This window comes from Salmo trutta, chromosome 5 (assembly GCF_901001165.1).
Source record: "Salmo trutta chromosome 5, fSalTru1.1, whole genome shotgun sequence".
NCBI lineage: Eukaryota > Metazoa > Chordata > Actinopteri > Salmoniformes > Salmonidae > Salmo > Salmo trutta.
In genome coordinates this window covers 27,776,788-27,835,122 of record NC_042961.1, presented here as the reverse complement: position 1 = coordinate 27,835,122, position 58,335 = coordinate 27,776,788, and the positions used below count along the sequence as shown (strand labels likewise).

General features: G+C 40.8%; 3 protein-coding genes across 8 annotated transcripts; 1 reads left to right on the top strand and 2 right to left on the bottom strand.

The window, feature by feature from the left end:
• Nucleotides 1-3,350: 3,350 nt before the first annotated feature.
• On the bottom strand, nucleotides 3,351-8,412 carry LOC115193994 (homeobox protein EMX2-like). The gene is made up of 3 exons (XM_029753202.1): nucleotides 7,589-8,412; nucleotides 6,025-6,209; nucleotides 3,351-4,591 (listed from the first exon to the last, which is right to left on the bottom strand). Exons 1-3 carry the CDS (start codon nucleotides 7,974-7,976, stop codon nucleotides 4,418-4,420), a joined length of 747 nt encoding a protein of 248 aa, XP_029609062.1. The 5' UTR covers nucleotides 7,977-8,412; the 3' UTR covers nucleotides 3,351-4,417.
• A 9,660-nt stretch (nucleotides 8,413-18,072) lies between these two features.
• Nucleotides 18,073-44,171, bottom strand: eif3s10 (eukaryotic translation initiation factor 3, subunit 10 (theta)). Of its 6 annotated transcripts, XM_029753200.1 has the most exons (24): nucleotides 44,001-44,171; nucleotides 40,692-40,882; nucleotides 38,888-39,024; nucleotides 38,007-38,170; nucleotides 31,905-32,104; nucleotides 30,863-31,071; nucleotides 30,535-30,706; nucleotides 30,150-30,254; nucleotides 29,845-29,943; nucleotides 29,153-29,269; nucleotides 28,584-28,769; nucleotides 27,907-28,254; nucleotides 25,556-25,660; nucleotides 25,300-25,413; nucleotides 22,409-22,531; nucleotides 22,000-22,153; nucleotides 20,966-21,165; nucleotides 20,369-20,457; nucleotides 20,251-20,268; nucleotides 19,912-20,110; nucleotides 19,689-19,881; nucleotides 19,286-19,469; nucleotides 18,925-19,112; nucleotides 18,073-18,629 (listed from the first exon to the last, which is right to left on the bottom strand). In XM_029753200.1, exons 1-24 carry the CDS (start codon nucleotides 44,047-44,049, stop codon nucleotides 18,418-18,420), a joined length of 3,756 nt encoding a protein of 1,251 aa, XP_029609060.1. In that variant the 5' UTR covers nucleotides 44,050-44,171; the 3' UTR covers nucleotides 18,073-18,417. The 6 variants fall into 6 exon arrangements, with proteins under 6 accessions (XP_029609060.1, XP_029609056.1, XP_029609057.1 ...); XM_029753196.1 differs by having other exon boundaries at nucleotides 19,689-20,110; XM_029753197.1 differs by having other exon boundaries at nucleotides 19,298-19,469; nucleotides 19,689-20,110.
• Nucleotides 44,172-50,795: 6,624 nt separating this feature from the next.
• LOC115193991 (protein FAM45A) lies at nucleotides 50,796-55,550 on the top strand. The gene is made up of 10 exons (XM_029753195.1): nucleotides 50,796-50,933; nucleotides 51,179-51,336; nucleotides 52,067-52,263; nucleotides 52,357-52,436; nucleotides 52,545-52,693; nucleotides 52,868-52,979; nucleotides 53,852-53,952; nucleotides 54,382-54,489; nucleotides 54,686-54,780; nucleotides 54,957-55,550. Exons 2-10 carry the CDS (start codon nucleotides 51,291-51,293, stop codon nucleotides 55,122-55,124), a joined length of 1,056 nt encoding a protein of 351 aa, XP_029609055.1. The 5' UTR covers nucleotides 50,796-50,933; nucleotides 51,179-51,290; the 3' UTR covers nucleotides 55,125-55,550.
• Nucleotides 55,551-58,335: the final 2,785 nt, after the last annotated feature.

Below are 58,335 nucleotides of genomic sequence, written 5' to 3'. Positions count from 1 at the left end.
GTTATTGGTGTGTAATGGTCGCCATCCAAATACCATTCACATTAGCAACATCAGCGGACATATTTAGACCTACTAATTGCAGATTAGGGGGTTTGGGTCACTGGGATCATTTGATAGGACGGTTCTTTAAATGGCGGATAATTATTTCACATCAGGTAAGTAGCCTAGAACTAGACCTTTGGCTTACAGATGGTGTCAGAATCCATATTCCTCGTCGAGTATTTAGCAGCCAGGAATGATCTGGCTATAGTAACTAAATAATAAACCCAAGCCATGGGGCTTTGATGATTGATCGTTTCCCAGTCCTTACTAAGGGCGGCCAAAAAAAACTTTAGCCTCTGTACGGCGGAGCAGCGCAAGGTTAAATAAGCGGGTCACAAGGTCCCCAGCACTCCCCATACACACAGCTGTATTGTTTGGGAAAGGAATCGATTGATACAGTATATTGGGTCTAGTATCTCATAACTTCATATTCACTGACCCAGAGCAAGTTTGAGTGGAGGAAACAGTAGGTCTACCGGAACCACTAAAGATGAACAATGACAAACAACGTTTTCACCTGCCTTGTTCAAGAAGACAGGTGCGCTTTCCTGCGCACATTGGTATTTTACCCCTTGCGTTGCTGCTTTACCTCAGTGAAAATGTTAAATTGTCAAAACCCAAGATATGTAAATCTTTGCAATTGTAGGCCTTGTAAAAATGAAAAGGTCGAGGCTTTACGCAGTCATAGGCCTATGCACAGACTTCTATGAAAAATATAGGCCTATCATAGCCTTTATCACAAAACCACCAAATAGTGTGCAGTGTTAATCCAATAGCCTATTTGACGAATATATCCACTATAAAATAAAATACATTTCAGCATGTGTCATAAAGGCCTGCAATGCAGGTTTGAATAGAAATGTCCTCCCCTAGCTCCAAATTAGCTCTGTGAATAGCCTGTATAGGCCTACTTGTGTAGAAGTGCTAATGTATAGGCTATTCATGGGAACCCGTACATTTGAACAGATCCGGTTCTTCATTATAACATTTATTTAATTTCGTTGTATACAATAATCTGCCTTTAAATTCAAAACACTGGACTTGTTTCAATCAAAAGAGTGCACAGTTAATAAAACGAGACCCAGTCAGAATGAGGGGGCTGTCCTGCTTATTGAGGCACCGCGGAGGGAGAAAGTGCGCCAAATTTGTTTGCAGCGGATCAAGGCTCACCGCCTTCACTGCACTTTCTTTATCTTAATTCCAACTTGAAAATATATAATTATCTAGTTTGAACAGGACTGCTATCAAATCCTTCTTTAGGCAGGGTAGGGAGAAGCTCGAGTGGATTGCGCGCTCTGAGCCGCTCGGTGTTGCCGGAGATAGGAGTAATGAAGTTGTGGAGTCCGGAGATACAAAGGGCATTAACCTCATTAGCATGAAACCTTTTCTTCTAACTATTGTGGGACCTTTTCAGCCCTCTAATCCCCCTATTTCAAAGCTGGGTTTGTAATAAAGCTTTTAGGGTTTTTTTCAAAGCTAATGGTATTCTCTGAAGATTCTTATTGCTGTTATAGTCCATGGGCCGATTAAAACTCCCCATCCATATATGGGGACCATAGTTTGTATGTAGGCCTATAGCCCACACCACCCCCTCCGAAAAGCTCCTTTTCAAGATGTAAAACAATTATAGAAACAGACACTACACCTCACATCATACAATGTGAATGGTGGGACTTCACATGTTTAGGAGATACATAGTGTAAATATAATACAGTTTAATGTTGCAACATTTAAAGCAATTGGATGTGGGTTTTTTCCATTTGCATTGGACTACACATTTATTAATTTAATGGCTCACCCATTGATCGGGCTCGCGCCTATAAATATCTGGGCATTTGGATTGGCAAGGGTAAAAAGAAACATACTGATGAGCTAGTTAAAACGCCTCTCTCTAAACAGCCGAAAGCATATTGTAGTCAACTTTCCTGCCAGTTCTTGACTATGGTGACACCAGTTACCAGAATGCAGCAGCCACTACTCTTAAACCTTTGGGGATGCTGTCTACCAAACCCCCTCCGATTTATCACAGGTTACGGTTTTAATACGCATCCTGTATTAAAAGGTTAGCTGGTCCTCATTAAAGTCCTGTAGGTCACTTCAATATTCCCTTTCTGTTTACAAAACTCTACTACACAAGCTTCCGACTTACCTAACTTCGTTGTTGAAGCATAGAAACATGAGATACCAAACCCTCTCACAGAGTTGGTTAACTCTTGAGGTTCCTCGGGTCTCCACCGAATTAGGTAAATCCTTTCTTACTTTTAATGCACCTCACTACTCAAACAATTCACAAAACTCATTACAATAGGATGTTCTGGTGTCGCTATGGCAATTTAAATTATTGACTGAGGACTTAGTAGCTGAGGAATAGAACATTTTGTAGCTGAGAAGTGTAACTGTTTTTCTTAAATTGTGTTGTGCTGTATTTTTTCTTTTATTTTACATTGTATTGATGGCTGTTTTGTTTCCATGTTGTATTTAATTGTGCTACTGTGACCAGGGCACCCTTGTGAATGAGACCTTGGTGTCAATGGGTTTTCCCTGAATAAATCAATAATAAAATGTTATGTTTGAGTCACTTATAAAGAAATACGTTGGTCTATTAAGCTCTTAGATGTAAAAACAAAAACAAAATATAGAGAATTTATTTTTGCCGTACAAGCGTAATAGGCTACACATAAAATGGGGAAAGAGTATACATGCGTTGATGCTGTTTTGTTTGTGATCAATTTGTGGGAAGAGCGCGTGTACGCATATCCTACTCGTGGCTGTCGGAGACAAGATTTTAAACAAAGATCTCATTTTGCTGCACATTGCAACCTTCCCTTATCACTTCGTGAGGGGTAGTCAGATTGTACTAAATTATGTCCAACCAAGCCCCCTTGGATCCACGGATTAAGAGATTAAAGTGGACCACTGGGCAATGCATCCCCTTTCCCCCTCATATTACTCGCATGATAATTGCCTAAACTGATTTGCACTTTCACAAAAGCTCGTAGGACTCTTTGTAGCCTGAACAGACCAGACGCTGCCCCTCTAAATAAAAACGGATTAATGCAGTCTATCAGACTGAGGAGCAAATGAACCACCGGAAAAACAACCATGCACTTGCCACAGAAAAATAATTTAGGATTTTCTAAGTTACTTTTAACAAGCCACATTGTCTGGATTCCTTCTAAAGTTAGTTATAGGCCTTTCTCAAATATAGGCTAATTGTGAGACTGGTTTGACCAAAATCAAGATATATGAAGCGGTGATTGGTGGCAGCCAATAGCCTATACAAAGTGTGAAATAATACACGCTTGAATTGGAGAGCGTAACAGGTCTCTTTATAAAATGTCAAGATATGAAAGTTGATCTTAAATCAAAACCCTACTTTTACTCCGCGCGCAACATATTGATAAAACTTTATTGACAAAATATTAACAATTACATACTTCTTGGAAGTATACTTTGTGTTAAAATTGTAGCAAACTTAACACAAACACAACATTATTTACATTCTGATAAAAGAGGGTTTAACAGAAACATTAACTTTTAGTATCTCTGTACATGGATACGCTCAGTGCTTGACGTTTTCTCGCCTCTACGGCAGTCAATTCTTGCATTAGTCCTTTGTGGCAACTCTCACGGGAGGGTCAAATCCTGACAATATGCTCGTGACAGAATAACGGAGACATGGTAAAGCTTTAGGTTTAAGGAATGTCCTGGATACTTTCCCTTTAAGTACTTTATCTGTGGTTTGATAAACTTCTATCAAGTTTTCGAAATACATTTTCTTTAAAAACACTATAACGCAGCACTGCTACTTCATACTGTTCTCACAATCACTTTAACACGATAATCATTAATTAAAAGACTGCACACTTTGTAAAAAGGAAGAAGCACAACATCTCTGAGATTGAAAATAGAGTTAAACAAAGTTGTTTTTGAGAAAATGATCAAATTAAAACAACTACCAGAAAGTCTACCATGCAATTTAAGTTTTACAAAAACAGTTGTGGATTTTGGTATCTTGAGTGGAAACGTTCATATTTAGAAACTTTCAGAAGTGCAAATGTCCAATGTGAATTGGAGATTAATTTTTGGGTGGTTCGTGGGAGGTTGAAGTGGTGGGTTGATGCGTGGATGGTGGTCAGGTAGGTGGACTGCGATACTGTCAATCACTTTTGCCTGGGAAATTTGATATGGTTTGACAGACCCATGGTAGTGACAGCAGTGCCACCAATCGGATCTCTCACCCTCAGCTGCCGATCTCCGAAGAATCGAAATGTGACATTGGCTTTACCCTCTCTCTGTCTCTCTGTACACAGCATCCTTAGCCATGTCATCCTTCACGCCACACGGCTGTCCCAGGTTCAAACAATTTCGTATTTTAATCGTCTGAAGTTACATCAATTTCCTCCGGGCTTCCCGATCCTTGTTTAGTTGCGAGTCTCCATCGGTTTATGTGATGGGTCCCCTTCTTCTTCTGTTGCGAATCTGAACCCTCCTCCTCCAACTTTTGCCGCTTGAACTTGGTTCTTCGGTTCTGAAACCACACTTTTACCTAAAGGAAATAAATAAAGGCTACAATAAATACCAAATTACTAAACAATAACTATCCATCTGCTTAAAGTGAGAATTCAAATAGCAGAATAGCAAAAGAGATACAAGCATAGACTATAAAAGGAGTGCAAAGGCCTTACATTTTTGCATACGGTCTCATAGATCGCCGTGTGAAAATTTGTCCAATGCTATAGGCCCTAAATGTCTTACAAGTTAGGCTAGAAGTACGGTTATTTTCAGATGGGATATTGCCTAGGTCAAAAATGGCATGTATTGCATGCTCTATTTTTTTATAGTACAAACATAAGCCAATTACCAGACATCGACGTCCCCTTGGTCGAAAATAAACGGGCGCAAACAGGCCCACGAATATGCAATGCATAACAAATAAGTTTAATTTAATTTCGAATAATTTCCCCAAAAATGTAAAAGCATTCTTTTGTAAATGCATATCAATAGGCTAGTGGGCAATATTAATATATACAAGCCATCCGTCTGACAGCTTGGCAAGTGAGGTGCATTTAATGTGCTTTCAGTCAGCTAATTGAAGTGGGTGATGGTTAATTTCTCCCTCATTCCCCTCTGAAAGCCTCCGTTTAGAGAAGAGCCGGTGGCGACACTGGGACAAAAGACACCGACCGTTCCACAAGCTGATAGGCACAAATACGATCTTAAATATGGCCAGGGAAATTCATTGAGTCCGTCTCATTCTTTTTTTTTATCGTGCCATAGATCCTTTAAAATGTTTAACTGGTTAATTGCCCTCCATTTTGAATGGAAACCTTTTTTTCCCCAAAACAAAGTAATTCAACCCAACGAGGTTGTACAATGATCATGGATTTCATCCAACTAAAAGCCTCAAGGCCGATGGTGGTGTATACATGTATTTTTGTATCTCTGAAACTGTGAGTTCACAGGTCAATCCAATAGTAGGCCTAATTTTGAAAAATGAATAAACGTCTGTTTTCATTTATATCATTTCCCCCCCTTCATTTCAATTTTTAAATAAAATAGCATTTAGGCCTATGTGAAATTCATAAATTTGACTTGGTATACGGATTAACCATAGCATGTGTGCAGTTTCCCCCAACAGACAACACATTGTCGTGTTTTCAAGAAATGAATAAAGAATTCCCGTAATGTCACTTATAGGCAGGCATATGAATTCCCAATAAATAATTAGCCTATTCAGATAAATTTAGCATATTCACAGATTCCGTAGCCAACACCAAAACAACTTATTATTGTCCAATAGCCTAATGTAGGTAGGCATACGGGCTATAAAACACCCCTTGAAAAACACCCCACAAACCTGTGCGTCATGTCAGGTCTGATGCAACTTAACACAATCGTCTTTTAAATCCATTCCCTATTCAAAGTAGGCCTAATGCGGATTTAACGATACACTTGTGAATATTCAATTCATTTTCTTACCTGAGTTTCTGTGAGGCTAAGGGTGTGCGCAAGCTGTTTTCGTTCGGCACCTACGACGTAATGGTTTTTTTCAAATGCGTGCTCAAGCCGCAGAAGTTGGGAAGGGGAAAAAGCTGTCCGAATTCTTTTGGGCTTTCTGGCCAGTGCATTGTGCAAAAGGAAGCTCTCCGGGCTTGTTTCGTTACCTGAAAACGACAATGGGAGGGATATTAATTATGACCACTCTTATGTTGCAAACTGAGGCTAAAGAGATGATGATGCTATGCTCATAATTTGGCTATACCGCAGACTTGGGCCTTCTAACTTTTAACTAAAGTCTACGGCAACACTCAATTGAACATTGAAACCAATTTAGTCACACAACACCTTGACAATTTTTTTGCAATAATTATAACAATAGCAAATTGATACAGTATATATTATTCAAATGGAAACAATAGTGCTATGGAGTGGCTAAATTAAGCGCCGTTTCGATACAGTCTTTGGTTATCCTAAAAACACTAGGCCTACACATAAGAAAATAGCAACACAATGGTCTACAATCACAAAGGGGCCTAGAAGCTTCTATAGCCTAACCCTTTTCGATCTTTTATTTTTAACATTAGCCTACAGTCACTGATATACTGTAAGTATATGGTGGAGAATAAAATAGACTACATTAGCCTACATTTTTTGTCAGAATTACTATCAAGACCCTTATTAATATAACCATTATGAAAACAGATCGTTCACTTATTATACAATTTGCATGTCACTGTTTTCAGAAAAAGATCAATATCATCCACCGGCAAAAATATATATAATTTTCTAAAATGACAGTCCAATTTGGGGGACGTTAAATGAATAGTGCAATTTTAAAAAGTGCATTGTGTACAATTTCTTAAACAGCAGTTTGGGCAATAAAAACACAGCCCACAAATACGACCCAATGCCTATTCCAAGGCACGGATGATTACAAAAAAAATACACAGGCATCTATCAATGTAGTTAAGTTGATTTGCACTCAGTTTAAACACGAAGTAAATACCTAGGCCAAATTAAATCATTATTTAATTTTCAACAATCATTTTTTTTCTTCAAAATAACAAGTCAATGAATTATATAGGCCTACACTTTACAGTTGTAAGGTTTTATGCTTATTTTTGTTTCAATGAAATGTTTTAGATGCTAAAGGACCTTTTAAAAGTCCACTCTTTGCAATTCCTTTTTTAAACAAAATGTAAAATGATAGGCTATAGACTACCAGCAAAATAAATGTGAACCCGTGTCCCCACATAGAGAAATACTATGCCCTACATTAGGCTACTAAAAGGACTCTAGCCTATTTCAGTTGAACAGTGTTCTAATTATAACAGACAAAAACACTTTGTAAAACTGTTCGAGACAAGGCGATAGCGCATATATTTCCAAAATTCGATAGCTCACTGATATTTATCATTCGTTTCTTTATTCTCATAATTACATGTTATATTGGCCGACATAAATGCGATGGAACATCCAAAATGGCTTAACAGCATAAATACGTAATAAATGCGTTAAAAAGACAAATGTAACTTCAACCTACCTTGGAATCTGTGACCCAAGTACCTATATCTATGTATTAGCCATGGGTAAAAAGTTGAGGGGTCCCTTTGCTGGCTGGCAAAAAGATGGTGCGGACTATGTGAGGATGAAAGTGGGTGAGCCAAAGCGTGTGGAGGTGGTACCGAATGAACTGGGACACCGGAGTTGTTCTGATGTGAGACCGCCTCAGCGAACACCAAGTCCGGATTAGAGTAGACGCCCCTGCCGCTGGAATGAAACCCGTTCAGAAATGGATTCATCTGGCTGGAGTTTGCATAGCTCAGAGCTGCTGGTCGTATGGGCTCCTCAGACCTCGACACTGGTAGAGGATTATCCTTCGCTACCAACGATTCTATAGTAAAACACCTCTTCGGTGTAGGTTGAAACATGGTTTGATAGTCAAGATTCCCCAGCTTAGAGTTTAAGAGGTGCAGGCGTTCTTCGTAAAAATAGGTTACTACTCCACACCGAGAAAGTTTGTCAGCATAAATAACTTTGGAACGAAGAGTGCAGCAAGAATAGAAGCCAAAGTAACAACAAATCAACAAATAGCCATAAAGGTGGTCAACTGCGCCAGACAATCCATGGATGTGATCGGTTCCTCACCAGTTGTGCAAGCGATTTGTTAGTTCATGAGCCTAATTAGCGCTGGAGTCACATAAACAGCTTCCTCTGAAGCCTGTAATGGCATGGTGATTGGTCGCTGCTACTCGCCTTAAGGTTGAGGGAAGAGTCTTTAAGTGCGTCAATAGGAACAGGCACGGAGAGGCGGACTCGAGCAAAACGGAACGGATTCGTTCAGAACCAGATCTTCAGAACATTTTTACATAGGCTACTCAGCTGAACCAGTAGAAAAGCTCAAGGTACTTACGTTTGCATTTTTGTCTACCGATAAGGCCTGAGGACAGTTGGTCTTAAAGGGGCCTTTATGTTTATCAGTGTTGAGTTTTATGTTGAAGTATGGGGCTAAGAGTCGGTTTAACATTCTTTGACATAAGTGTGATACGTTGTTAGTATAAAATGTAGCCTACACCATTGACCTGGGTGTGTTTACCAATAGCCAACAACATAGTTATGTTAAAATTGGGTTTTACCGATTTTACATTTTAGGGGTACCTTTTATATTTAATTTATATTTTCCATTATTATGGTAATTACAGCATACCCAACTACATACCCTGGCCTCGTCTCTCCGTGTTTTCATTTTCTCCTATCAGTTTGTGATTAGTTAGGGGTTGAAGACTCCCCAATTTCTATTGGCCGGAAGATTGGGACGATGGATATTGGATCCACACTATGTTCAGTGCAGTTGGTTTGTTGTATTGACATATAAACGGCCCATTCATTTAGGCCTACGTAAATTACCCTACACACAACTTTTTGCGTAGGCTAATTTCTGCTCAATGCAAGTCAAGCATTCACTGACGAAAGGTTTATCATTTGTAATTTATTTGAGGTTTACAAAGTGCATAGGAAGCTATAGGCCTATACACACGCACGAGTTAAGAAATGTATTTGGTATGCCTTTCATTTTATCATTCATTTAGCGGAAATGTCTGTACCATAATGATAAAACCACCTGTAACATATAGCCTATTATATGCCGCAATAGGCCTACATGTCTTAGTGATATCTTCATTATTTTGCCATTGCTGAATTCCATGAAAATGCGCATGATGGTTTTCTTAATCCAATAAAGGACCTCTGTTGGAATAAGATAACTATGTTTTTCTTCCATTTAACTGTAGGTTTGTAGTCATTGTCATTATTATAATGCTCATCTTCGGGGACATATGATTCCACCCACAAGTAGGCTATAAGAAAATGCTATGGGGTGTGAGTCCAAATCTGCCCGGGCTTTGAGTCTCTCTAGTTTAACTTTGTTTGCGATGTTCTGCTTATTAGATCTACGCGGCCAATCCGTCCTGCATTACTACAAGCCCATTACATTGATGGTCAAATTATTATGAATAACAACAAATCCATAAAAAAATGAATGATTATGATGATTAATTAGGCCTATTCATATTATGCCAAGGTTACACTTTTGCTAATTAAATCTAAGGTTTACTTAAAAATATATAAGAAAGATATCGAAGGATGACTTCAGTTGAACACATTTATTACGTCTGGACAGCTCATGTAGGCTATAGTGCCAAGTCGGTCTAACGATAACATGGTAGCAAGGCATGGCTTGTACCTGAAAACTGGGATGATGAAAACTTAACTGAAGTCAGCACGCATTGTGTTATTTTAAGATATTATAACCCCAATAAGCATTTGTGTTGCACATCGATATTGCAACATTGCACCATTGTAGGCCGTTGTCTCCTTGCGTAGTAATATGCACTATTTCCCTCTATGTGCAGTGTCTTTGAAAACGTCCTGTGCGTATGATTTACATTTGACCTGCTGTAGGCCTGATTTTTATTTGATTTATTTTATTCACGCTCGCAGTCCACAATACTGAATTTTGCAGAATGCACAGTTACAATTAGACAATTCTTAAAAAACACAAGATATTGCATTCAATTGAGAAGGTCCCATATGTCTTTCGAAAAGTCCTGTGCATATGATTTACATTTTATCTGCTGTAGGCCTGTATTGATTTATTTAATTCTTGCTCGCAGTCCACAAGACTACATTTTGCAGAATGCACAGTGTCATTTAGACAATATTAAAAAAAACACAAGATATTACATTAAATTAAAAAGGTCCCATATCTTAGAAAAAAATACAGTTAAAAAAAATCTCAAAATCAAAGTCTGATGGCTGTGGCTGTGGTAGAATTGACCAGCCTTTTTGTCCTTGCGTTGATTTTGGACAGTCGTTTCTGGTTTCAGAAGACTCTGCCAATACTGTCTCCCTTTCTCTGTGGTAGGAGATCATGTGGAGGGTGGTCAGGTTGGTGCATGGCAGTGACCAATCTTACTGCTGCTTGCTCTCTCCGTGACTGTAGTGGTGGAAGGGTCAGTGGGATGTCTCTGTTTTTTGTTATTATCTTGCTTGTCCTTTTCTGTACACGGTGCAGCTTGCTGCTTCTTTGTGTAGCCCAACAGCAACACACTGTCTGGCATACTCCATGCATCCGATGGCCTATATATCACAACGGCCTGCATTAGTCAATGAGGAAACGGACATTTTGCAGTTACAGACTGATAAACAGTAGGCTAATGCATCTACTTCAGCACTAAGGCAGAATATTAGTGATAATAAAATAATAACAAAAAATAGAACGATTATTATTATTATTATTATTATCAGTTCATCAGTATTATTGTTCCAGAAATTCTGATATTAATAGCATAATAATAACAATAGGCCACATGCCCTAATATATGTAGTAACGAATAAATGTAGGTCTACTCAGTTAGACCTACTTTAGTGAATTGTTGCTAAGACTTAAATGAATAAAAACATTGTTAACAATATAGCTAGCAAGATTACCTTATATTACACTGGTCTCATTCTTTGGATTGTTTATTATTGGAATCCATTCAATGAACCAGGGATGAAGGAGGGTTTCTCAAGGGTGTAGGTTTAGTAGGCTAGCTGTTCAAAACTGCGTCACCTACTGGTAGCCTTGTCAATGCAAATGTGTACCTACGCGGATAATCGTTTGTTTATCATAGATTGTTTAGTCGATTTTTTTTTAGTTGAGGTTTTTATTTCCGTTGCATATCTGTTTGTATAGTCCTAGATTATTTTGGAAAAACTCAACGTTTTTTTTACAGCATCCATGACGGATGGTTCTTAACCATCATGGTTCGTGCGACTTCTTGGTTTTGACCATAGAGATAGATAGAGGACTCTAGTACCCAAAAGCCTATTTTGTAGCATGAGCAGCGCCCATTGACTACTTTCACCATTTTTAAGTAGTCAAGTGGGTGGGACTTCCTAAGGGTTTAAGGAAGGATCACATAATTCCATCCGGGTTATCAGGGGGATCATCCAATGATTTATACTTGTGTGCAAACATTCCATAACGTCAAGTGGCATTAAATCAAATCACATTTTATTCATCACATGCTTCATGAACAACAGGTGTAGACTAACAGTGAAATGCTTACTTGCGGCCCTTCCCAACAATGCAGAGAGAAAGAAAATAGAGATATCATAGAAAAGTAAAACACGTTATAATAAAAGTAATAATAAATACAAAATGAGCAACGATAACTTGGCTATATACACAGGTACCAGTACCGAGTCGATGTTCATGGGTACGAGGTAATTGAGGTAGATATGTACATATAACTAGGAATAAAATGACCTATAATAAACAGTAGCAGCAGCGTATGTGATGAGTAAATAAAAGTTAGTGCAAAAAGGGTCAATGCAGATTGCCCGGGTAGCTATTTGGTTCACTATTTAACTAACTATGTACAGTCTTATGGCTGGGGGGTAGAATCTGTTCAGGGATCTGTTGGTTCCAGACTTGGTGCATCGGTACTGCTTGGTATGCAGTAGCAGACAGAACAGTCTATGACTTGGGTGGCTGGAGTCTTAGACAATTTCCTGGATGGCAGGGAGCTCGGCCCCGGTGATGTACTGGACTGTACGCACTACCCTATATAGAGCCTCATGGCTGGTTGCCAAGCAGTTGCCATACCAAGCGGTGATGCAGCCAGTCAAGATGCTCTCAATTTACATTTACATTACATTTAAGTCATTTAGCAGACGCTCTTATCCAGAGCGACTTACAAATTGGTGCATTCACCTATAATATCCAGTAGAACAACCACTTTACAATAGTGCATCTAAATCTTTTAAGGGGGGGGGGGGGGGGGGGGGGGGGGGGTGTTAGAAGGTGCAATGGTGCATGGTGTTGAACTTTTTCAGGATCTGAGGGCACATGCCAAATATTTTCAGCCTCCTGAGGGGGAGAAGACATTGTTGCACACTCTTTACAATTGTGTTGGTGTGTGTGGACCATGATAGATCCTTAGTGATGTGGACATCGAGGAACTTGAAGTTCTCAACCAGCTCAACTACAGCCCTGTTGATGTGAAATCGCCAACCTTGGCTTTATACCTGTTCAAACAACACACTGCAGGTGTATGAACCCTTTCAGTTTGTTTACCAACTCAGAGAAGTAGTAGAAGAAGAAATTCACTTCTTCAAAATCGAGATGGCCTCAAATGCGCTGCAGGTACTCTCACAGACGCCATAATTGGACAGACACAAACAACAGTCCTCTATCATTCTCTATGGTTTTGACCAACATTCAGCGATGGTGCGCTGCCGGCCTCCGGTGGACATCTTGTGAAGGTGCGGTAGAATTATTAGTATGCTTTTACACCCGTTATTAAAAAGTTGCAGCCTAACTATTCTTTACTAACACTCTAAATGTGTTAATTTCAGTTACAGGAAACAACAAGAATGTGAGAAAAATGGCTGAACTATGTCTTCGAAATTGTACTCATCGAGAAACATGTTCTGTCATCGCTTTGTATAGTGCTTTCAGAAAGTATTCACACCCTTTGACTTTTTCCTCATTTTGTTGTGTTACGAAGTGAGATTCAAATTGATTTAATTGTATTTGTTTTGTCAACTTTCTACACAAAATACTCTGTAATGTCAAAGTGGAAGAAAACTTCTAACATTTGTATAACAACAAAAATGAAGAAAAATAAAACACGAATATATCTTGATTAGATAAGTATTCAAACCCCTGAAACAATACATGTTAACATCACATTTGGCAGCAATTACAGCTGTGAGTCTTTCTGGGTAATTCTCTAAGAGCTTTCCACATCTGGATTGTGCAATATTTGCCCATTATTATTTTCAAAGTTCTTCAAGCTCTGTCAAATTGGTTTTTGGTCATTGCTAGACAACCATTTTCAGGTCTTGCCATAGATTTTTAAGCAGATTTAAGTCAAAATTGGAACTCGGCCACTCAGAAACATTCACTGTAGATTTGGCCTTATGTTTATGATTATTGTCCTGCTGAAAGGTGAATTAATATTTCAGTGTCTGGTGGAAAGCAGACTGAACCAGGTTTCCTCTAGGATTTTGCCTGCGCTTGGCTCCATTCCATAATTTTTTTTATCTGGAAAAACTCCCCAGTCCTTACCGATTACAAGTATACCCATAACATGATGCATCCACCACTATGCTTGAAACTATGGAGAGTGGTACTCACTAATGTATTGGATTGGATTTACCCCAAACGTAACACTTTGTATTCAGGACAAAAAGTTAATTGATTTGACACATTTTTTGCAGCATTACTTATGTGCCTTGTTGCAAACAAGATGCATGTTTTGGAATATTCTGTACAGGATTCCTTCTCTGTCAGTTAGGTTAGTATTGTGGAGTAACGACAATGTTGTTGATCCATCTTCAGTTTTCTCCTATCACAGCCATTAAACTCTGTAACTGTTGTAAAGTCACCATTGGTGAAATCCCTGAGCTGTTTAGTTCCTCTCCGGCAACTGCATCTTTGTAGTGACTGGGTGTATTGATATGCCAGCCAAAGTCTAATTAATAACTTCACCATGCTCAAAGGGATAACATTCAACGTTTTCTTTTAGCTTTTTACCCATCTACCAATTGGTGCCCTTCTTTGCTGTGAAGCATTGGAAAACCTCCCTTGTTTGGTTGAATCGTTGTTTGAAATCCACTGCTTGGCTGAGGGATCTTACAGATTATTGTATGTGTGGAGTACAGAGATGAAATAGTCATAAAAAAAAATCATGTTCAAAATGTCAATTTAATCCATTTTAAATGCTGGCTGTAACACAGAGAAATGTGGAAAAGGTTAAGGGGTGTGAATACTTTCTGAAGGCACTGATATAGGCCTAGCCTATTTAATTATCAAAATGATGTGTAAAGATGAAGCATTTCACATAGTAGACCTAGGCTAGCCCTCAAACTATTTCCCCCAAAATAATAAAGTCATCGATTATTAAGTCACAACATAGGCTACGATGCATTGACATATCTAATATTGTAAGCTAGTAAGCTAATATAATAATGTAATATTCCATGTTCAAATTGAAACGGATGAAAATAGCTGTCGAGGCAGAATAATTCCTACAAACTATTCTAGAGCCAACATTTTTGCATAATGACTATTGAAAAAAATACACGTGTAAAATATTGCTGAATGTTAAGCTTTCTAAAGTAGGACTAGTTGGCCTATAGCTTATGAATGATCACATTTTCTACAGCCTACACGTAAAACCAATATGCGTTATCATAACATTTGCACTCTGCTACACTTTTGCTAACTAATTCTGTCGAGAAAAAAAATAAGCAAACACGTTGGCCAACGCAACTTCCCCTATCTTCATAATCATAGCCCTAATATTGCACATTTTAATCGGCCGTGATTTACGAAACTAAAGGTGTGCGTGTTTGTGTGACTGTGAGTGCGTGTCGCACCTGATCTTTCAGACTACGGTGTCAGCCGACTCCTTTTCAATTGACATGAAAAACAGTTTACCCCAGTTCCCTATAAAGGTAACTTTTTTTTTTGACAGCCCTTTTAATGCTGCGGTATATATCAAACAATCTTGAAAACTACATTAGCCCTATATTTTATTAATTTTCTTTGTAGCTTTTTTTTTCGTTTTGTATTTATACGTCACCTATGCCTTTCAGATATAGGCTATGTAGCTACTTTACATGGCTTTGCTTCAAATACAACTGCATTTCAATACCTCAAGAGGAAATAGTTTTAGCGCATTCCTTTCAGAGATCACTGCAAATACCCTCCTTCCATGGTGGCAAAATAATATAACATATTTTGGTTGCCCTTTGGAGCATAATCTACACGCATTTCAGACACATCACAGTTGGCCCACCAATAATATATCAAATAGGCCTAAGATCCAAAAATCACACAAATATTTGCAATGTCTATCGAACTAATGAGGGTGATTGTTGTGGTTTTGGTAGTTAATAGGACGCGTAAAGAAGGGACACAGACTGGTTGCATGAAAATGTAAGATTCGAAATGAAACCAACCGTAGCTTCTTTACACATTCTTATGGATAGAATCCAAAGGTCAAACGAGTAGGCCTACACTCAATGGGGATGGGACTGGGAGATGATTGAACCGTTTGTTACATACCCTATGCCTACATAATTGTATAGCCAGTCTAGGTTACATAAACCCACAAAGAGCTTTGTTACTTATTTTTACATTCTCAAGTAGGAACTTGTCTTTTAAAACTAACAGGGAACAACTTTTCTCAAATGAACTAACCTCTGGATTTAAGATTTTCAGCCATTTCAACTGAGATATAAGATTAAATGCGATTCTCTAGCTTTCACTCCCCTTTATGGATGTAAAAGGAATGGACTGCTGTAAGAAATATGGTGGAAACTCCCTCCAGCCATGCTCACTCGATTCCAAGGGTCCCTATCAATCCCGAGATTCTAGCAAAAATCGTCTTTTCATTTATCTGACTTTCATTAATCCAGCCCTTATATTTTGCCTCACTGTGAATTGTTTTACCATTTTATTTTCAGGACAACCAGGGCTACAAGCAGAACACAAAACAATTTCATAGTTGCATTCATGTCGTTTTTTTTTAAAAAGGACCAAGTGTAAGAAAAACTCTACTGAGTACAAGCTATGCTCTAACCAACCCTCCAGCCCTTGAGCCTTAGCGCAAAGTACTTTACTAATAAAGGCTTTATCTATAAACATGCAATATGGTTGAATGATTTAAAATAGAACCAGACACTAGATATTGAGTGAGACCAATTAAACTGAACAAAAATATAAAAGCAACATCAACAATTTCAAAGATTTTACTGAGTTACAGTTCATATAAGGAAATCAGTCAATTGAAATAAATTCATTAGGTCCTAATCTATGAATTTCACATGCCTGGGCATGAATTGCCTCACAATGAATTGTTTTATCATTTTATTTTCAGGACAAACAGGGCTACAAGTAGAACACAAAACAATTTGATAGTTCCATTCATGACTTTTATTGACAAATGTCAATAAAAAAATTAAGGTCTGCCAAAGCATAAGCCTGATAAACATGAAGTCATATGAATGCTGTTAAGTACGGAAATGATTTGCTCACTGGGAAATTCATATCCAACTAGTCAGTGACAACTATGTGGAGTTTGTGACAGCAACTTAACTGGACAGTTTTATCTCCATCTCTTCATGCAAAGACTCAATCATGGACACACTTACTGACAGTTGTGGCTGCTTCGTGTGATGTATTGTTGTCTACCTTCTTGCCCTCTTGTGCTGTTGTTTGTGCCCAATAATGTTTGTACCATGTTTTGGGCTGCTACCATGTTGTGCTGCTGCCATGTTGTGTTTCTACCATGTTGTTGTCATGTTGTGTTGCTACCATGCTGTGTTGTCATAGGTCTCTCTTTATGTAGTGTTGTGGTGTCTCTCTTGTCATGATGTGTTTTGTCCTATATTTTTATTTTTAATCCCAGCCCCCATCCCCATGAGGCCTTTTGGTAGGCCATCATTGTAAATCATTTGTTCTTAACTGACTTGCCTAGTTAAATAAAGGTTCAAAAAAACAAACAAAAAAAATAACTGTGAGCTTATTACAGTATTATAGACACTATGTCATGGGATTTCCTATGATCTATGTAGAAGAACCTTACCTTCTAATGACTCTTGTGTAGCTTGTGAGCATCATAGATCAAAACATGTCACGTGCAAGTTTGTGGAGGTCTCAGCTTTTCATAGCTTTTAACAGTTTGTAGCTTGAACCATTCTGACTCTACAGAGGTTTTTGTATAAAAGACCCGGCCCCGGCCTCACAAACAACACTCTAGTTCAGCCCCCATTAATCACAGACAAATGGTTTATCTACGGATGCAGAATAGACAAACAAAAACCGAACACAAATATAAACGCAACATCAACAATTTCAAAGATTTTAACTGAGTTACAGTTCATATAAGGAAATCAGTCAATTGAAATAAATTCATTAGGCCCTAATCTATGGATTTCACATGCATGGGCAGGGGAGCAGCCATGGGTGGGCCTGGGAAGGCATAGGCCCACCCACTGGGGAGCCAGGCCCAGCCGATCAGAATGAGTTCCTCCTCCTCAGACGATCCCACAGGTGAAGAAGCCGGATGTGGAGGTCCTAGGCTGGCGTGGTTGCACGTGGTCTGTGGTTGTGAGGCCGGTTGGACATACTGCAAAATTCTCTAAAACGACGTTGGAGGCAGTTTATGGTACAGAAATTAATATTAAATTATCTGGCAACAGCTCTGGTGGACATTCCTGCAGTCAGCACGCCAATTGAACGCTCCTTCAAAACTTGAGATATCTGTGGCATTGTGTTGTGTGCACCTTTTAAAAGTGGCCCTTTGTCCGAAGGACAAGGTGCACCTATGTAATGATCATCCTGTTTAATCAGCTTCTTGATATGCTACACCCGTCAGGTGGATAGATTATCTTTGCAAAGGATAAATGCTCACTAAGATGGATGTTAACACATTTGTACCCAAAAAATAGAGCGAAATAAGCTTTTTGTGCATATGTAAAATGTCTGGGATTTTTTATTTCAGGTCATGAAACATGGGACCAACACTTTACATGTTGCGTTTATATTCTCGCACAGTGTAGATACTCTTAAGAATGCACATCAAAATGGGAATCAACTACTTTTTAGGTTAAGAAGCAACTTTAACAAAATTCATTGGCAATAGAGATAGTTGTTGATGAGATGACACAATTGATTTAACAATTAAACAGCTTTGCTATGCCAGTTTTCATCAGCTTATGCCAAGGTTAAACCACTAGGAGGCTGGCGGCAATAAGGGGTACATTAGCCATTGCGGGGCCATTTTGAAGCAGATGCTTAGAGAGAGGGTGGACTCAGCGGCGGGCCACAGTGGTCCAGCCGTCATCGTCGGTCTCGTCGGTGGTCTTCTTAGAGCGACCAGCGTTCTCTTTGTCTTTCTCGGAGCGCCAGGAGCTCTTCTCACCGTCCTCTTCACGCTCACCCTCTCTGGGTCTGGGAGGAGTCGGACGTTCCTCTTTACGCTCCTCCCGCTTGTCATCACCTGCACGGCGCCAGGAGCCGCCTCCTGTGTGCACAGAACGCCGTCTCGTTAGGGGATGGCATCTTAACTCTAAGTGTTGTTTAAAAATACCTCCTCCGGATTGGAAATACCACCACAGGTCAGGAGTTACAGTAGTCTTGATTTTCATGGTATAAGCAATGAATGATAGTATTGCTGCAGTAACAGGTTGATGCTTGATCCTGGTTGACGCTTGCAATAAATAGAGAGAAAGTGGGGACACCTGCTGGCTAAATGGTTTAAAATTAAAGCTTTATAGCAAAACTTTAAATGTGTCTGCAGAGGACTGAGCTCGTCTTACCTTCTTCAGGCTCTCTGCTGGGTGGGGGGCGTTCACGGTCATCCCTGCGATCAGGTCGCTCTCGACGGATAGGAGGGCGGTCCTCACGGGCAGGCTCTTCCTGACGAACAGAGTCTCTCCAGCTTTTCTTGGGCGCCTCATCAGCACCTGGCCTTCTCCAGGCACCACCACCTCCACCACCCTCCTCCCTGAAAACAAAGGTCCCCCATTACTCCACAAAAAAACCAACACCTTGCCATAACACACGTATGCTACTTTATTTTCACAATATCAGTGAAACCATCCACCCGTTTAGGGCCACTCCTGATCATATGGCATATGAGCCTCCATATCACAGTAGTGCCGTTTGTAGTCCACATACTGTGTGTCTGACCTGGGTGGGCGGCGCTCTGGGAAGCGTTCGCTCTCCTGTTTATCCTCTCTCTCCTCCCTCTCGCCCTCTTCGTCCTCCTTGCGGCCGCCACTTTCGCGGGGTGGACCCCAGCTCTCCTCGCGGGCCTTTTCCCTCTCACGCCAGCCACCACCTGAAGCAGACACCAGAGCAACTGCCCATGATCCAGCACAACGTGTGAAAAGAACTGGCAACAGTTGCCACTACACACACATTTACTATTGGAAGTTCAATAAATAATTAACAGAATTACAGGAGAACAAGTACAAGGGCGCTTTCAACAACAACACACTTACTACACAAGACAAACATGCAACCACATCAATTCAATGATCCATATTTGGAACAGGTTAAATGAAAAACGCATCCATACCGGGCCGGACAGCGGGCTTCCATGGCTTGTCGTCACGGGGCCCTCCCCTCTCGTCATCTCCCCCTCTCCTGGGGCCCCAGGTGTCATCATCAGCCCCGCGCCTGGGGCCCCTGGACTCATCCATGCCTCTGCGGGGGCCGTCATCAAAACCACGCCTGGGGCCATCATCGAAGCCTCTGCGGGGACCGCGGTCCTCGTCCCCTCCCCTTCTGGGACCGCGGTCATCATCCCCAAAGGTTCTCCTTGGTGGACGGTCTTCATCCATGCCTCTGCGCAGGGGGCGGTCGTCATCCCCGAAGCCCCTGCGCGGGGGTCCACGGTCATCGTCTCCGCCACGGCGAGGGCCGTCTCCTCCTCTCCTGAAGGGTGGCTCTCGGTCTCTGTCCTCGCCGACATCCTCGCGGCCCTCGGCTCTCCAGTCCCTAGGGAGACAGAGCGAACGCACAGCACAGTTATAAGACAGATAGGGACATGCCACTTTAAACAGTGAACACAAACATACAAAGTACTTTAAACCAGATAAAATACTTAACATTTGCAAACTGAATGAAATCCCACTCACTTAGCCTGTACGGTGACACTATAGAGAATAATAAACCAGTTTTTGATCAGTGAACACAAAATTATTTTTAACCAGATGAAGAGCTTCAGAAATACATTCTGAATGAAATCACACTCACTTATCAGGCACGGGGCGACGCCTCTCTGATTCAACCTCGGTACGCCTCCTCCATCCTCCTCCTCCCTCCTCCTTCTCAGCGCCCCAGTCCTGGAGAGGAAAAGAGTGTTCAACACTGAGTGGCGGGTTTCATTACCTTTACAACATAATTATGATCATTTTATCCTACTCAATATACCTTTATCTATGCTCATTTTTAAGTTAACAGGGTACTAAGTCGACAGGGCGAAGGACTACATTCATTTCGCATTCTACACCCAAAGTGTCAAGACACTTCATACTGTGAAGGGAAAAAATAGCTGTATTTTACTTTCAGACGGGTGCCTGTGCTCGTTGCTCTCAGTTCGCCGGTGAAATAGAAGTGCATTTAATTTCATGTCGCTCTTTGAGCGATCAATGGAGGAGAATCATCACTGAGCAAACAAAACTTTTAAGTGACTTTGGGTCCATTAGAAGCGCTACATAAAACCCATTTATTAATATTAGATATTGATCTTAACACCCCTTTAAAGTGAGTCATCTTTGACTCAACAGGCAAAGTGAGGCTGTGTGAAAGTGCTCTGGGAGGAGATGTTGGCGGGGATGTGTAGTAGGCTACCTTGGTTTCTCCTCTGGGTTTCTCCTCGGATCTAGCAGGGGTCTTCATCTCCTCCTCCCTGCGGCGCTCGCGCTCCTCGATCTCCTGCTGCCGGGCGCGCTGCTTCCTCTCCTGCTCCTCCAGTTTGGCAAGGCGCTCCTGGTACACCGCCTCCTCTGCCTCGCGCGCCTCCTGCTCGATGCGCTCGCGCTCCTCGCGCTCTGCAACAACACATGGATAATACGTAGAACACAGAACCACTGAAGACTATGGGGCAAGCGTCACATTGGACACCCAGATGAACAAACTCCAACCAAAAACCACATTGGACCCAAAATGTTTCATAGCTGGAAAATGAATCGCACAAAGTCAAAGAACTACAAATCCTATACAGCCTATTCCACCTCGTGATGCAACACCGCCAAGCTAAGGGCTGTGTGCACGTGAAGAGCTGAGGGAAAGATTCATTTTTAGAAGCGTTGCACACAGGCATAAATGTGGGTCTAATTTACTTGAATCGAAAGTCTACTGAAGTTAGATATTGTCCTTGTGTTTCTTGGTTATTTACATTGTTTTGTTCACAAGCGAGGTTGTTTTTCTATATTTTAGTTTAAACTGCTAGGGAAACGATAATGCTTCTACTAGTCAGACTCAATCTCACAGGCAAACATGACGAGTCATGTTACCACGGTAACCTCCCGTCCTTAAAGTGGCTGGTAAACATTTTTTGCCTCATCTGTGATATTTTGGTTAAAAGACAGGTCCCATTTAATTTTTTAAAAACAATATACCACATTACTTCTTACTAGTAATACATTTATTGTGTTAGAAACATTACAAAACATTCTCATCTGTTTATTTTGTGTTTCGTTGGTGTGATTTTAGCAAATAAAATTATATTTGGGCCGGTAAAGAAATCGGACTTGTTGTTAGATTTTTAAATGCCCTGTAATGCCCACCCTTTAAGAGAAACTCAGAGGACTAGATCTACGTTAATTTGACAGTCATTCTATAGATCAAGTCATCTCTGGACCTGAGAGGTAACTCTGAGGTACCTTTCTTGAGCTGCTCCTCGTGGATGCGCTGGGCCTCCTCCTCCTTATTGCGGTAGAAGGTGTTGCGACGGTCCTCCTTGCGGTGGATCTTCCTCTCCTCTCGACGCTTCGTCCTCTCCTCCACCAGGCGCTCCTGGAACTGTTTCAGTTTTTCCTTGGAAGGTAAGAAGAACAAAGACATTTTAGGCCAACGCTTTCAACTCATAACATTCTTACTGAGGTGTGTTCTTAATATGATGAAAAAGAACACCAGCAAAATAACTTATGGTGGAACACCATTGACACTGATATTACTTTTGTTTGGTTATTCCTGCTTTCTTAGTAGCAATTGATAATAGCTCTTTAATGTCATTGCTAATGAATGGGCTTATAGAATCTGTGGTTTCATGCATGTTCAAATGGTGTTTACCTCGTAGATGAAGCTGCGGGCGTCGGTTATTTTGCCCACAAAGTTCTCCTTGTCCTGCATCATTCTGGACATCCTCTGTTTGTGCTCCAAGGCCTTCTCACGATCCACCTTCATGTTGCTGATCTACAACACATGGACCATAACCATTGACCATTGCGTAACCACATTCTTTTTTTTTTATTAGACAATAAACATGGACCAATCAGCCTGACATCACTAGAGTGCTCAGTTCATGCATCCTATCTATGACGGCTTTCGGGCTGACACCATTTAGTCAACTGGTCGATTTGGTTGATAGTCTGTTGGTCGACCGAGATTTCTTTAGTCGAGCAGTTGCTAAAATAAAAATATCATGGTGTACAAGACATGTCTGATTCGCACCTGTCTGAGATGACTGATCCATTGTGGAGGCCATGGGGGTGGCACAGTCCATCAGTCTAAGACATGTGATACTGAAATTGTATATGGTTATATTACATAAGAACAATGGTGCCACACTAATAAAAATATGATTATTTTATAACAAAATGCGCTCTCCCACGTTGGATAGTGGTCACTGTCCGCGGATCAGAAACACATCAGTGCGCTGTTGAATTGAGGCCCTTTTCCTAGACCATGTTGCTATGTGCATAATATCAAAGTTAACCAGCATATCGGTGATTAGAACAATGCAGCGGCGGCAGCAGCAGAATGAGGAGATGAGAAAACATCCCTTGCCTTATTGTCTACGAAAACCCCCAACTTAATTAGGTCTATAATCAATAGCCTAACTGTTAAAGGTGCCTGGCTTTATGAATCATCAATATATCTACAGAAATGAGACAGATCCTGCTTCCGTTGCCTGTTTGTTTGTTTAATAGCCTACTGATTCCGTAAGCCAAAAACCTCACGCAACGGCATTTCAAGTAAACAATTTCACCATTAAAAAAAAAAAATCTTTAAAAAAAAATGTACACTTTTTTTCCTTAGTCTCTCTGGTATTATTTATAAATTGTGGTTTACACTGCTCCAAATTGTCAGAAATATTATATTTATAATAATAACGCTCCTTTTTCTTTATCTACTTTTTATTGTTATTACTATTATGATCATAAGTAATGTCATTATCATCAGTAGGCTTAGTACAGCAGCCTTGTGTAACCACCATTGAGCTGCAGGCCTAAGAATGTATCCAGTTTAGTCTTAATACCGTAACTTACTAAAGCCTATAATTCAATACTTATATAGGCTACTGCATCAATCAATAAGTCATAAATCATTTATGTCATCACAAAGCATAGGAGTCATTCATGATTTGAAATGCAATCCAGCATTTACATTTTTACTTTAAAACTAAGTGAGCCTTGAATAATTAGCTTAAACAATAAATAAATAGTTACATTTCGGAAATTGCATTCATGAATGAATTTGACTATGATACGCTATAGGTCAGGCCCTATTGTGCCCTATTTGGATGGGATTATTTTTACTGGGGGAGGTTGGGTAATGTAATTATGTGCACAAGCACAAAACATCACATCTGTAATTTTTGTCCCGTCCAAATCTGCCATGTCAGTAATTTTTACATGGCAGGAAAGTAACAATTCCAGGCAGAATAGCCTCTGATAATACTAGTCCAGTGCTAATCGACATCCTTCTGTTTAGAGAGAAATGCCTGAGTTTGACAGATGTTGCTCGCTGTTTAAACAAGGAAACAATAACTGATTCGATAAATGTGCATAAGCTATATATTAATGGTCTACATGTAGCCCATCAACTTTCACAGTGAATGCTCTTGTTTATATGTTTTGTGCGTATGAATTGAAAATTGCCAAATGCATCAGTAAAACATTTTGAGGCTATTTAATGCAACCCTTTCTGTTAATAGATCAAAAAGCAGCAGCATACAACGGACCTAAACGCTTGGAAATGCTAAGTTAAGTTTCTCATCCGTAGCCTTAAAACACATCTCAAGTGTAATTGCACTGTTTAGCTCACACCTGAAGGCTGGGGGGCATTTAGGACATACTGCGGATCGCTAAAATATCCTAATGATTATGATCACACTCCCTCAATTGAAATGTTATGGCGACACTATACCAAAGACAGTTTGATGTGGTTTAGAAACTTCGGAAGCAAGCTCGAGTTATCAGTGTGGCCCTATCTTCACGCCTAGACTAAAAACCTCCAAGCTTTAGTCATAATTGTCGATGTACATAACAAATAATCAGAATTACAGGGGGCAGTTTGGAAAAAAACTAATCCCGACCGAATCATCCTCCGGAATAGCGGGCATTCTAGAGTAATAATTACATAACCAACATTCTCTAGTAATACTAGTCCCATGTGAATAAGTATTTGGTCACATGCGTGTGATTCATACATGTGTCACGTAAAGACAGCAAGGGTTGAGGGAATAGGGAATGTTTTTCCTACATTTCGATAACTTCTGTCAGAAATAGCTGTAATTATGTTGCAGCTTCAGCAACACGGAGAGCGCGATAAACACTTTGATGTTCTGTGGCGGTCGCTGCAGCAGGGAGGAGAGAGAGAGAGACAACGGGTGCTAGTCACACAGTCATTCGCTGTCTTTTTTTTTTTTAAACACAGCGCAGCAAGTCCGAGTCCGGCCAAGCACAATCAAATCAATTGCTGGTCGGACTCCCTCTAGTCATTTGTGTGTCTTAATTATTTAACTAAAAAGAGTGTGATTAAAGCATCAGACAAGCTCAGTGAATATAGTCGATTTGATTAAAACACATAGGATGTGTCAGTATATGGAAAAATACACGTTTTAAGAACAGACAACTCAAGTTCGACCAATATTTTTTTGGGGGGTTGGGGACAGCCCTAGATGGGTTTGTGTTTAGGATTTACAAAGGCACAGACACTGAAGAAATATATCGCCATACCCTCTCCTCCTCTTGGAGCTCCCATAACTCCATGTCTTTGACACGCTGCTCCTCGTAGGCCTTCTTGATCAAGGGGATCTCCTCCAGACGTTTGGCACGCTCAAAGTAGTCAATCTGCAAGGACCAGTCCACACATGAAACAATGTTGAGTGAGTCATTTTCCCCCCTAGTAGAGGTCTTTATGTATCACGTGTTTGTGTAACAGGCAAGACAGAAAACATGGAATCGCCTAATTTGCTGAAAATTCTGTCTTCACCTTTTTCTCCTGGTTCTTCAGGCGGTCCTGAAGTTCTCGCTTCTCCTTCTCCAGCTGCTCCACCTGCTTGGACATGATGAAGTCAGGGTCCAGGTCCTCAAGGTTCTGTGCAGAGGGTGGTTAAGAGTTAATTTCATCATTGTACATCCACACTTCTTTTCCAAAGCCCGTTCTAGATTGTATCTACATTCCAGGTTTACACTTATGGTACTGATACAGGTATGACCCATTGGGAAAACACTTGTCTTAACATCATTGACATAGAATTAGAATACTAGAATAAACAGTAACCTTCTTATGATGGTATAAAGGTCAGCCATTTTGGTCACGGAGTTGGGCAACGATGGTTTTCCAGATGTGTTTATATTGTGTAAAATAATTAATTCTAAGAATTTACCTGCACTGTATGTTTGTTAGATAGCAAGCCAGCTTGAGAGGACTGATTCCATTCATTTGTCAAATTAACTGCCAATAAGCCAACATTCCATTCAAACAATGATGTCAACACTCAGCCATAATGGCTGAAATTAGTCAGTTGATGATAGGATGTAGGCTAGTTGTAAATGCAACTAGTACTGATATGGTATCATATCCACTGAGCAAAAATATAAATGCAACATGTAAAGTGTTGGTCCCATGTTTCATGAGCTGAAATAAAAAATTCCAGAAATGTTCCATATGCACAACAAGCTTATTTCGCTCAAATATTGCACACAAATTTGTTTACACCTGTGTTAGTGAGCATTTTGGGATGCTCTGGATCAACGTGTTCCAGTTCCTGCCAATATCCTGCAACTACAGCCATTGAAGATGAGTGGGACAACATTCCACAGGCCACAATCAACAGCCTCATCAACTCTATGCGAAGGAGATGTGTCGCACTGCATGAGGCAAATGGTGGTCACGCAAGATACTGACTGGTTGTCTGATCAACACTTTTTTTATTTTAAAGGTATCTGTGACCAACATATGCATATGTGTCTTCCCAGTCATGGGGGGCTGTGCTCACCAGCATGGATGCAGATTTGGGCCTAAGGAATTTATTTCAATTCAATTGATTTCCTTATATGAACTGTAGAATCTTTCAAATTGTTGCATGCTGCATTTATATTTTTGTTCAGTATAATAGCACTCACAGCTTTCCAAGACATTTATGATCTGTTACATATAGAGGCTATTTAAACAGAAAATCGGTATAAAACCAGTATTGTACCTTCCTAATATTGAGTTGCACACCCTCTTTTTTGCCCTCAGAACAGCCTCAATTCATCAGTGCATGGACTCTACAAGGTGTCGAAAGCGTTCCACAGGACTCCATGGCTTCCCACAGCTGTGTCAAGTTGGCTGGATGTCCTTTGGGTGGTGGACCATTCTCGATACACACGGGAAACTGCGGAGGGTTAAAAACCCAGCAGCATTGCAGTTCATGACACAAACCAGTGCGCCTGGCACCTACTACCGTACCCCGTTCAAAGGCACTTCAATCTTTTCTCTTGCCCATTCATCCTCTGAATGGCACACATACACAATCCATGTCAACTGTCTCAAGGCTTCAAAATCCTTCTTTAACCTGTCTACTCCCCTTCATCTACACTGACTGAAGTGGATTTAACAAAGTGACATCAATAAGGGATCATAGCTTTCACCTGGATTCACCTGGTCAGTCTGTGTCAAGGAAAGAACAGTTGTCCTTAATGTCATGTACACTCAGGGTATTTATAATTATATGACAATATTTTAGGTTGACTCTAACTCTATTACATAACATGCCTTACTTTTATTTTCCTGCATAAGTAAAATCTGGATTATGCCTCTACTGCCCTTCATTCCAATTAGACTGGTTTGGATTCCTCCCTGACCAAAATGGCTGCCATTGTCACCCCATTCAGGAACTTTGAGGGTTAATGACATAGCCCCCTCTAGTAATCTAAAGATGCACTATGCAGAAATCGCTCCTCCATTTCCTAGTTGCTAAAATTCTAATAGTTTGCCTAATTTCTGTTTATATGACAAAACAAGCAAGTAGTGTCGAGAATCATTGTACTATCTAAACCGCTGTGAAATATATTTTCCATAACCCAAAATATTGTGTTTTCAGCTGATGTACAAAACCGAAAGTAAAAGACGCAAAAACGAAACAATGGAAGCAGAGAAATAGCACACATAACATAGATCTACCGATTCTTAGACTTGCTTTCAATGAAAATGACAGATCTATAACACACATTTCTATGTGAATTTGGTCCAGTCAATCAAAAAGTTACATATTGCAGCTTTAATAGGATCTCTAAGGTTAATATGTTTGATGAGTGGCATAATGTACAGCTTATTTGAGCTTATGTGTAGTTTACCTCTATATCGAAGTATTTGAACGCCTTGGCTCCCAGCTCTGTCTTCTTGATCTGCTCCAGCCGCTCGCGCACCGTCTTCTTCTTGATCTGCTCGTGCTCCTGCATGATGCGCTCCTTCTCGCGCTCCTTGGCCTCCTGGCGCAGGCGCTCCTCTTCCGCTTTGCGCACCTTCTGCAGCTCCGCCTCGCGTTGTTCCAGCTCCTCCTTCTCCCGCTGGATGTTGAGGTTCTCTAGGCGCTCCTTGCGCTCCTCGATGGTCTGCCGGCGGGCCAGGATGCGCTGGTGCTCCTTGCGGCCATTCTTCAGGTAGGCAGTGATGGCCAGATGGCTTTGCTCCTCACGCTCTTGCTGGAAATGGTAGACAAGAGGGTAAAAGAGTGAGAGACAGGGACAGGTTTGTTTGAGCGAGAATGAAATGGAGCAATAGAGATTGTGCATGAATGGGGGTTTCATGCGGTATCATTGTGAATTGGTGCTGTGTTTGTATGTATATGCATGGAACAATACATACAGTATTGGCCCTGAATACCATAGAATCATTTATGGAATGTGCATCGGGGATGATAGAAAAGCAAGTCTTGATATTTGATCAGGGAGGACAGCGACATTGTCGACTTGACGTTTTTAGGGCTAGCAGCCCATATCCAAATGCTATCCCGACAGGGGGCTGTGCTCACCAGCATAGATGCAGGCTTTATGACCTGGATCGCTTTGGCCAAGGATGACGACATGGCTGTCAGCTGGTTCCTGATCTGCGCAGAGGGCATGTTCTGCAGGAACGGCCCCACAGGAGAGTCCTCTTTGGTTGAGTAGTTCAGGTCTGAACCAAAGCTCAGGTTTCGAGTGGTGTGGTCAATTCGAACCTAGAACAGACATTTCCAAAATGTTTTTCACGTGTACCATTCTCACTGGAGGCTGCTGAGGGGAGAACGGCTCACAATAATGGCCGGAAGGGAGCAAATGGAATGGCAAACACCTGGAAACCATGTTTTTTATGTATTTGATACAATTCCGCGGCAGTCATTAACACAAGCCCGCTCTCCCCAACTAAGGGGCCACCAACCTCCTGTGACCATTCTGTGTAATATAAACAGAAGTGTTCATCTTTTAGTTGTGGAAATACTGACTGAATTCAAAGTGTATCGGTATGAAAACACAAACATGGATTAAGTTGAAAAGTCCACTTTGTATGACTTTTCACAGAGAATCTCATCGTTTCAGGCAAAATCCATGTCCAGTACTCTACCTGCAGATCGCAGTGTCGGGCAGCATCCACAATGGAGCGCTCCAACTGGAAGGCATCCACAAATGGAACTAGGGAGGCCAGACGGCTGAACTCAATGCTCTGATAGATTTGCGCCACCTAATATCCCAATAGAATAAACAGTGTTCAGTGATTAGCTCATAGGACCACAACATACATACAATACATGACATGTGTTACAAAGCATTTTGTTACAGTGACAACATGCATTACACACTATAGCAGGGATGGGCAACGTCTTGAGGCTCGAGGGCTATATTAGGATTGCGTTTTTTTTGTTGCTGACCATTTTGTTAGTCAAAACCAATTTGTGGGCTGGAAAAAGGGCAGTTATTTTAAAATACATAGAAAGTATGAAGAAGTTTTAATGTACCTATCAGGTTTTAGACGTTCAAATGTAGCCTCAAATTGTTTTTAATCCCAATCCCCCCCGTTCCCTTTTTTATTTATTAACTAAATCTATTGTGGGCGGCATTTAATCGTCTCGCGGGCCTCCTGGTGCCCATCCCTGCACTATAGAGTTATAACAAGGACAACAGACATGGTTAATAACAAAGTTAAATTACATTTTATTTGATTAGTTATTGTTTGACAAATATTTGTGATGTGTAACTATGAGTGAGATTAACAGACCATCAAGTATAAGGGCCTAAGAAAAATGAGCAATAAGTCACCTGCTGCAGCAGCCTGAGGATGGTGTTACTCTGCAGGTGGGGAACATACTGCTGGAGGTCCGCCTCTTTCTCCGACTGGTCTCTCACCCAGTTCAACACCTAACAGGAAGAGGGGTGGGGCCGGTCAATACCACAGATGAAAAAAACAAAATGGTAAATGAATCAGCCGTGTAACAAATAGCTGTCGTTTTTAGAGGAATTGTGTGTATGCATTGTACACTGTGTATTGTTTTTTGTACAGTTGCAAGTCAAATTGCCCAATGTCGCGACACTATAGCTTTTCTGAATCTGAATTCAAATGTTACCTTTGCTACTCTTCCGCTCAGCTTCAGTGGGTGGAAGTCCATCTCCAGCCAATTGTACAGCTCCTTCACTTCAGGTACAATGTACTGCAGCAAATTGAACCTCACCTGAAGGTAAACATAACACACACATAGCACTCAGTGAACAACCCCCAACAAAAGCAACAGCAGTTGGTTACCGCGTTTGTTTCCATTTTCAATTATGTAGTAAACAAACGTATCTGTACGTGTTGTTCACAAGACTAAAACAAGTCGCGCACTAAAATACAAACTCCTAGCGTTGTCTGACATATCGGACATTCTGTCACCTGCCTCTTATACCCAGCCTGCTCACAAACAGAAATCCCTATGGTTATTTCTATACTGTTCCATGCATGCGTGTATATACCATGTCATTGATGAGGCTCTGGCGGGTCGGTGGGGACTGCAGGCCCAGTAGTGTGGCCAGCCTGCGGTGTTTCTCCACGATGATGCCGTCCATGTCCAACAGGCGGGCGATGTCCGTGCGCTCCGGGGTGATGGGAATGGACAGGGTGGCCAGGAGGACCCTTGTGGACATCCTGAGGAAGCGAGAGAAAAGAGAGCCGTAAGCACCTGCCTGACCTGCAACCTCGGATCTACCTATCAAACGTTGACTTGCGGATGACCGTTCTAGTAATTATATTTCTACGTGCCACATATTCCAGCAGAGACTGGTAAGGACTGGGCTAGCATACCTCTGCATCTCCTCCTGGGTGAGGTTCTTGCGCATCTCCCTGGAGAGGTGGTAAAGGCGGTGGAGGGTGCAAGCGTGGAACAGGGCGTTCCCAGACTTCCAAAACACAGTGGACACCTTGTTGTAGTAGTTGGCCATAAGTTGAGGCTTGGGAGGCTTCTTGGAAAGGGCAAAGAGACCATGGATGTCTTCCACAGCCTTGAAAGCTTCCTGTAAAAATCAAAAATCTAATTTCACCATTCATAACACATAAAATCAATGTTCATAATAAAATGTAGATAAAAAAGGGCTTATTGAAAAAAGAAAATGGACGATGAAGTATTCTTCTCCCAGATGCAACAGTTACAATACTGCAAGCTAATTATATATGCAGTGATGGAACTCAAGGCTTTTGGGCACTGGCCAGCCGGGCTAGTAGACTGGCTAAGATGGTACTAGCCCAGTTTATATAGTCGCATATGCGAGGTAAGCGCCCAGCAGATATAGACCTATGTATTTGCTTTGAAATTGGAAAACAGATCAAGTCAGAGTTAGGCATGAAAACCTCTTGTTCCTGGAACATTTCACAATGTTTAAATTAGGTTGTAACAACTATTTGTTTGTGTCAGTTTTAGTTCTTTTTGGAGGTGGGGGTGTTACTTTTGCAAAAAAATATATATCTATTTTCTTTGTTGCTAGCTACCGACGACAACTATTCACACACAGCTGTCAAACGCAACAATGTTCCCTTGGCAACCAAACTAAGCTTGTGTGTGTATCTGTTTACCCGCTGCCGCGAAGGCAGAGGATCGAGGCTAATGGTCTACTCGCATGTCAATCAACTACACTGTAGCTAGCTACGTCAACATGAACATTCGCCAGACGCCAGCTGAGTAGAATTCGACTTTTAAGGTGGAGTTGTTGTTGTAGAGCATTTTAATACATGTGCAAATCACAGCGGTTTATAAAACACCTTACAATGAGTTTCCCTCGCTCTCTGAAAAACACTTGCCTCAGGCGAGCAGGCGAGCTTCATTTCCATCCCTGCATATATGACATCATACCTGCCAGAGCTCCATGGCGATGGCACTGTCCAGCTGCACCAGGCGTGTCTCCAGGTGCATAGACTGGCTCTCAGGGTTGTTCAGGTTGATGGCCGTACTCTGGTTGTGGTGGCGCTGGATCTGACCCAGATGCATGCGTAGATTGTCGCACAGCTTCCGGAACTCTGCCTTACGGATGTACTGAAGGCAGAACTTGAAAGCTGTGGAGCACATCAGGATATGGTTAGGATGCAGAGCAATATATATATTTTTTAATTTACATCAACGTTTAGAACACTGACAGATGTTGACTTTAGCTTGAATTATGAACCATAATAACTAGTGATGCACATTTTTGGCCGATACCGATATCCAATATTTTCTTTGCCCCAAAAAAACGATACAGATAACCGATATTTAAACATTTTGCAGCCTTTTAAGCATTCTAGTACAGTTATATAGTTAACACACACACAGACACACACAGACACACACAGACACACACAGACACACCGGTCTAAGGCACTGCATCTCAGTGCAAGAGGCATCACTACAGTCCCTGGTTCGAATCCAGGCTGTATCACATCCGACTGTGATTGGGAGTCCCATACGGCGACGCACAATTGGCCCAGCGTCACCTGGGCCATCATTGAAAATAAGAATTTGCTCTTAACTGACTTGCCTAGTTAAATAAAGGACACACACACACACACACGCAGCAGTCTAAGGCACTGCATCTCAGTGCAAGAGGCATCCCTACAGTCCCTGGTTCGAATCCAGGCTGTATCACATCCGACTGTGATTGGTAGTCCCATAAGGCGACGCACAATTGGCCCAGCGTCACCCGGGCCGTCATTGAAAATAAGAATTTGCTCTTAACCTGTTAGGGTATAGGGGGCAGTATTGAGAATTTTTTGAAAAAATATGTGCCCATTTTTAACTGCCTATTACACCAACTCAGAAGCTAGAATATGCATATTATTGTTCAGGTTTGGATAGAAAACACCCTGAAGTTTCTAAAACTGTTTGAATGGTGTCTGTGAGTATAACAGAACTCATTTGGCAGGCAAAACCCTGAGACAGATTCTGACAGGAAGTGGATACCTGATGTGTTGAATTGACTTTAAGCCTATACCATTGAAAAACAAAGGGAAGGAGGAATATTTTGGCACTTCCTATTGCTTCCACAAGATGTCCCCAGCCTTTACAAAGTGTTTTGAGTCTTCTACAGTGAGATCTGACTGAAGAAGAGCTTTGGAACGGCGATGGCCCATTAGACACCTGGCGCGCGAGTTGATGGTGGGTACTCTCATTCCGAAACGTTTTAAAAGAGAACCCAATGGTCCGCCTTGAATTTTATTCATGTTCTGGTTAAAAAAGGCCCGAATGATTTATGCGATACAACGTTTGACATGTTTGAACGAACGTAAATATATTTTTTCCGTTCGGGAAGTGAAGTGAAGTCCGGCTGGCTTAGATCATGTGCTACAACACGGAGGTTTTTGGACATAAATGATGAGCTTTTTTGAACAAAACTACATTCGTTATGGACCTGGGATTCTTTGGAAGTGACATCTGATGAAGAGAATCAAAGGTAATGGATTATTTACATAGTATTTTCGATTTTAGATCTCTCCAACATGGCGGTTAGTCTGTATCGCAATGCGTATTTTTCTGGCGCAGTGCTCAGATTATTGCAAAGTGTGATTTCCCAGTAAGGTTAATTTTAAATCTGGCAAGTCCATTGCGTTCAAGAGATGTAAATCTATAATTCTTTGAATGACAATATAATATTTTACCAATGTTTTCTAATATTAATTAATTATTTTGTTGTCATGACTTGACTGCCGGTATTGGAGGGAAACGATTTCCTGAACATCAACGCCATAGTAAAACGCTGTTTTTAGATATAAATATGAACTTGATAGAACTAAAAATGCATGCATTGTCTAACATAATGTCCTAGGAGTGTCATCTGATGGAGATTGTAAAAGGTTAGTGCATAATTTTAGCTGATTTTATGGTTTTGGTGACGCCTGTCTTTGAATCGACAATACACTACACACAGCTATTGTCAATGTACTCTCCTAACATAATCTAACTTTATGCTTTCCCCGTAAAACATTTTTGAAATCGGTAAACGTGGTTAGATTAAGAAGATGTTTATCTTTCAAAGGCTGTAAGTTAGTTGTATGTTTGAGAAATTTGAATTTGGACATTTATTTGGTTTCAAATTTGCCGCTCTTGAAATGCACCTGCTGTTGATAGGGTGCGCCACGGGGGCACGCTAACGTCCCACATAGCCCCAAGAAGTTAACTGACTTGCCTAGTTAAATAAAGGACACACACACACACACACACACACACACACACACACACACACACACACACACACACACACACACACCAAAAAGTAATTTTGTTGGCTTTTATGTATGTCCCCATTACCAGCAAAACAAAACATAATGAAATCCTATTTCCTTCACTTACTCGCTGTGCTGTTTCGTTGTTCATTTGTTCAGTCGTTTCATTCTAAACCAGGATTTCTATTGAACACCGTTTGGGTCTTTGCGTGTCAAAAAAGATACATGTCAAATAACACTATTTGACGTGTCAAATAACACGACATAATCTGTTTCAGTAGCTATAGTTAGCTAACTATATAGCTAGGTGTCATCATCTAAAATAACCCTAATTTATAAGACACTTCTTATTCAATTAACCTGTTGGGGATAGGGGGCAGTATTTGCACGGCCGGATAAAAAACGTACCCGATTTAATCTGGTTACTACTCCTGCCCAGTAACTAGACTAAGCACATAATTGTTTGATTTGGATATAAAACACCCTAAAGTTTCTAAAACTGTTTGAATGGTGTCTGAGTATAACAGAACTCATTTGGCAGGCCAAAACCTGAGAAGATTCCAAACAGGAAGCGCTCTCTCTGACTATTTCTTGGCCTTCTTGATCATCTCTAACCAAAACAGGGGATCTCTGGCATAACGTGACATTTTCTAACGCTCCCATAGGCTCTCAGAAGGCGCCAGAACGTTGAATGGTGACTTTGCAGGCCATGGCTGAAAAACAGTAGCGCATTTGGATAGTGGTCGATCTGAGAACAATGAGACTGGGGCGCGTGCACGAGCCGACACCATGTTTTTATTTTTTCGTCTTTGAACGAAAACAGGGTTTCCCGGTCGGAATATTATCGCTTTTTTACGAGAAAAATCGCATAAAAATTGATTTTAAACAGCGTTTGACATGCTTCGAAGTACGGTAATGGAATATTTTGATTTTTTTTGTCACGAAACGCGCCGGGCGCATCACACTTCTTTACCCTTCGGATAGTGTCTTGAACACACGAACAAAACGCCGCTATTTGGATATAACTATGGATTATTTGGAACCAAACCAACATTTGTTATTGAAGTAGAAGTCCTGGGAGTGCATTCTGACGAAGAACAGCAAAGGTAATCAAATTTTTCTAATAGTAAATCTGAGTTTGGTGAGTACCACACTTGGTGGGTGTCAAAATAGCTAGCCCGTGATGGCCGGGCTATCTACTCAGAATATTGCAAAATGTGCTTTCACCGAAAAGCTATTTTAAAATCGGACACCGCAATTGCATAAAGGAGTTCTGTATCTATAATTCTTTAAATAATTTTTTGTGAAGGTTTATCGTGAGTAATTTAGTAAATTCACCGGAAGTGTTCGGTGGGAATGCTAGTCACATGCTAGTCACATGCTAATGTAAAAAGCTGGTTTTTGATATAAATATGAACTTGATTGAACAAAACATGCATGTATTGTATAACATAATGTCCTAGGAGTGTCATCTGATGAAGATCATCAAAGGTTAGTGCTGCATTTAGCTGTGGTTTGGGTTTATGTGACATTATATGCTAGCTTGAAAAATGGGTGTCTGATTATTTCTGGCTGGGTACTCCGCTGACATAATCTAATGTTTTGCTTTCGTTGTAAAGCCTTTTTGAAATCGGACAGTGTGGTTAGATTAATGGTGGTTGGACCCATCTATGTAAAGCTAGCCACAATAAGGATTAGCCACAATAGTGGACTTTGCGGTTAGCCTTCAAAATAAAAGTATGGCATAATTCTACTCTGTATTCATTTGCATCACTGTCAATTAAATACTTTTATTTTGAAGGCAAACCGCAAATTCCACTATTGTGCCTAATCCTTATCGTGGCTAGCTTCACAATACATAATCCGGTCCGGTCGAGCGTCACTAGCCCAATGAAGCTAGCTGGCTGCTTTTAACGTTAGCTTTGGGCAACAGGGTTAAGTAGCTGGCTAGCTATTTATTTTCATGAACTGAAGTTCAATTTCAATAGGCGAATAACAAGTGGCAACATAACTAATACTTACTCACAAGGATTCCTAAATCATTGCTAAGAATAATGAAAATGACTGCAGTTTCTACTGGTCATTGTTTTTAGGCTGGTTGTATTGGTGCTAGCTAGGTACCAAGCTAAAGCTAGCAAACCCAGAAGTTGCGGTCGAACAAATGATGCTTTATTACCAACGCGGTATTGTAAACACATAGTTCGTTGCCGGTGTTTGCTTATTTGCAGACTTTTTTGTCCAGTTTTGACAGTGCTACTGTATCGTTTTTAACACGCAAAGACCCAAACGGCGTTCCATAGTATGTATGTCGTGAAGCTAATAGCAGTGACGCTACTACTTTGTAACTTCGGTAGGGCAACATCTGAAAAATAGCGCACTTGGTAGTGTGTACCGGTGCTCCCAGTCGGCGAAAACCAACATCGCCCACGACAGAGAACGGTTGATTGTCAAGGGCAATGAATTCCATTATCTTGGCATTAATGGATTTCTCCTTTGAGTTGTCTCGCTGAAATTGTATTTCTCTTTCAAATGACTGCTCGACTTGTTGACTGCTCGATCCACACAGCAGACATTGTGTGGGCTAGGTTAGGAATGCTGTGTGGCACGTGTAGCGCAACATTTTACGTGGCGTTATTACGTCATGTACCTACGTTACATAGGTATGCACGGTAGCTTTGACATCGGTTTTTAACACGGTGTTAAACTAGACATCGGGCAGATACCAATGTTGGCATTTTTAGCTGATATCGTCCGATTCCGATATGTTCACCGATATATCGTGCATCCTTAATAATAACACTTCATACTGTGATATGGTGACAGAGTGTGAGTAAACCTAACTTTAGGAAAAAAACTAAGTCACAGCATACTACACTTACGCATCTCAGACTAATATATATTTCTAATAACAAGATTGTTAGATAATATCAAACCTACACTCAGACCAGGCACGGGTATGAAATGATTATGTTATTTTCAAATCCAATCTTTTTGGGCTTACTAATATTTTCCGGCCTCCCCCCCAACGTCCTCTCTGACAAAAATCTGCAGCGGCTGAATCTAGTTACCAAGCCCTCATGTACATCATCCGTGTGGGAAATGAACACCCGCCACATGTGGGTAGATTTTGGCATTGACGGAGGAGAATGACTATTTCACCAGCCACGTTGGCAGGTGGTCGCACAGCATTTTGGGGGAAAATAAATAAATCCAAAGCCCAAATGTAGAAGTTTAAAGGAGCAGCTGAACATTTCTGTCTCCACCTACATTACTCAAATATTTGGGTACGTTGTGCTTGATTGAACATGGAACACTCCAGAAACTTTTATTCATGAACTTTTAGTCATTCCTTATCATTAAAACACTCAAATAATTGCATTGTGCTCCTAAATAGGCATATGTACTCATTGTAAAAAAATGTCAGCGTTCGAGCCCTGAAGTAATAATAATAAATAAGACTCATCACTTGATTTGTGATGTTCAGTTGTAGAAACTGTGTCTGTTTTACTATTGTATCTAAATGATTGGTTAAAAGACTCCGGTCACAAAAATTCAACTGAGCAATAATACCACATTACTTCTTACTAGTAATACATTTCTTGTTTTAGAAACATTACAAAAGCATGTTAATCCGTTATTTGTTATTTTTGGTGTAATTAGTTGGGATTTCTTTTCTCCAGCTATCTGCCACAGTGACTGTTGGACCAAAAAGTTCATTTCCCACCCTGGACATCATGTTTAATATTCAGATTGTGCTCACCTTGTTGGGCAATGTCATGGTATAGGCGCTCCACCTTGGAGTTGTTACGCAGCAGGTCCAGGCATTGGCGGTAGGATTCCCACAGAAATTTCACCCAAGGAGTGAGCAGCAGACGGTCTGTACGATCCTGGGTGTCTTCACCACTCACAGCACTCAGAAGTACACTAGGATCACAAAGGAAGTTATGCATCAATACTTGAGCTCACAGAACTGCACCGTCAACATTGTGGGGTGGCAGGTAGCCTGGCGGGTAGCTGCTTTGGGCCAGTAACCGAAAGGTTGCTGGATCGAATCCCCGAGCTGACAAGGTACAAAATCTGTCGTTCTGAGCAAGGCAGTTAACCCACTGTTCCCCGGGCGCTGAACCAGAATATCATTTACAAAAAGTTGATATCTAGCTAAAATCACAAACACTGCCATTTGGAGAACATGGATAGCTAGCGGACTAGGTATAGGTACAGTTTGTGTGGTTGAAAAATACACAGAAAGCTGTGACAGACCCCACTGGCTATTTTGGTGCTGAAGTTACATTAAGGGTTACCCCAAAAAAGGAAGCTATGTCAGCAATCCTCAGTCATACGGCCCTCTACACCCCTGAGCAAGGCAGTTAACCCACTGTTCCTCGGGCGCTGAAGACGTGGGTGTCGATTAAGACAGCCCTCCTCACCTCTCTGATTCAGAGGGGTTGGGTTAAATGCGGAAGACACATTTCAGTGTGTCCACCACTTGAACGGTTTACAGCCTGTTAGCATGGTTACCACCATTAAAAGGTAGTAACAAAAAGTGTGCAGACAGTCCAATATATCTGAATTATAGTATCAGCCAATCACAAAGTTTTAATAGCCCCATACCTCAAAGCTAATTCCTGGTTAAATAAATACCTCTCAGGAGTCTGGATGTTGTCAAGGTCCTCAATGTCCAGGACCATCTGCTGCGACTCCCCCTTGGCGGTCTCTGTCTTCTCCTCGGCCAACTTCAGGTAGGCTCGAACCACATCCTCGAGGGATTTGATGTTCACCTACATCACGAAATAGAGGCTCATGCTTAAAGGCCTAGTGTAGTCAAAAACTAGATTTTCCTGTTTTTAATATATATATACACAGTACCAGTCAAAGGTTTGGACACACCTACCGTAATTTCCGGACTATTAAGCGCACCTGAATATAAGCCGCACCCACTGAATTTAAAAAAAAGTATTATTTTGAACATAAATAAGCCGCATATGTCTATAAGACGCAGGTGCCTACCGGTACATTGAAACAAATTAACTTTACACAGGCTTTAACGAAACATGGCTTGCAACAAAAAATAAAAAATTTGCAGTAAGCTTTAGTTGTCTTTTTGCACTGAGTCAATTCCTCACGCTGCTGTTTCCAACGTCTTATCATCGACTCATTAAGACCAAGCTCCCGTGCAGCAGCTCTATTTCCTTTTCCAACAGCCAGATCAATCGCCTTCAACTTGAAAGCTGCATCATATGCATTTCTCCGTGTCTTTGCCATGATGAGGGTGACAAAATGACTACCGTAATCAGAATGATGGGAAGTTTGAGAGCGCTTGATTTAATCTAAACAGTAAACAAAAAAGTTGTTTGACCTTAACCCGTTCGGCAATTTCATTGGTCTAATGAAAGCTTCATGCCGCCAAAAAACTGAGCACGTCACAGAATGTGTTTTTTGGGGGGAAAAAAAATGAAAGCGGGAAAAATCCATATATTAGCCGCGTCATTGTTTAAGCCGCGATGTTCAAAGCGTGGGAAAAAGGTTGCGGCTTATAGTCCAGAATTTACGGTACTCATTCCAGGGTTTTTCTTTATTTGACCTGGCCTCCACAATCACCTGACCTCAAACCAATTGAGATGGTTTGGGATGAGTTGGACCGCAGAGTGAAGGAAAAGAGGCCAACAAGTGCTCAGCATATGTGGGAACTCCTTCAAGACTGTTGGAAAAGCATTCCTCATGAAGCTGGTTGAGAGAATGCCACGAATGTGCAAAGCTGTCATCAAGGCAAAGGGTGGCTACTTTGATGAATCTCAAATATAAAATATATTTTGTAAAATACTTTTTTGGTTACTACATGATTCCATATGTGTTATTTCATAGTTTTGATGTCTCACTATTATTCTACAATGTATAAAATAGTAAAAATAAAGGAAAACCCTTGAATGAGTAGATGTGCCCAAACTTTTGACTGGTACTGTATAAAATGAGGTTGTAATAATACTGTGAAAATTATGATAGTTGTCTTTTAGTGTAAGAGCTGATTGAAAAGACCGCTTGACATTTCTGCCTGTTTTGGTGGGGTGGAGTTTTGGCCTGGCTGGAGGCATCACCAGGCAGTAAATTAGTTAATAGACCAATATAGACCAATAAGAAAGAGTTCCAAACCTTTCTGCCAATAACAGGTAGTTTTCAGTTTTCCAATCCCCACTCAGACCACTCCCTGACAGTCCAATCAAAAGTATTGCTTGAGAAATTTCTCTAGCTAAGAATCTGTTTCTTTTTGACCATTTTAATTGAAAACAATAACAGTAAGATATTTAATTGTTACCCAGAAATGATTTGATATTGAGATAAAAATGGCTGCATTGGAACGTTTAACTCCGGCAGGTGAGTGACTAAGTAGGATCAATAGTATCCAACATTTAGGGTTATCAAAGAGAGGGCTGGGTGTGCTTCCACTGACCTGCTGGCAGATGTTCTTGTACTGGTAGAGACCCTCCTTTGCCAGGTGGCTCTTGCGCAGGTCAACACAGAGCTCCAGGTACTTGACCATGATGGGCTCGTGGATCTTCTGCCATGTTCGATGCTTTTTGCTCTTGATGACATCGTACAAAACATCCAAAGCTGGCTGCTTTTTGCCAACCTCCAAGAACTCTGTACAAACACAGCAAATTACATGAAAATGGAGGCAAACAGCATAATAGTTTGGAAGGTGAGTCAGTTGCTACAAACATGTATATTCATGGGACACCAAATGGATTAAAAAACGATCTGATAGTTGAAGGTAGAGCTATCAACCTAACCATTTAGCTAGCTACTCCCTAGCCTTTGAAAACCTGTCTTATTATACGTAGTGTTTTCAGCATTTAGCTTCCCCCATGGTTGGCTGCGTGTGAACTACAAGTCCGACGTTCTGTTTTAAAGTTTAGAAACGTCAATAACCATTGCCTGCAAAACAAACAAAAAATATACACTTACTGTAGCAGTTTTGCACAGATCCATACGCTATATGCCTCCAGTTGACGAACTACACTTCTTCCCCAGTTACGCTTACACACGTGTTAAGACCGCGCTAGATAGCTAATTGGCACTGGTGACCACCTATATCTTCCATCTGTCTTCCTTAAACAAGCGCTGTAACGTGGAGATACGGCCGTGTGGTTATACTAATAGCTGATTTATGCTTGATCCGACAATGCTGTTCGGAGGCTCCGTATGGAGGGTATGACGCAATTGCAGAGCCTCCGGAGGCTTGCGGAGGCCAAATCGAGCTCCATAAGGCGATGCCGTGCGACTCCCAAATGATTTAATAGTGCGGAGGGATCTGTATAGGTCCGCATTGACATGATTGGTTGATGGTAGTAGTGTGCGGGAGGTCCTGTATAAACACAAAAACTCACTTCCTTGACAACAGCTCTGCTCTGGGAAGCGCAAGAAGTAACCCTACAAAAAGGTGTGTAGCCATTTAACCTTTTTTTAGTTTTTAGTTTCTCGCTGATATGAAAGACACTTTTCTTATGTTTCCAAAACTGTACCGTATTATGCGATGTGTTTTAAAGTTCAAAACGAGCGTAGGGGCTCTTAACAAAAGATCCCCGACCAGAACATACTATCATCAGAGGCGCTAAAGCAGTTAACGTCTATGAATGGGGTAGCTACTCCCCAAACCAGCTATATGTTGACTAACAACGACTATTGGTACTACTAAGCGACAATATAATTGCAAGATGTGTCAACTGACTCATTAATCCTAATTAAAGGTGACTAACTAGCTAGCTAGCTACTGCAATTGATAGACAATCTTATTATGGCCTTGTTTTGGTGATGCAATCTTTATTTTATTCAACCTTTATTTAACTAGGCAAGTCAAGAACAAATTCTTATTTACAATGACGGCCTACCACGCCCAAACCCTAACCTGGACGACGCTGGGCCAATTGTGCGCCGCCCTATGGGACTCCCAATCACGGCCGGTTATGATACAGCCTGGAATCGAACCAGGGTCTGAAGTGACGCCTCTAGAACTGAGATGAGCTTAGACCGCCGCGCCACTCAGGAGCCCCAAGACAATTCTAAAAAAACATGAACCAGCAACACTTGTTGCTTTTCAGTTGATAGTTCCCGATTGGCGCAGTGGTTGCAAAATAAATTTAGAAATATTTGTTATTCAATTATTGCACCCACACTGCTCAGCGCGCCAACAAGCGTCTGCGTTGCAAAGGGCTAAAATAGAAGTCCTTTCTACTTCTGACGCAGATCGCGCTGCAAGTCCTGCCTTTCCCATCTCCTCATTGGTTTATAGAAGCAGGTACCCACATGCCATCTCCTCATTGGTTATACCCAAGTGGGTGACTGAAAGACGAACGAGGTCAGTGGTGGTAATGCACCTAATTTATGAAAGTTGCCAATCGCAATATAAAGTCAAGAGAAGAAAAGGTCTGGAAGGAAGAGAGATGACTAAAAACGATTCGTTTTATGTGTGGATTAATTGGCAGTGTAGAGGACCTTGAGCATTTCAGGTAAAATAACAACTCAATATTTATATCCCAGGACAAATTAGCTAGCAACAGCAATCTAGCTAAATAGGGCAAATTAGCTAGCAAGTGCAAGCTAACTAGCTACATTTCCATAAATATTTAATGCTTTTCGACCTGTCCCCAAATTAATCTAATTGGTTCAGAGTTTGTTTTGATATTTTAACCTGCCTGTTGTGATCGCGTATGTGTTAAACACGGAACCCAAACCAGCTGTGCGCATGCGCCATCGTGCATAAATGTATTTTGTCCCTCTACACCATCTTCTTTCAATCACCCACGTGGGTATAACCAATGAGGAGATGGCACGTGGGTACCTGCTTCTATAAACCAATGAGGAGATGGGAAAGGCAGGACTTTCAGCGTGATCTGAGTCAGAAATAGAAAGGACTTATATTTTAGCAAAGCAGACACGCGTGAGCAGTGTGGGTGCAATAATTGAATAACATAGATTTCTAAATTTATTTTGCAACGCTCGCGTGTAGTCAGAAGGCACTGCAGTCCCTGGTTCCAATCCAGGCTGCATCATATCCGGCTGTGATTGGGAGTCCTATAAGGCGAGCACAATTGGCCCAGCGTCGTCCGGGTTTGGCCGTCATTGTAAATAAGAATGTGCTCTTAACTGACTTGCCTAGTTAAATAAAGGTTAAATGTAAAAAAAAAAAAAGATAATAGTCAACTAACGTTACATGTGGCTAAACCGATTAGTTACGGACATCAAAGCGAGTTGGACAAGTTGCTCACTGTGCCACTACTAGTCAGCCGCTTACCATCTCAGCTTGATGATGATGGGATATGTTAATACGTTAGCCCTTCAGGGCTAGGATGTGCTGATGTTTAAATGTATCTAGGTCAGTGTGAGCAAAGATGGCAGTTACTTTTTTGATGTCAGTGAGACAATCTAATAGTTAGTACGATTTTCGATTTCTACTTTTTTGATGTCAGTGAGACAATCTGATAGCTAGTGCGATTTTCGATTTCAAGCTGCTAATCTTGCTGAATTGGCAGGGCCATGACACATTTAACGTCATTATGGGTGCTGGAACCCTAACTCTAAGGCCTAGTGACACGGGTGGCCTGAACGAGCGTATACTTGAAACATGGCTTCCCCGCCATGCGTAGCTAGCTGTTACGTTAACCATGGCAAGCCAACAATGAATACACATAACTTGGGCTAGCTAGTGTAGCTTGCTAGCTAGCAAGCGATGACATCTAGGAAATTAACTTCAACGACTCACCATTTGCTCGTTTGAGAGCATTCTCCGGTCGTTGGAAATATGCCGGCATTTTATGGCCTTGCTCGCGGAATGAAGAGAAGGTTGGTTTAGGTGAATTTTACTAATTTCACCGGTCCATCCGAGCCAGGCATTCACCCACTCTACAAGCTCCTGGAAAAGGAATTAACCTCGTGAGCTGGGTTGCCAGGATCGAAACATTTCGTAAAAATCCTGAACGACTACTCAAAACCCGCACAAAAGGCATGAAAAATAGCCCAATTTTTCCCCCACAGCAAGAGGAGAGTTGCCACATGTATAGTAGTTACAAGTTTATCAAAATAATAATTATTGCAAACTATGACATGTAATAAACTAATTTGAATATGTTGCAAGAGAAAATATAATTTGCCCTTATTAAACATATCATTTTCCATCAATGGATGTCTATTTAACTCGTTTGACTGCTATGATTAAGCAATGGGGTATGGTATATGGCCAATATACCATGGCTGTTATTAAGCATGACGCAACATGATGTGCCTGGATGTAGGCGTTAGCCCTGTAATATTGGCCATATACCACAAACCCCCAGGGTGCCTTATTGCTATTATAAACGGATTACCAACATAAAAGTAATTTTCTGTCAGCCAATCAGCATTCAGGGCTTGAACCCGTTTATAATCAAGCAATAAGGCCGGAGGGGTTGTGGTATATGACCAAAATACCACGGCTTAGGGCCGTGTTGATTCGTGCATAAGAACAGCCCTTAGCCGTGGTATATTGGCCATATACCACAACCCCTCGGGCCTTATTGCTTAATTATAAACCTTGGAGGTGCCTTATTGAGACTTTAAAAAACTGTTAGGCTATTTTCCTTCAATTGTGCCTTTTATTATATGCCCGATGTTAAGACTACAAACAGCTATAAATGGCCCATTTGACTTGTCATTTCAATAGGCATTGACTACAGACAGAATTCTGGGTGTACGGTTGTAATTCAACTTTGCCATGGTTTGCTTAGATAGATGCAGGTAGCCTATAGCCCCAGACAGGCCTACATCTTATTTCAGATAGTCTACAGTAGTCTAAGCAAAATGTAGGCAAGATGTAAAATGAAAGATTTAGCAGCTTGCTGAATTCAAATTGACTCTTTTGTTGAACATGAATAGTTTGGCAATTTCGAGGTAAGAAGTGCATGTGTTTCCCAATAACCTATTAGAATAGGCTACTGAGGATTGGGTTGTAATTTCAATTAAATACTAATAATATGTATATAAACTAAATAAGCTTGTCAACAACAGCCAGTGTTTAACATATTTTCCTTTAGCCTAATCTGACTGACTGTTACCATCAATCTAATGAATTCTAACAACTGATCTGAAATTGCGATAGAGCTTTGATAACTTCCAATTTAATTAACTGAACATGTCCATTAATAATTGCATAACACAAGGCTACAACAACAATACACTGAAGTTATAGGCTATTTATTAAATCCGTTTGCCAACTCCAAGTAGACTACACAAGTGGCACAAATTGATTTGCAATGACTCCAGTGATAGTCATTTCAACATATTTATTGTATCAAATGGTAGCTTACAATGGCATGTAAATCGGCAGCAACAGGTCACAGTTAAATAAATATATATTTTTAAGAGAAATGCCAAGACGGCCACGGGTCACTTAAGAGGTAAAAAAAACTGAAATGCTCGACCAATACATTTTCACCCTTGACATCGTTTTCTAAGTAGCCTATTACAGGATAACTACACACATGGCAACCTTGCTCGTGAGCGGCCTACATCAGTAACGACATAAGTTCCCGTATGTACACGAAGCGCTTTTCATCACAGTTTTTGTCTTTGATATAGCTAGACAGGCAGTAAGTAGCAAAGTAAATAATGAAATATATAGTACCAGTCAAGAGTTTGGGCACGCCTACTCATTCAAGGGTTTTTCTTTATTTTTACTGTTTTCTACATTGTAGAATTAATATATATATATATATATATATATATATATATATTTCACCTTTATTTAATCAGGCAGGCCAGTTGAGAACCAGTTCTCATTTGCAACTGCGACCTGGCCAAGATAAAGCAAAGCAGTGCAACACAAACAACAACGCAGAGTAACACATGGAATAAACAAGCATACAGTCAATAACACAATAGAAAAATAAAAAAGTAAGTCTATATACAGTGTGTGCAAATGGTGTGAGGAGGTAAGGCAATAAATAGGCCATAGTAGCAAAGTAATTACAATTTAACACTGGAGTGATAGATGTGCAGATGATGATGTGCAAGTAAAAATACTGGTGTGCAAAAGAGCAGAAAAGTAAATAATAGTGAAGAATAATAGTGAAGACCTCAAAACTATGAAATAACACATATGGAATCAAATAAAATCATTGTATTGGTCACATACACATGGTTAGAAGATGTTATTGTGAGTGTAGCGAAATGCTTGTGCTTCTAGTTCCGACAGTGCAGTAATATCTAACAGTAATCTAACAATTCCACAACAACTACCTAATACACACAAATCTAAATAAAGGAATGGAATAAGAATATATACATATAAATATATGAATGAGCGATGACCGAGCGGCATAGGCAAGATGCAATAGATGGTATAAAATACAGTATATATACATATGAGATGAGTAATGTAAGATATGTAAACATTATTAAAGTGGCATTATTTAAAGTGTCTAGTGATCCATTTATTAAAGGGGCCAATGGTTTCAAGTCTGTATGTAGGCAGCAGTCTCTCTGTGTTAGTGATGGCTGTTTAAGTCTGATGGTCTTGAGATAGAAGCTGTTTTTCAGTCTCTCGGTCCCAGCTTTGATGCACTTGTACTGACCTCGCATTCTGGATGGTAGTGGGGTGAACAGGCAGTGGCTCGGGTGGTTGTTGTCTTTGATTATCTTTTTGGCCTTCCTGTGACATCGGGTGCTGTAGGTGTCCTGGAGGGCAGGTAGTATGCCCCCGGTGATACATTGTGCAGACCGCACCACCCTCTGGAGAGCCTTGCGGTTGTGGGCGGTGCAGTTGCCGTACCAGGCGGTGATACAGCCCGACAGGATGCTCTCAATTGTGCATCTGTAAAAGTTTGAGGGTTTTAGGTGACAAGCCAACTTTCTTCAGCCACCTGAGGTTGAAGAGGCGTTGTTGCGCCTTCTTCATAACACTGTCTGTGTGGGTGGACCATTTCAGTTTGTCCGTGATGTGTACGCCGAAGAACTTAAAACTTTCCACCTTCTCCACTGCTCTCCCGTCGATAGGGGGGTGCTCCCTCTGCTGTTTCCTGAAATCCACGATCATCCCCTTTCTTTTGCTGTAGTAACCAAGATTCTTCAAAACAGCCACCCTTTGCCTTGATGACAGCTTTGCACACTTCTGGCATTCTCTCAGCCAGCTTCATGAGGTAGTCCCCTGGAATGCATTTCAATGAACAGGTGTGCCATGTTAATTTGTGTAATTTCTTTCCTTCTTAATGGGTTGGAGCCAATCAGTTGTGTTGTGACAAGGTAGGGGTGGTATACAGAAGATAGCCCTATTTGGTAAAAGACCAAGTCCATATTATGGCAAGAAAAGCTCAAATAAGCAAAGAGAAACAACATGAAGGTCAATCCAGAAAATTTCAACAACTTTTAAAGTTTCTTCAAGTTCAGTCACAAAAACCATCAAGTGCTATGATGAAACTGGCTCTCATGAGATGCGCAACAGGAAAGGAAGACCCAGAGTTACCTCTGCTGCAGAGGATGAGTTCATTAGAGTTAACTGTATCTCAGAATGCAGCCGAAATAGATGCTTCACAGAGTTCAAGTAACAGACACATCTCAACATCAACTGTTCAGAGGAGACTGCGTGAATTGCTGCAAAGAAACCACTACTAAAGGACACCAATAAGAAGAAACTTCATTGGGCCAAGAAACACAAGCAATGGACATTAGACTGGTGGAAATCTGTCCTTTGGTCTGATGAGTCCAAATTTGAGATTTTTGTTTGCAACAGCGGTGTCTTTGTGAGATGCAGAGTAGGTGAACGGATGATCTCCGCATGTGTGGTTCCCTGTGTATATTGGTTCCTAACTTCCCTGAAAAGTTTCATATCACGGGGGCTATTCGATGCTAATGCAGTATGCCACAGGATGTTTTTGTGCTGGTCAAGGGCAGTCAGGTCTGGAGTGAACCAAGGGCTATATCTGTTCCTGGTTATACATTTTTTGAATGGAGCATGCTTATTTAAGATGGTGAGGAAGGCACTTTTAAAGAATAACCAGGCATCCTCTACTGACGGGATGAGGTCAATATCATTCCAGGATACCCCGGCCAGGTCGATTAGAAAGGCCTGCTCGCTGAAGTGTTTTAGGGAGCGTTTGACAGTGATGAGGGGTGGTCGTTTGACCGCAGACCCATTATGGATGCAGGCAATGAGGCAGTGATCGCTGAGATCTTGGTTGAAAACAGCATAGGTGTATTTGGAGGGGAAGTTGGTTAGGATGATATCTATGAGGGTGCCCGTGTTTACGGATTTGGGGTTGTACCTGTTTCAACAAATTAATATTAATTTATATTCAATATTTACGATACATTAATTTGCTTAGTAGGCATATGAGACAAATATAATCTGACATTTAATGTGAAACTAAAATCAGACATTGTGTGAACACATAGTTGAATTAAATACAATTTTAGATACATTTATTGGTGATACATTGACATACATCTTGAGGATGAAAGGGATTACAGCTCCAATATTTACATTTTGGGGGGGAACCATGTCAAATCCACATAGAAATGTTTGTTATAGATCTGTCATTCTCATTGAAAGCAAGTCTCAGAAGCAGTAGATATGTGCTATGTGTGCAATTTCTATGCGTTCTTAAATTTCGTCTTTGTATTTTACGTTAGGCTTAGTACACCTGCTTCAAACAGCTGAAAATACAATATTTTTTCTCATGGAAAATATATATTTCACAGCGGTTTAGTTGGTATTAGGATTCTTTCCACTATACTTGCTTGTTTTGTCACATAAACTGAAATTAGGCAAACTATTATAATTGTAGCAACCAGAAAATGGTGGAGCGACACCTGCATAGGGCATCAAATTGCAGCATCATATTCCATAGCCACAAAGTCAACATAGGCTATACTGTAAAAATTCCTGAAAACCTAAATGAGCCTTTTGTTCTTAAATTAAGCATTGGGTTAGGCATAAAGTTAGCCGTGTGGTTAGGGTTAGGTTTAAAATACATTTTTCAGGAGATGAATTGTAGAAGACAACGCACCAAGCTCGGAAAAATACGAGGTCAAATCATGACGTCAGTGATCTTCATGTCTAGAAAGAGGCCCGAGTTGGAATTCCGAGTTGGATGACAGTTCAAAACAAATTTTCCCAGTCGGAGCTCGTTTTTTCAAGTTCCCAGTTGTCTTGAATGCACTAAAGTCGAATATTTAAGATTTTACAATTGTTTTGAACGCGGCATATGGAAGCCAGCGACAACCGTTTCATTATGGTCACGTGGGTCGTCCTGGAGTACGGATGAAAAAATAAGCGTCATTAACGGGTCCAAATCGCGCGAAAAGCTTCAAAATAGAGGTCCTCCGTTTACTTGAACACTCACAAATGGTACTATATTTGGCTGTATCAAGATGCCTTAGTCTGTTTCATTGTTCCTACCCTCCTCTTTTCATGATATTGTAGGAGGTATTAAGTCTTATTGTTGAGTGCTAGTGGTTATTTGTAAGTACATGAAATAAAACATGTAATCAGTACATGTAATTATTTTAATAATGGGACATCGAAATGTGTATTAAACAAATTGATTTTACAGTCTTCCAATATACATGAGTTGAAAACGAATTAATGATTGAAAGTTCAATATTTTTCATTTAAATTATCTGTAATAATAGTTTAATTTTAATTTCACTAGATGACACTGTTCTCCATGCTGCTCATTTCCAGGCAGGTCATGCATCTATGTCATTGCAGGTTTCCTAGAGGGGAAATAACAATAGGTCAAGTGAGTTAGATTTTCATTTTATTCACATTTTAGTTTTGAATAAAATAAAAAAAATCCCAAGCCAAAATTAACACAAAACACTGAATAGATTTTGTTCATACGAAAAAAGCCATGCAATCGGCACAATCATGAAATAAACATTGGGATTAAGTTATTTGGTATGGTTCAATGCTATCCGGCATTCTTGGGACATCCCTACCCTAAACTCTAACCCTTACCCTACCCCAACCCTTGTGTTAACCATTGAAAATGTCAACTTCAATGGGGTAAGGACTTCCCAAGGATCCCAGATAGCACAGACCATTTGGTAAAATTGGGCTCGCCTTGGAAGTACTTGACAGTTTAAACCCTCAGTTCCATGGCTGCATCCTCCTCACACAAAAACACAGTCTGGGGTCTCTGCTGGAAGGCAGACACTGTCATGTGGTTCACCGCTATCCTCTTGGCCTTGTACAGTGCAAACACTGTGGCCCCGTCCAAAGTTATCCCTGGACGGGGCCAATGTGAAAATGTTCTCTTCAAAACATGTTTAAATCCTGTTCTGTTACGAGTTGACAGTAGTTAGAAAACCACTAATACTTCCAGCAACAGTGTTGGTATTGTTTTTTACAGGGCACTATAACGAAAAGCGTTATCATTAGGCTACAGTTAAGAATAATAATACAGTAAATCTTTGTTAATTTTCAAATGTTTGAGTAACTTTTAACTGTACGTTTTGTGATTTTTAAATCAGAAAAACGTCCTGTAACAGTTTTTCAGGGACTTTTATTTAGAAAATTGTCCGTATGATCACATGACCTCAATTGCGATAGGTTCACAATGCTTGTGTGTTTTGAAAGCATCAATGTTAGCTAATCATTTATACATTTTGTAGATTCGCTAAATCCACACGATAATAATCGCAGATCTGGACCAGACACAGGGTACAGTAACTGTACTTTCATCAACTTTGTGTGTCCTATACCGTAGCTAGCTAGAAGCCTAAGACTGTTATCATCAAACTGCATTGCTTCTCAAATCAAACGTTATCACTGTCGAACTACTTGTAGCTAATCATTCATTGTGGCTAATTTGTTGATGTCGGTATAACCTCTAACCTGCTAGAGCTAATGAACATGTTTTATCATAGCGTTTACTCTTCTTTCTTGCTCATCCTATCTCCAAACAGTCAGGAACAGCTAGCTAGCTGTTCGTTTGGTGAAAGTACTTCCTTGCCCAAGACAAGCTGTCATGAGTCCCTAATTGTCAACTCCCACAGTACAACAGAATTGTGATGGGATATGGCGGCACCAGAAACTCAGCTCATGTTAAGCGTTGGATTAATTGGTAAGGAAAGACATATCCTTCCCCTTTTCTAATTATTTTTACCCTGCTTTTTTGATTGATGCGTGCCAGGTTTGCTCCTGTTTGGCTTTGACTGGCATCACGTGAGATCAACAAAGATTTGTTTAACTAACCCAAGATAGACCACAGTCTGTCGTTTCCAATGGGAGCAAATTAACCATAGTGTGTGGAACCAAGAACGAGTTAGCGAGATCCTATTGGCGCGTTCTAGCATATTTCCGTTAGGGAACGCCTACGCTGTGAACTGTGTGTATGCAATAACTCAATTCGTCTTTACAATTCATTTTAAAGAACTACATTTTTAGAAACTTTGGCAATGGGTGAGTCTACAAAACTTAGTCTGTTCTGTTCATAACAGATTCTAGTTTTGGGAACAGAACTGTATTGAGATAAAATGTTAAATTGATAAGATTTGCAGAATGTTGGCCAAAATCCATCTCGTTCCATCTTCTCCCGCCAGTTGGCTTCCTCTCACTACCATATTTGGTAGTGAGTGGAAACGCCAGCAAGATGCTTCATATTTATACATCCAGTGAAATATCTGTCTCATTGTTCTATCTGTGATATCAATGTGATGAAGTATTTTACCATCTTTGATTTTACTTCCTGTAAGTGTGAGAACAGATTAATTTAGTTAAAGATCTGGTAATATTGATACTAATGAGTTGTGAAAGTAATATGACACAGTATTCTCATATTCTTCCCCACACAGAGAAAGATGTGAATGCAGACACCTTGTGGGTGTGGTGCTATCCTTCAGTCAGTGCTGAGCTCCGGGAGGTCCTGCTCAGTAAGTGCTGTCTCAGACAGGACAGCCGAGGCTTGCACACTTTTGTGTTTGGCCAGTTCTGCCGTACCTGGTACTACATATCCACTGTTGAGGTGCAGGAACCCACCGCCCTAAAGAAGGTACAGTTAGTTTTGAAATTCTTCATTCATTGAAATAATTTTAACTTGTAGGTCTAATGATAAATCATATTGCTCGTATTTCTCTCTTTTTAGGTCACACATTTTTCAATAGTTGTCACAGCAAAGGACTTCAACCCTGAGAAGTATGCAGCATTCAGTCGAGTACTATGCAGGTACAGCATACTACGCTAATGCATCCCCATGGCTAAATGTCTGCTTATTTAATACTTCCCCAAAACATATTTCTTCATTAATTTCTTCATGTGTGTTTTATCATTCAGGATGTACATCAAACATGGGAGCCCTGTGAAAATGATGGAGGGTTACATCGCAGTCCTCACCAAAGGCATCTGCCAGAGTGACGAGAATGGCTCCTTTCTCATCAAGGACTACGATGTCAGGAAGGCCTACTTAGCAGGCTCAGTGAAAGGTTAAACATGTACAAATATAAAACACTTATTACAGTATAAGGACATGATTGTTCATGCAAGGTGCTTGACACTGTCCAGTTTCCTTATCGGTATGCAAAGAAGCATTTCCATGAAGAAGCTGATCCCATTTGATTACCAGGATTAGGTAGACTATCTTGTGATTACTGTTTCAGATGTGGTGTCCCAGTTTGGGATGGAGACCATCATCCTGTACACAGCCCTTATGCTAAAGAAGAGGATTGTGGTCCATCACCCTCAGGTTGAAGCACTGTTGGAGTTCACAAGGTGACTAAGGCAATAGAGAAAATGCACAGAAGAAAATGCGGGTGAAGATGTAACATGCGTTTCCCAAAACACCACCACCGCGCAGAGAGTTCGCTAAGTGATGTGGTAGAAAGAAACCGCTGCTTTCGGATCAGCTTTCTCCCTTTCAAATCTTACCTTAACATTAGAATTATTCCACAATACTGATGACAGATCAGCTCCTATGAGATATTATCACCTATGGCTACAAATATTGAGGCGGCTTATTCTAATGCTTATCCTACATGCACTAAATTAAGATTTGACACATCATTTGTGCACATGTAGGCAAAAATAAGACAGTAGCATACAAATAGCTGAATAAAACTCAATTGAATTAACAAGAAATGTATTTCAATATCATTGAAATATATAGTGCCTATACTGTGTTTCTTTTAATACAGTCATCTCTGTTTTTATTTGAAGCATCTTATATCCTTCGCTTGTTTGTATCAGTTGGAAAGACATTGGCAACTATCTATTTGTAGTCACAATCGGTCTAAAGTTATCAGCAATTACAGAAAGACAGATAAACATCTTGATGCGGAAGGGCAAAAAAGCATCTAACGATGCACTTAGCTGTTCTACTAGTGGTCTGAGGCAGTTGTTAAGTAGCAAGCCTTTTCAAGTGCAACTTTAGTATCGATGGTTTTGGTAAACAGCTCTGAGATTTAACAATGGTCCTACGAAGGTTCTAACGATGAACTTAGCCTTAAGATGATTTTAGGAAACTGGGCCCAGACCTTTGACTGTTCATGGACTTCATTGTTCAAGTGGATTACAATTTATGTTTTTGAGAGAACATTATAATCTTTATATCAAATGTATGATTTTATTGTATTTTTCCCTCCTAGAGCTCTTCCAGCTCTGACGTGGCACAGGAAAGACTGGTCCATTTTGCACCCTTATGTCCACCTGACTGACAGTGAGCTCGAGAATCTCAGGACGTGCACTGGTGAGGATATCTGGTTCATTAGATCCACATTAAAGCAAACTGATTCAGACTTGGATCGTGTTCATTAAACACCAAAGAGAAGAACATGGACAGTAACAGTCAGGGACTTCCTTGACCTGTCCCAATAGAATGTTAATTTTCTCTTGCAAAATGTTTTAAATGTTTTCCTTAGCGTGTCCTAATGAACACAACTCAGATTCCCATTGTCTCCCAACAGTCAGTTCTACACACACACACACACACACACACACACACACACACACACACACACACACACACACACACACAGGAAGACTCATGCAATAATTGACTTGCAGTACATTTATTTACTTGCCTGTTCTGTGAGTACCCCCATCTGCACTGTCCCTGAAAAGCCTTATGGTGAAGAAATGAATAGTTGATTCACCCATATGCTCACTGTCTCTGCAGGATACGTCGCAGGATTTGTTGATCCAGAAGTGAGCAACAGATCGGATTTGTTTGACGTATATGTGAACCTCCCAGATAGTGAGATTACTATATCCCAGAGTGCCAAAGGTGGGTGTCTCAATTCTAATCTCCTTCCTATTACTGTCTTTTACAGTCTGTTCAAAGTGAAGAATGCTCTGTATCTAAAAAATGTAACGGAATGTAGAGAAACCTTGCTACCTAGTCCTCCCTCATTATCCCAATGCAAGCATCCACCATTTTTTAAACAATATGACCTCTCTCCTATCTAATTTATACACCAAAGAGGCCATGTCTATGGGAAAGCTGCACAAAGACATTGGGCTCGTCATTGTCCAGTCTGCAGAGAATGCTGATAGAACAGATGGGCAGATTATCAAGGTGAGAGTTGAAAGTACACATGACATCCTTACCATTCATTCTTCAGTGATCAGAGAAGGTGTGAGGTATGTATTTTCAAAGATGAACAGTGTTTATACAGTAAATATGTTATTATAAGTATCCTGGTATTTAGCACAATCATGAAAAAAGCTGTCTGTTTGCTATGATGTTTTCAGGACATTTCCATAAAGACGAGGGAGATCCTTGCTAACTTGGCGTCATTAGCCGAGGAATGTGAGAACTCTAAAATCACCCTGGAGACCTTAAAGCAGCGCCACTTCCCGCCTGCTACGGAGAACTTCCTGTTCCACTTGGCAGCTGCTGAGCAGCTCCTCAAGATATGACCCTTGATCTCCTACATCATGTAACATGCCATGCGGTGTGAGGACACTGAATATTAGCATAGGCATTCATCTATGTAATTATACATACAGTGGCATGTTAAGGAGAATGGGAAGAACTCAGGTGTTAGGTATCGCACACAATTGCATTCCTGACTCTTAACAATACTAACAAAGCCTACGTTTCACAATGTCACAGACACATGAGATATACAGACATTGTCTTGTTTTGACAATAATATAATAACGCCATTTACATAGCATTCCATAGTTCAGCAATTCAATAGTTTATCTTAAGACTGTTAACAGATTAATTAGAGTTTTCAAGAACCTTGATTTAGCATGCTATATTTCAGAATTAAAGAAAGATATCTTTGTGAAATATGTATACTGAACAAAAATGTACAATAAATGTAACAATTTCAAAGATTTTATTAAGTTACAGTTCATGTAAGGAAGTCAGTCAGTTGAAATAAATTCATTAGGCCTTAATCTATGGATTTCATATGACTGGGAATACTGTTGGGCAGAGATACCTTTAAAAAAAGGGTAGGGGCGTGGATCAGAAAACCAGTCAGTATCTTGTGTCCACCATTTGCAGCACGGCACATCTCCTTCACGTAGAGTTGATCAGGCTTCTGGTTATGGCCTGTGGAATGTTGTCCCACTCCTCTTCACTGGCTGTGAAAGTTGATGAATATTGGCGTGAACTGGAACACATTGTCTGTTGTACACTCCGATCCAGAGCCTCCCAAACATGCTCAATGGATGACATGCCTGGTGAGTATGGAGGCCATGGAAGAACAGGGAAATTTTCAGTCTCCAGGAATTGTGTACAGATCCTTGCGTCATGGGGCCGTGCATTATCATGTTGAAACATGAGGCGATGGCGGCGGACGAACGGCACGACAATGGGCCTCGGAATCTCGTCACGGTATCTCTGCATTCAAATGATCATCGATAAAATTAAATTGTGTTCATTGTCCATAGCTTATGCCTGCCCATACTATACCACCACCATGGGACACTTTGTTAACGGGTTGACATCAGCAAACTGATTACCCAAATCAAAATGCATTTGTCACGTGCGCCAAATACAACAGGTGTAGACCTTACAGTGAAATTCTTACTTACAGGCTCTAACCAACAGTGCAGTTTCTAAGTAAAAAAATAAATGACACCATACACGTAATCTGCGGTTGCGAGGCCGTTTGGATGTACTTCAAAATTCTATAAAACAACGTAGGCGGCGGCTTAGGATAGAGAAATGAACATTCAATTCTCTGGCAACAGCTTTGGTGGACAATCCAGCAGTCAGCATGCCAATTGCACGCTCCCTCAACTTGAGACATCTGTGGCATTGTGTTGTGTGACAAATCTGCACATTTTAGAGTGGTCTTTTATTGTCCCCAGCAGAAGGTTCACCTGTGTAATGATCATGCTGTTTTGTCAGCTTCTTGATATATGCCACACCTGTCTGGTGGATGGATTATCTTGGTGTCGTGGAAATTACCACCAGGGGCAGCTGAAGTCAATATTAAATGAATAATTCTTTATTATCAGCAAGCTGGAGAGGTTCCAACAAACTTAATGCACCATAGCACATGTCGGTCGGGGCAGTCCCATTCTCTTATATACTGCTTACACAGACAAGTTATATTTGCATGATTTACATTATTCATAATTAATTCATTAACATTTGGTTCCTGTATGTGATCGACCAATACCTCACGAGGTGGCTTCTCTCCAAGCTGAGACCTTGAAACTGAGATATCCCTTTTGATTCCCAGAACAATGTCCTGGGCGTACTGCCAATTGGTCTGAGGAGGAGGTCACAGTCACCTGCATGAACCAAGATAGAGGGAAAGGAGATGCTGTGTACAATTCAATGCTATCTCTTCAGACAACATTTTCCCTCACATTCCCTGCTTTTATCACTATGATATAATTATCACTATATTTTAAGGTAAGCATCAGATTATAGCTTCTATCAAAGGAGCTTCTATCAAAATACATAATCAGAAAACAAAATCAATGCATAACCACAGACACTTTCAAACCCTTCATTCTGGGTTGTACAATCCAACTAGTAACTGATCGTAATTCCATAGCCCTTACTTGTAAAACCGTTGCAGTAGAATGATACAGTTACACTTACGCTTCATAAAACCACAGACACTTTCATTTTTGGATTCTGGCATTGAAATTTCAGATGCAGCTTTTGTTGCGAGTGGCATGTTAATGACACATTGGTATCTCAATGCATTTTTTGTCTAAATTACTATGAATTTTGCAGTGTGCAGACCTCCACATTCAACCTGATTCCCCAACTAAACAATTTTGGACAAGCCTAAATCAATTACGGGCAAGGTTGACCACCCCCTCCCCGGCATTTCATTCTTCTTGCGTTTCTTCATTTTCTTCTTCAGATAGTATTTCAGTTCGTCCTACCAATGGCACATCTTCAATGTAGATGGCCCTTGATAATGTTCCAATTTCAATATCGGGGGAATAATCAGATATTCCCAAGCAGACGAATTTCTCACCTGAGCTGCCACCATCCTTTACAGTCCATTATGTCTTGTCCATTTTCCGACCAGTACACTAGAACCATGAGAGATGTTTGGACGGGATCTCTCTCTATGCTCACTACTAGTGGGCTCATGCCGCACTCCTGAGAGAAAAAGCAATTGATAGCTTAGACTGGATGCTGTGCACAGGTTGCTGGCACAGGTTGTTGGCTCAGAAAGAGAGTGGAAAACAGCAGGTCCGGGACAAGGTAGCACGTCCGGTGAACAGGTCAGGGTTCCATAGCCGCAGGCAGAACAGTTAAAACTGGAGCAGCAGCATGACCAGGTGGACTAGGGACAGCAAGGAGTCATCAGGGCAGGTAGTCCTGAGGCATGGTCCTAGGGCTGATAGAGAGAGAGAGACCCCCGACACAAACTATTGCAGCATAAATACTGGAGGCTAAGACAGGGGGGGTCGGGAGACACTGTGACCCTGTCCGACAATACCCCCGGACAGGGCCAACCAGGCAGGATATAACCCTACCCACTTTGCCAAAGCAGAGCCCCCACACCACTAGAGGGATATCTTCAAACCACCAACTTACTACCCTGAGACAAGGCTGAGTATGGCCCACGAAGATCTCCCCCACGGCACGAACCCGAGGGGGGCGCCAACCCGGACAGGAAGATCACATCAGTGACTC

Bases quoted from the DNA above. Each gene is read 5' to 3' on its own strand.
- LOC115193994 (XM_029753202.1), bottom strand. From the start codon at position 7,976: ATGTTTCAACCTACACCGAAGAGGTGTTTTACTATAGAATCGTTGGTA. The intron at 6,210-7,588 runs GTAGGTTGAAGT...TGTCGTTTTCAG, and splicing joins CTTGGGTCACAGATTCCAAG to GTAACGAAACAAGCCCGGAG. The intron at 4,592-6,024 runs GTAAGAAAATGA...TATTTCCTTTAG, and splicing joins TTAGCCTCACAGAAACTCAG to GTAAAAGTGTGGTTTCAGAA.
- eif3s10 (XM_029753196.1), bottom strand. From the start codon at position 44,049: ATGCCGGCATATTTCCAACGACCGGAGAATGCTCTCAAACGAGCAAAT. The intron at 30,255-30,534 runs GTATATACACGC...GTTTACCTTCAG, and splicing joins AGAGCCTCATCAATGACATG to GTGAGGTTCAATTTGCTGCA. The intron at 25,414-25,555 runs GTGAAGACAGAA...TGGTCCTTGCAG, and splicing joins TGAAGAACCAGGAGAAAAAG to ATTGACTACTTTGAGCGTGC.
- LOC115193991 (XM_029753195.1), top strand. From the start codon at position 51,291: ATGGCGGCACCAGAAACTCAGCTCATGTTAAGCGTTGGATTAATTG. The intron at 52,694-52,867 runs GTTAAACATGTA...TTACTGTTTCAG, and splicing joins CTTAGCAGGCTCAGTGAAAG to ATGTGGTGTCCCAGTTTGGG. The intron at 53,953-54,381 runs GTGAGGATATCT...CTGTCTCTGCAG, and splicing joins GAATCTCAGGACGTGCACTG to GATACGTCGCAGGATTTGTT.